Source organism: Zingiber officinale, chromosome 1A, assembly GCF_018446385.1.
Source record: "Zingiber officinale cultivar Zhangliang chromosome 1A, Zo_v1.1, whole genome shotgun sequence".
NCBI classification, from domain to species: Eukaryota; Viridiplantae; Streptophyta; class Magnoliopsida; order Zingiberales; family Zingiberaceae; genus Zingiber; species Zingiber officinale.
In genome coordinates this window covers 82,708,003-82,780,091 of record NC_055987.1, presented here as the reverse complement: position 1 = coordinate 82,780,091, position 72,089 = coordinate 82,708,003, and the positions used below count along the sequence as shown (strand labels likewise).

General features: G+C 40.5%; 1 protein-coding gene and 1 long non-coding RNA gene across 2 annotated transcripts; one reads left to right on the top strand and one right to left on the bottom strand.

Moving 5' to 3' along the window:
* Positions 1 to 20,247: 20,247 nt before the first annotated feature.
* On the top strand, positions 20,248 to 22,063 carry LOC122005909. Its single transcript, XR_006118573.1, has 2 exons — positions 20,248 to 20,600; positions 21,834 to 22,063. It is a non-coding gene; the product is annotated as an uncharacterized LOC122005909 (long non-coding RNA).
* A 16,581-nt stretch (positions 22,064 to 38,644) lies between these two features.
* LOC122005891 lies at positions 38,645 to 39,498 on the bottom strand. The gene has a single exon (XM_042561137.1). The coding sequence runs from the start codon at positions 39,411 to 39,413 to the stop codon at positions 38,862 to 38,864; it is 552 nt and encodes a 183-aa protein (XP_042417071.1). The 5' UTR covers positions 39,414 to 39,498; the 3' UTR covers positions 38,645 to 38,861.
* Positions 39,499 to 72,089: the final 32,591 nt, after the last annotated feature.

Sequence of the window (72,089 nt, the reverse complement as noted above, 5' to 3'; positions counted from 1 at the left end):
GTCCAAAGGACGAGAAGCTGGAGTGAAAGATTGCTCGAAGAGAATGTTGGATTTGGGTTTGGATGACCTCAACTTTGGATAACCAGAGAATCACCCATGTGAAGAAGACCAGTTGGAAGATGATCTGTCGTGTAGAAGGCGCCTTCAACAAGCTTGAAGGTGCCTTCAAAACCTCATGGAAGGCACCTTTAAGCATGTTGAAGATACCTTCAATAGTTGTTCGTTGAAGATAAAGTTTCAGTGATAAAACTTATCATGTTGGAGGCATTTTGGACCTCCTTGAAGGCACCTCCGAGCCACGGATAAGATTTTCCTATATATGGCTATAAAATGACTCCTGAAACTAGGAAATAAACAACTCTTACAATCAATTCCTAATTTATTTCTGAGCTTTCAAAGAGTATAAGAGGCTTCTCTGCCTTCAATGAAGGAGATTTTCATTGAGCTTTTACTCATCTTGGATTAACAACCACCTAGGTTGTACCATGTAACTATTGCACCTCTTTTCTTTTAAGTTATTATTATTTCTTTAATGTTAATTGCCTATGCATAACTAACTTATATCCTTGCTAAGTTCGAAAAGAAAAAGTTTGTTCTATTTTATTACAGGGCTATTCACGCCCCCCCCCCCTCTCTAGCTGTCTACACAAGATAAATAATTGGTGTCTGAGCAAGGATGCTTCAGAAAGACTAACCGCCAACCAAAGTAAAGAAATTGATGGTCGGACCAAGCCTCAATGTCACGCCCCAGAGGAGTTCCTGTCCGAAGAAATTTCGGCAGCATCTCCCCTGTACAGCGGACAATCTGAAACTTTACTACATCACCATATACCTCAGCCACATGCGGCTGGAATAATAACAACAATAAACAAACAATAACACAGTCATCCACGCAGTTTATATCAATTTCAGCCTCTGGCTGACACAACTACGTAGTTTAATAGTAAACAAACTGAACAGTGATAAGCAGACTAAAAACCAACCCTACTCCACTACACTCATAAAACTCAAATCCGATGATAAAATCAACTCAGCTCTTCTGCCATCCAGGCATGCACGTAGTAAAACAAATCTGAATGAAAATCATCGACAGTAACCATATAGTAAACTAATATAAGTCCAGATAGTGCAATATCCATAACACAAAAATCATAATCCAAGTGTATCAAACAGAACTAGTATGATAAAGAAAACCAAAAGATAAACCACACGTCCTCGCGGTCTGTAGGGGACTAGCGACTGGAACTCCTCCAACAGCCTCAACCTGAAAATAGTAAATATCCATGGGGGTGAGTCAACTCCTCAGCGGGTAACAACTGATATGCATAATAAAGAAAATAACATCTAGCACTAATCATGCGTACAGTCTCCTGATACTAAAAGGATAAATGCAACTGAAACAAGCAGGAGAAAACTGTACTAACCAGGACCTGGTACAAAGATAAACAGTCCGAGAGGTATAGAAATCTTGTATGCATGTCAAGCATGGGCATCCAACCAATATGCAGCAAATAAATGTAGCAAACACAATCACAAGAAATAAATGCATCAATGCGTATGATGCCTATGACATGTCCTAGTCACCCCTACTCTCCAGTCAGCCGTCTCACATATGATGGTGAGACCGAGTGGGTAGGGCTGTGACAACCGTGCACTCTATCATCACTACTCCTAATGAGTGACCGAGTGGACGGGATGCTGTCGGAGTACACCTATCATCCTACTCCAAATCATAAATGGGGGAGCTCAATGCTCTCATCTCCCGGTACACGATGACAGGGAGGGATCCCTGTCCTACTACAACGTTGCGTCACACTAACCCATGAGTGAACCAATGGAGCCCTTGATAGAGCACCTGCTGCAACACACCTTGCCTGAATATACCACAAACCCATGAGTGGTCGTGTGTGCAGATACATGTAACTGGCGATGTGGTCAATAATAATGGAGACGACAATCACACAGCATGCAATCATGCGAATGGTGCATAACACTAAGTGTTGGATCGAGACCGCGCTAGAGGGGGGGTGAATAGCGCTCGTGGCTATTTTGTTCGATTATCGGAATCGTAAGAATTATCGGAGTAATTAAGCAGCGGAATAAAACAAAACAAGCACACAGAGACAGGAGGATTTTTACTTCGTTCGGAGCCTTAATCGACTCCTACTCGAAGGCCCGCGATCCTTGATCTCTTCTGGTGGGCAACAACTATAAGCTCGATAAAAGGATTACAAGATGAAGTACAAGTAAATGGAAAAACTAGTTATACCGACGACAAGAGTAGAATTTTGAAGCTTCGGGTCGTCGGAGACTTGTAGCAACACTTCCGGGCGTCTTTCGGAGCAGCACGTTGAAGAGAGCAGACTTGGAATGCGTTAACTTGAAGTGCTGGTCGAAACCCCCTTATAAAGGGTGTTCAAGGTTCCATGAAGGTTGTTCAAGGCGCCTCCATGCTGCCTGGTCTTTCGTATGGATAAAACCTGAACTGGTCGAACTTCATCCTCTCAAGGCGCCTTATAGCCCTCTCAAGGCGCCTTCTGCCTGCTTCAAGGCGCCTCCAGTGGTGCTTCGCAGCAAGCTCAGCTTTTGCACCCGAGGCGCCTCCAAGCTCCATGGAGGCGCCTCGGACACTATTCATCCGAGGCTTTAGGTTGCTCCTTTGCTCCTGCAAGATCCGTTAGTCCCAAACACTATCCTGCAACACAAAGTTAGCACAATAAACATGATAAATGAAGTATAGAAAGTCTCCGGACTGTCCGAGTCTGACTTCGGGTTTCCAGCCGGAAACCCTAGGTCGACCCGACGCCTACTGTTCCCTCTTCGGGGAACGCGTCCTCACATACTCCACTCAGGAGATTTACCTGTTGCCAGTCGATCCTCCAGATCGACTGGACTTTTGCTCAGCACTCGATGCTTCCGGACTTTCTGCTGGACATCCGCTTCCCGGCTAGTCCAGTCTTTCACCTGGTTCGCGACACCAGGACTTTCCACCTAGGGTTACCACCCCCTAGGACTTTTGCCTGAAGACATCGACCTACCAAGACTTTCCGCATAGGGTTACCACCCCCAATGACCTAGGATTGCCACCTCCTAGGGTTTTTCCCTTTGCCTAACTGCAGCTAGGACTTTCCTGAAATCCTCATTCAACATGTTAGATAACAACAAGACTTAAATTTGAATCCTTTGCCATTATCAAAACTCAGGTTCGATCGTCGGATGCTTCCCGCACCAACAATCTCCCCCTTTTTGATTATGTCAACCCAAATTCAAAGTTAAGTAAAACAAATGCATAAATATATTAAAAAGTTTTAAGTGAGCAAGCTTAAGTATATAAATTCAAATGAACGCCTAACTTAAGCTAACACTTAAACTTTTGTCAAGCTCCCCCTTAATACAGGGTTTCCTTTTTGAATTTTTACTTTTTACTTTTGAATTTCCTACTCTCCCCCTTTTGCAAACATTGAATTTTGAAAATATAGCTTAAGTGAAAAGGGACTTAGCTTAATTTTGAATAAAATAATACTTATTTTTGAAAAAGAACTTGTTAATTTTTAGGTTGAAGAGAGAGAGTAGCTAAAATTTAAATTTAGGTTATTTAGTTAGTTGGTCCTTAAGTCCAAGCATGAGTCAAGTTAAATAGCAATCAAATTATCTAATTGGTGTTGATCAGGTATCAGAGCCCTAAAGTACAAGCATGCTTAATCATAATATTTCCAATTTGAGAGATACTTTTAGCTGAGATAAGGTTATTTTTGTCTTTAACAAGTAACTAAGTAAATTTTTGTGTTATCACAACACTTTAAATTCTTAGTTTTTAAAGAGGGAGTTTAGCAAAAAAAATTTGATTAAGACTCAGTTTAGCTAAGATTTTTACTTTTAAAATACTTTTATCAAAGACTTAGCTAAACTTATGAAGATAATAGTTTTGTTAAGTATTTAACCTTAAAAGGACTTAGTTTTTTAAAAAAAAATTGTTTTGATGAAATTTTGAGAATGCTTTGTAAAATATTTAGCATTTTGAAAACAATTGCTTTGAGAGACACTTAGCTAAATTCCCTTTTTATTTTTTTTGTTTTTTTTTTAAAGAACTTTAAAAAGTACTTAGCTAAATTTGAAAACTTAGCTATATATTCAGCTTAAAAATGATTGCCTTGAGAAAACTTCTTACCAAGTAGCTAAGCTTAGAAAATAATTTAACTAAGTTTAGTTAGAGAAAACTTAATTAAGTATTTAGCTTTAAAAACATTTAGCTTTTAGAGGAGTTATAATTTAAGAGTCAGGTCATCAATAATTTTTAATTTTAAAGCTAAGTTAAAAATAACTTGAATTTTCAAAGATATACCAAAAATAGTTTTTAATTTTGAGGTCAAGTCAAAATTTTTAAAGAAAAACTAATTTTAAAACCGACTTAAAATCACTCCCCCTTAATAAATTTTTGAGTTTAGGAGTTCAAGCATGAGAGGTTAAAAAATTATTTTCCTAATTTTCCATCTCACTCAATCTAGATCAACAAGCATGTTTAACATTTGAGTGAACGCGAGATGGAGTTGTCTCTAGAGTTGATATAAAACATAAGTTTTGAATTTCAAATAATTTTGTAATTGATTTTGAAAAGTTTTTTAAATAATTTTGAAATTGATTTTGAAAAGATTTTAAATAATTTTGAAATTGATTATGAAAATATTTTTAAATAATTTTGAAATTGATTTTGAAAAGTTTTTAAAATAATTTTAAAATTGATTTTGAAAAGTTTTTTTTTAAATAATTTTAAAATTGATTTTGAAAAGTTTTTAAATAATTTTCAAATTGATTTTGAAAAGTTTTTAAATAATTTTGAAAAAGATTTTAAAATAATTTTGAAATTAATTTTGAAAAGAATTTTCAAATAATTTTGAAATTGATTTTGAAAAGATTTTTAAATAATTTTGAAATTGATTTTGAAAAGAATTTTCAAATAATTTTGAAATTGATATTGAAAAGATTTTTAAATAATTTTGAAATTGATTTTGAAAAGAATTTTCAAATAATTTTGAAATTGATTTTGAAAAGATGTTTAAATAATTTTGAAATTAAGTTTTGAAAAAGATTTTAAAATGATTTTTGAAAAGATTTTAAAATGATTTTGAAATTAAGTTTTGAAAAAGATTTTAAAATGATTTTGAAATTAAGTTTTGAAAAAAATTTTAAAATGATTTTTGAAAAGATTTTAAAATGATTTTGAAATTAAGTTTTGAAAATATTTTAAAATGATTTCGAAATTAAGTTTTGAGAGGATTTTGAAATTAATTTTTGAAAAGATTTTAAAATGATTTTTGAAATTCAGTTTTGAAAAAGATTTTAAAATGATTTTTGAAAAGATTTTAAAATGATTTTTGAAATTAAGTTTTGAAAAGGATTTTAAAATGATTTTTGAAAAGATTTTAAAATGATTTCGAAATTAAGTTTTGAAAAGATTTTAAAATGATTTTTGAAATTTAGTTTTGAAAAAGATTTTAAAATGATTTTTGAAATTCAGTTTTGAAAAAGATTTTAAAATGATTTTTGAAAAGATTTTAAAATGATTTTTGAAAAGATTTTAAAATGATTTTGAAATTAAGTTTTGAAAATATTTTAAAATGATTTTTGAAAAGATTTTAAAATGATTTTGAAATTAAGTTTTGAAAATATTTTAAAATGATTTTTGAAAAGATTAAAAATGATTTTGAAATTAAGTTTAAAATGATTTTGAAATGATTTTTCAAATATTTTGAAATTATTTAAAATTATTTTGAAAGATTTTGAAATTAAGTTTTGAAAAGATTTTAAAATGATTTTTGAGAAGAATTTTTTAAAAGATTTTTCAAATTGATTAATTGATTATAGAATTATAGTTATGAGTTTAATTTGAATTTTAAATTCCTTAGTCATCTCACTCGATCTAAGTTTTCAATCAGGTAATCCTATAATTTTTGTGAGATGAATTGAGGTTCAATTTAAGGGTTTGGTTTAACTTTGTGTTAAATTTAGATTTAGTTTTGGGTTCAACAAGTAAGCATTCTTTGGATAAAATTCTGGGCTATGGTGAGTCACAAGGAACTCATTAAAGTAACCATGCCTTCGAGGTTTTTCAAATAGTCCTACCCACTGAACTTAATACTAAACCTTGGTCTAACTAGTTAGGATCGATTTAAGGATAGCTTCGGTCAGTTCCACTTGGGCAAATGCACCAGGTCGAAACCATATCTTCCTAGACATGTGATGCCCAAGCTTCCTAACGTACTATCATCCAAAAACTTCACCAGTACCGTGGGTCAAGTTAAGCCTCGCCCATTTATCTAACCTTAATTACCCTGCCGGGTAGTCTACTCTTGTTTACCCATTCCGGGTAGATTAAGTTCGGTTACCCAGTCGAGTAATTTAGTTGGGGGTGCCAGCTATTCTGGATCCTCCTTCTATTGACTTTTGAATTTTTGAATTTTAATTTAATTTTAAATTTTGAATTTGTAATTTGAATTTTGAATTTTTGAATTTTAATTTAATTTCGAATTTAGAATTTGTAATTTCATTTTTGAATTTTATTTTAATTTCGAATTTTGAATTTATAATTTGAATTTTAAATTTTTGAATTTTAATTTAATTTCAAATTTAGAATTTGTAATTTGATTTTTGAATTTTATTTTAATTTCGAATTTAGAATTTGTAATTTCATTTTTGAATTTTTGAATTTTTAATTTCGAATTTTGAATTTATAATTTGAATTTTAAATTTTTGAATTTTAATTTAATTTCAAATTTAGAATTTGTATTTTGAATTTTGAATTTTTGAATTTTAATTTAATTTCGAATTTAGAATTTGTAATTTGATTTTTGAATTTTATTTTAATTTCGAATTTAGAATTTGTAATTTGAATTTTGAATTTAATTTCGAATTTTTAAATTTGAATTTTTTAATTTTGAATTTTGAATTAAGTTGGTTTGATTAATATCATTTTTCTTTTTGCTCCCCCTGGATCATGACCTCGATATGGTCTATCGAGGTAGTGTATTTGATCCTTCGGAACCCAATATTGGCCAAGTTCAACTTGATTGATCAATTTGGACTTGGGGACCCATACTTGGACTACCTTTATATTATTTCTATTAACTAATGATAAATACGATTTGTATTTCGTTTTGGTCTTAAATCCAAGTCCGGCTTTGTTGTAAACGGCTCGCTGTTTTCCAAGAATCAAATCCAGATTCTTGGAACCCAAGGTGAACCGTTCCAACGTGTTCTTGAGTTTTTTAATTTGAGCTTTCAGATTGGAATTTTCTTCCTCAAGTTGTTGGACTTGAGTTGAACTTCCAATTTGAACTGACTCAGTTAAAGAACTCGAGTCAATCGCTTCCTTAAGGGTTGTTACCTCCTTTTGGAGCGACTTAACCCGGACGTTGGATTTAGCCAACTTCTTAAGCAAGTATGGAATTAAATTTTGTGAGTCATCTAAGTTAATACTAGACATTAAAGCACTTACAGTGGTTTTGGGTCCTTCTGAAACGGATACGGATCCGTGGCTTCGCTCGGACTCGGTGTCTGATTCGCTCTCGATTTCTGAATCGGACTCGAACTCGGACTCTGTTTCAACAACATGTGCTAGTACTGGTAGAGCGAGGAGGCTTGCTTGTTCTTCTTCATCGGATTCAGATTCGTCTGATGACTCGGACCATGTTGCCTTTAACACTTTCTTCGTCTTTTTCTTTCTAGCTTCCTCTGTCTTGCTTGTACCTGCAACCAATGTAATACCTTCCTCGACCAAAGTAGTATCATACTGTTCATCTAATTCAAATAAATCGTCTATTAAATTATGCTTACTTACTTGGGTACCTTCGTGTAACTGAATCAGATTCTCCCACAGCTCCCTAGCGCTTGAGAATGGGTCAGCACGATTCAGCTCCTTATTCGTTAAGCCGCACTGAAGTGTATACGTTGCTTTTGTGTTTGCTTCTACCTTTTTGATAAGGTTCGCGTCCCAGTTCTCGAACGGTAGTGGTATGCCGGTGTCGTCAGTTGGTATTTCGAGCCCGGTCTTGGTGATCATCCAGACATCGAACTCGGTTTGTAGGTACGACTCCATTCGGCCTTTCTAGTAGCCGAAGTCTTCGCCGGAGAAGAGCGGTGGTCGAGTGGTGCTATAGCCTTCTTGGAGAGCCATTGAATCGACAACTAAAAAATGAGCAAAAAACTTGTCCCAGGACTTAATCCTGGATTAGTAGTGTGGTAGAAGGATAGAAAAAGAAATTTACGAGTTTCAAGAAAAAAAATAAAATAATAATAAAATATTATTAAAAAAATATTTAAAAATATTATTTTAAATTTTGTCAAATTCAATATTTTATCAATACTAATAAATCGTGAAAGGATGAAAATATATTTTTCGAAAATAATTTTGGAGGGAAAAAATGAAAGGTGGTTGAATGTTTTATTTTTACCCTATAAACACGACAAAGCCACGAAAAAAATGCTTGAATGGTGGTTGCACCAGTTCAAAGCGACCCCGCTCTGATACCAATTGATGGATCGAGACCGCGCTAGAGGGGGGGTGAATAGCGCTCGTGGCTATTTTGTTCGATTATCGGAATCGTAAGAATTATCGGAGTAATTAAGCAGCGGAATAAAACAAAACAAGCACACAGAGACAGGAGGATTTTTACTTCGTTCGGAGCCATGATCGACTCCTACTCGAAGGCCCGCGATCCTTAATCGCTTCCGGTGGGCAACAACTATAAGCTCGATAAAAGGATTACAAGATGAAGTACAAGTAAATGGAAAAACTAGTTATACCGACGACAAGAGTAGAATTTTGGAGCTTCGGGTCGTCGGAGACTTGTAGCAGCACTTCCGGGCGTCTTTCGGAGCAGCACGTTGAAGAGAGCAGACTTGGAATGCGTTGTTTTTGAAGTGCTGGTCGAAACCCCCTTATAAAGGGTGTTCAAGGCGCCTTGAAGGCTGTTCAAGGCGCCTCCATGCTGCCTGGTCTTCCGTATGGATAAAACCTGAACTGGTCGAACTTCATCCTCTCAAGGCGCCTTATAGCCCTCTCAAGGCGCCTTCCAAGGCGCCTTCTGCCTGCTTCAAGGCGCCTCCAGTGGTGCTTCGCAGCCAGCTCAGCTTTTGCACCCGAGGCGCCTCCAAGCTCCATGGAGGCGCCTCGGACACTGTTCATCCGAGGCTTTAGGTTGCTCCTTTGCTCCTGCAAGATCCGTTAGTCCCAAACACTATCTTGCAACACAAAGTTAGCACAATAAACATGATAAATGAAGTATAGACAGTCTCCGGACTGTCCGAGTCTGACTTCGGGTTTCCAGCCGGAAACCCTAGGTCGACCCGACGCCTACTGTTCCCTCTTCGGGGAACGCGTCCTCACCTACTCCACTCAGGAGATTTACCTGTTGCCAGTCGATCCTCCAGATCGACTGGACTTTTGCTCAGCACTCGATGCTTCCGGACTTTCTGCTGGACATCCGCTTCCCGGCTAGTCCAGTCTTTCACCTGGTTCGCGACACCAGGACTTTCCACCTAGGGTTACCACCCCCTAGGACTTTTGCCTGAAGACATCGACCTACCAAGACTTTCCGCATAGGGTTACCACCCCCAATGACCTAGGATTGCCACCTCCTAGGGTTTTTTCCTTTGCCTAACTGCCGCTAGGACTTTCCTGAAATCCTCATTCAATATGTTAGATAACAATAAGACTTAACTTTGAATCCTTTGCCATTATCAAAACTCAGGTTCGATCGTCGGATGCTTCCCGCACCAACACTAAGCATGGCAAAATACTGAGCAGCATAGCAATAATCCAGATACATGTAAAATGTGTACCATCGGAAAGTGAATCAAAACAAAGTACACAGACCATATAAAGTATCAAAAACCCTAGGTCCTGAACATGATAAATAGCATGATTGTGTCACTACCTCTATAAATAGGCATAATCAGGTAAACACTAGCATGATGTGCAAAATAAATAAACAAGCAAGCATATAACAGGTCAGGTAGTGATCAACCGAAACAGATAACAAAACACAATCATTGCCATGTGTTATAAACATTATTATGCATATCAAATGACATAAAGTCAAAGTACCCGCCTCCAATCGAAAAGTCCAATCTGTCCAAATACGACGTCGAGATATTCGTCTCGCGTCAAAGTCCTGTGTCACCAATATATAGATTTTTATTTAGCTAAAATTCAAATGAATTGCTAAATAAAATCTTTAAAACTATTTAGAGCAAAACCCTAAATCATAAACATCAATCTACCTAATTCAACACGTACAATTTAGTTACTAACATATATCATATAACTAAATCAAACTCCTCATTCAATTAGGAAACCCCTAATTATTGATCAACCTTAGTTGATCATCGATTAACTTATCCACTTCAAGGCCTAAATCCACAAACGTTAAACAAGAACCTTACCTTTCACTGTTCTCTAGGTTCTATCTGTATCGCCAACACCTGCAAGTATTCCAGCCAGCATAAGGATTCTAGTGAAGTTAAAATGATCAGACAAGAGATCGAATCCACGCTTACCCCTAAGTGTCTACTGATGACTCTCAGCAAAACACAAAATTATGGTAGCCTGTACCAATGAACAGCAACACTGAAGTCTCAAACCACACAGAAGCCCAAGGTCAGCGCTGGCGAAAAGAGGAAAAAGGGAGAACCTCGGCTCGATAGAATCCTGCGACCTCAGCTAGAGCTCACGGCAACCAGTGCTAGGGCTGAGGCTTCGTCGACAAGGGCAGCAAGCTTTCTAATGACCGGCTAGGTCAAGAAATGGCGGTGCTGGGTCGGCAAATTTAGGGCAAAGGAGCTTGGTCGGCTGTCGGCGCTCGGAAGAGGAGAAGAAGGGTCGGCGCTAGGACTCCTGTAGTCGGCTGTGTCTCGGAAGGGTGAGAGAGAGTCACGGGTCGGTCGGTTAGGGCTCGGATGTCGGCGCTCAAGTGCCGGCGACGAGGAAACAGCGGCGGTGAGTGGCGCACAGAGGAGTCTGGATCGCGGTGTGCAGCGGGGAGGAGCGGCTATCACAAGAAGAAGGGAAAATGAAGAAGAGAGAGGCAGCGCGACAGAGAAGAAGAACAAAAAGGATAGGAGAAGAAACCGCCGCAGCGGTTAGGGCACGGAGGAGACGCCGTCGGGTGAAGTTGGGCACGCGGGTCCGGCGAGAGAAAAGAAAAAGAAGAAATTAAAAAGAAAATGAAAAATCAACTTTTCCTCACTTAAACGGGGTAACCCAAAGAGCCTTTCCCGGGCCCCATTTTCATCCCCATTAACTGATCCGTACAAGCTTCGAAAAATTTTCGAAAAATTTCCAAAAATTCTGGAAAATTTCCTTATTAATATTCACCTCTTTCAAGTATTTTACACTCAATCCACCAAAGTTTGAGTGGGAGTTTGTACACTGGAAACGCCGAATAGAGGTATTTCTAGGAATAGATTTTGAAATTATCTTAATAATAAAGTATGGTTTTGTAGTTCCTAATGATTAACAAAAAGAAGAAAAAGAAGAAAATAAATGGATGAAGAAGGAACAAAGTGACTTTGTAGCCAACAGTAGAGCGGAATACCACTTGCTAAGTGCATTACCACCTCAAAAAGTCAACCGCATCAAAAACTACACCTCGGCGAACTACACCTCGGCCAAAGAACTCTGGGAGAAATTCCTAGAGCTCCATCAAGGCACATCCGATGCAAAGCTAGCATTATGGGATATTCTTTGGAGTAAGCTAACAAACCTCCATTTAGAAAAAGGTGAGACGGTGACTCAACTACACACAAAGATCAAAGAGTTGATCACTGGACTAATTAATCTTGGTGAAATAGTAACTAATCAGGACTCGGTCTGCTACACACTCAATACCTTTCCCAAAACTCCTAGTGGACCTCGATCATAGACGTCTATTACATCTCTAAGGACTTAGAGGTAAGTACCTTAGAAGAATTTTTTTTAACATTAAAATTACATGAATCTAGATGTGTAGGTACAAGAGCAAAATCAAGTCAGTGCCTAGCACTGAGAGCCAACAAGAAGGATGAACCCAAGTCAGACTCAAATATTAATTCAGACCAAGAAGCATATATAGTAAAGAAATTTAAAAAGTTTTTTAAATCTAAGAAGTTTAAAGAGATGCAAACTAGGAAAAATCCAAGGAGCAAACAAAAAATTCGATACTACAATTGTCAAAAGAAAGGGCACATAAAGGACAAATGCCAAGAGCTCAAGAAGGAGAAAGACAAAGAGCCAAGGTGAACTAAGCACAAACATCTCAAGACCACTTGGGATAAAAGTTTGTCATCCAAATTTGAGATAGAAGCCTATGTTGGACTAGCACTGATGGCTAGTCACAAAGGATCAAGCAACTTGGAAGCTTGCATCGACGAAGGGAAAGCCACATCTGGAGAAAGTAGTAGTGAAGAAGAAGAAATCAGCTTCAAATCAGATCTGGTAAATGAGATATGTCTTCTACCTCCTCAACAGTTATATTCTGGAATAAAATCAATGTCCAAATTTATGTGTAAACTTAAAACTAAGAATATAAATTTCAAAAAAGGAAAATATAAATTTGAAAACAATTTTAGCTAAAGCATGCCCACTAGATGAGTTTGATAAAGTTAAAATTGAAAATGCAAAATTAAAAGAACAAATAGAAAATTTTAAAAATTATGCTTATTCAAATTTTCCTACTTCGAATTTAAGAAATTATCAAGAGTTAAATTGTTATTATAGATTACATAAGGGTCAAATAAAAAAAATTGACAACAAAGTACATTCCAGGATATTTTTTAATTAATCTAGTAGGTAAAACTTATATTAGGTATCAAAATCATGCTTAGCTTAAATCTTTATACATTTTTCTTTTAATTTGTATTAATATTTTTTTTGCATGCCTAAAATTGTCTAACTTTTTCAAATAAATTATTTGGTATCCTCTCTATTTAAAATTAATTAGATCTTAATTTTTCCATGAAAAAAGGATTTTATTAATTATCTATAGGAAAATTTTTGAAATTTTTTGACCACTATATTATTTTTAATTAATTTTTTAATGAAAATTATTTCTTTAAAATTACAATTATTTTACAAAGTTAATTTTGAAAATTTTATTTTTGTGATAAAACAATATTTTCTCTCTGAAAGGAAATTTTTTTAAACTTTTTTAACTATTATTTAATATTCTATGAATTGTTTGTCAAAATGTTAATTTTTAATATTAAAAAATCTCAAAATTTTAATTTTTCTATAGTAGTACATTCTGTTTTTCATAGTCAAAAAATTAAGAGAATTTTTAGAGATGAAAATCTATGTTTAAAATTTATTTCTCTAAAAATTAGATTCTATCATGAAATGATTCATTTATATTAAAATAAAAAATATTTTTCATTGAAAAATTTTGTATTAATCTAACTACTTCCTATTGACCTTGACAGAATTTTTCTAGGTTTTTTGAAATTAAAAAATTATTTTTAAATTATTTTTTATCAAAATATAGAATTAATTCATAAACTTATCAAGTTTTTAAAAATTATTTTTGAAAAATATTAGTTTACTATTAATTCTATTCACAAACCCTTAGAAATTTTTTTCCAAATTTTTATAACAATGTTTCATATTTTTCCCCTATTTTTTTTATATGATTGAAGGGGGAGAAATAGGGTGTAAGTTAAGGGAGAGTTTTTTTTTACTTAATTGCATATTCTTGGTATAATTGCAAATTCATTTCCTAAGTATTTATAGTATTTTTTTTGTTTTGTTACCCTAACTTAAGTTGGGGTTGATGCACATTAAAAATGGGGAGATTGTAAATACCCCGGATAAGTTTTGATGTGATTAACCGAGTTAAGTTACATCCTATTGTATTTGATGTCTTGTGTCTAAGTGTGCAGGAGCTTAGGAACACAATAAGACGTAGCTAGCGAGAAGAATGTCACGGGAAGAGAGTTAATAAGTTTGGTGCATCCGAGGGACTAGGTGCTGCGAAAGAGTAGACCAGCGGATGAGATGGACTTGCATAATGTTCGAGGGGTGAGAAATCAGAGAGGAAGACTGCTCAAGGAAAAGGTTGGAGTTGGGTTCAAGTAAGCTCAACTTCATATAACCAGAGAATCAACCACGTAGAAGGCCAGCTAGAGGCTGATCTGCCCTATGGAAGGTGCCTTCAAAGATCTTGAAGACGCGTTCAAAGCCTTATAGAAGGCACCTTCAAGCATGTTGAAGGTACCTTCAACAGTCATTCATTGAAGATAAAGTTTTATCTTTAGTAGATAAAACTTATCATGTTGGAGGCGCATTGGACCTCCTTGAAGGCACCTCCGAGCCATGGATAGAATTTTCCAGGGGCTATAAAAAGACCCCTGAAGGTAGGAAATAAACAACAACTCTTGTAATCAATTCTTAATTTATTTCTAAGCTTTCAAAGAGTGTAATAGGCTTCTCTGCCTTCAACAAAGGAGATTTTCATTGAGATTTCAATCACCTTGGATTAACAATCACCTAGCTTATAACCAAGTAACTATTGCGCCTCTTTTCTTTTAACTTGTTATTATTTCTTTATTGTTAATTGCCTATGTGTAACTAACTTATATCCTTGCTGAGTTCAAAAAATAAAAGATTGCTCTATTTTATTACAGGACTAATCACCTCTCTCTAGCCGACCACACGAGATCAACATATGGGACTTAGCTGTGAAAGAAAGCTTACTTATAACTCGGCCACTTGCCATAAGAGTATGAGACTTAGGCATGAGAACAAGCTCACTTATAACTCAGTCACTCGACATGAGAGTCTAGGACTTAGGCTTGAGAGTAAGCTCACTTATAACTCGACTGCTCGACATGAGTCTGGGATATAAGCGTGAGAGCAAGCTCACTTATAATTCGACCTCTCAGCACAAGAGTCTAGTACTTGGTCATGAGAGCAAGCTCACTTATAACTCGATCACTCGGCGTGAGAGTCTAGGACTTAGGCATGAGAGTAATCTCACTTATAACTCGGTCACTCGACACAAGACTTTGGGACTTAGCCTTTTGAATTTGAACTTGCCTACATTCATGGCGCATAAATTCTTACAAATTACATCACTTTGCTACATACCCTTAGGCTCGATAGGCCTGTAAATGGTTAGCACTCCACAGACGATTAAGCTTCTTTCCTTCCACATCTTGGAGATAATAAGAGCCTGAACTAAGTTTTTGCACCACCTTATATGGGCCACCCACTGTGGCTCCAATTTATTGACGTCGCCGATTGACTTAATCCGTTTCCAGACTAGGTCGCCAATCTGAAAAAATCTTGGGATGACTCATCGATTATAATTCTACTTTATTCTTTGTTGATATGTCATTAATCGAGACTTTGTCTCTGATTTCTTCTACAAGATCTAGTTCTGTGAGACGTCGATTGACGTTATCTTCATCATACAGCTACCTAGCCTTCGATCAAACTCAACACCAACTTCTATTGGTACCATTGCTTCACCCCCATATACCAAATGAAAAGGGGTTATACCCGTAGCCTCTTGGGGCATAATTCAATAAGCCACAAAACACTAGGTAACTCATCAACCCAACTACCCCCACTATGATCGAGCCTGATTTTGAGTCCCCGAATGATTTCCCTATTGGTGACATATGCTTGACCATTGCTCTGAGGATAGGCCACTGAAGTAAAGGCTTGTCGAATGCTATAACTCAAACACCATTCTTGGATCTTCTACCTTGGAACTACCTCTCATTATCCGACACCAGATTATAAGGGACACCAAACTGACATACAATATTTTATCATAAAAACTTGATGACCATCCGCTCGATTATCTTAGCCAGTGGTTTAGCTTCCACCTATTTGGAGAAGTAATCCATAGCAACTAAAAGGAACTTTCTCTTACCGACGTCATTGGAAAAGGCCTCACAATATCTATACTCTGTTTGTTGAATGGGCAGAAGACAATTAAGGTCTTAAATAACTTCATGGGTCGATGAAGAATATTTTGGTGTTGCTGACAGGATAAATAAGTTACCATGAGTCGAGCTGAGTCTGCTTACAGAGTGGACTAAAAATATCTGACTAATTAAATCTTCTGAGCGAGTAATTGACCGCTCGGATGGCTTCCACACTATCCTTGATGCACTTCTTATAGGTGTATATCATCCAGTATGACACACTTGAGCAGTGGTCAAGAAAAATATTTTTTGTATAAATTATCTCCAACTAATGTGAACCGAGCGGCTCTCTTCTTTATCATGCCTGCTTGCTCCCGATTAGTTAGTAGGATGCCTTGTTGTAGAAAGGAAACCAAAGGTGATCGTTAATCATTTTGTATTTCTTCCTTCGCTTGTCACTCAATATGGGCTATCAATAGTGCATGTTCGACTGGCTTGTCCAATGTACAAGGGCTTAAAAAACTAGCTAGCTAATTAGCGACTTCATCTGCATATTAATTCTCCGATTGGAGATTAATTTTGTAGAATCACCTCTTTGAACCTAGATTTCAGCTTCTCGAACACCTCTGCATATAACCTCAATCGATTATTATTTATTTTAAAGTTACCTAATAGTTACTACACTGCTAGTTGAGAATTCGAGTAAATTAGGGCTCAGGAAGCTCCCGCCGCTTACAGGCCGGTTATCAATGCCTCATACTCGACCTCATTGTTGGTGGCTCTATAGTCTAACCGGACAGACAGCTGCATTTGATCCTCTCGTGGTGATATCATAAGGATCCTGACCCTGCTAACCTGCTAAGTAAACGATCCATCCACATAAATTTTCCAAGTTTCTTCTGGCTCAAGATTTTGTATTTTCGTCACAAAATCGGCGAAGGCCTAAGCTTTGATGGTCGATCGGGGTTGGTACTTTATGTCGTACACGCTTAATTCCGTTGTCCACCTAATCAACCTTCCTTTCGCTTCTGAGTTGATGAGTATTCGGCCAACTATACTGTTAGTTAAAATAATTATGGAATAAGAAAGAAAGTAAGGGCGTAACCTCCGAGCGGCTAATACTAGCATGTACACTAAGGTGGCATTTGGTTTAGAGGTTTGGGAATGAGGGAATGGATTCATTCCCAAACCTTGTGTTTGGTTGATGGGAATGAAATCAAGATTTTGGAATGAAATCCAAAAACTTGGGTATGGATGAAACACACCCCCTCCCTTGGGTTTTGATGGAATGGGAATAAGAATTAAGTTTTGGATGAAAATACCCTTAGAGTGCATTTGGTTCAAGTTATCATGTATAACCTTCGTTATGTGATTACCAGGTAATCACATAACCAAGGTTATGGAGAATAAAACATAACCAAATTTTGTTTGGTTCAATCTAGGTAATGCAACAAAAACATGTTTGTTTGAAGGTTTTAATGAATAACCTATTTTAGTATTTTACTAGATTACCCTTAGTTATAAGACCAACTATACATGATAATAATAATAATAATATTATTATTATTATTATTATTATTATTTAAACTCTATTATATTTTAATATATTTTCACCTTTTTATTTTTATATATATATTTTTTATTTTTTCCCTTTTGTTTTTTTAATGTTTTTAAATTTTTTTTAGTTTTTTATTTTTATTACTTTTTTAATTTTTTATTGTTTAGGTCTTTTTAATTTTTTAGGGTTTTTACATTTTTCTATTTTTTAAATTTTTTTTAATGTTTTTTAACATTTTTTACTTTTTAAAATTTTTTATGTTTTTTCTATTTTTAAAATTTTTTATGTTTTTTGTATTTTTTAAATTTTTTAATGTTTTTTCTATTTTTTTTATTTTTTGTACTTTTTAATGTTTTTTCTATTTTTTATTTTTTTAAAATTTTTTAAATTTTTTGTACCATTTTTTATTATTTTTATTATTTTTAATGATTTTTTATTTTCTAAATTTTTTTTTACATTTTTTTATTTTTTATTTTATTTTTTATATTTTTCATTTTTTCCTTTACATTTTACTTTTTTGTTCACATTTTCCTTTTATCCGAGAGTATTTTGGGTAAAAAAAAATCGATAACCCAGGAATCAAGAAAAACCTCAGTTTTTCGAAATTTTCCGATTCTTGGTTGCATGCCCCTTTTGTTAACGTGTCGGGCATGGAACATTACTCGGGAATCATCGATTACCTAAATCAAACAGGGTTTTTATTGATAACCTTGGATGGATAACCAAGGTTATCAAGAATAACCCCCAACCAAACGCACCCTTAGTATATTTGTTTAATTTTTTCTTTCATTTCACTCTCTCTCCTTGTTCTCTCTCATCATACTTTCTCTCTCTTTATTTTATCATTATATTTTTCTCTTAACATACTTTCTCTCTCCTTATTCTCTCTCATCACACATTCTCTACGATTTTCTCTCTGTATTTTCACTCATCACACCCTCTCTCTCATTATTTTCTCTCTCTTCATTCTCTCCTTATTTTTTCATCATACTTTCTCTCTCATCATACTTTCTCTCTCCTCAATCTCTCTTACCATACACTCTCTCCATATTTTATCTCATCACACTTTCTCTCTCTTCATTTTTTCCCATCACACTCTCTCTCCTCATCCTCTGTCATCACACATTCTCTACCATTTTCTCTCTGTATTCTCTCATCACACACTCTCTCTCATTATTTTCTCTCTCTTCATTCTCTCCTCATTTTTTTTCATCATACTTTCTCTCTCATCATACTTTCTCTCTCCTCAATCTCTCTTATCATACTCTCTCTCCATATTTTCTATCATCACACTTTCTCTCTCTTTATTCTCTTACATCACACTCTGTCTCCTCATTTTATCTCATCATACTTTCCCTCTCTTCATTTTTTTCCATCATACTTTCTCTCTCATTACATTTTCTCATCATACTTTCTCTCCTTAATCTCTCATTTTCTCTCATCACACTTTCTCTCTCTTTATTTTTTCCCATCACTCTTTCTCTCTCAACACACTTTCTCTCTCATCATACTTTTTCCTTCTCAATCTCTCCTATCACGCTCTCTCTTCTCATTTTCTCTCATCACACTTTCCCTCTCTTCATATTTTTCCATCACACTTTCTCTCTCATCATATATTTCTCTCACATTCAACTTTCTCTTCCATCTAATTTTTGATCTTATTTTCCTCTAAGGGTAAAAAAGGAAATTTAGATTCATTCTGATTGAAAATATTCAATTAACCAAATATTATTTTTAAGAATGATACCCAAGCTTATACCCATTCTCATTCCACAATACTATGATACTCATTCCCATTCCGATTCCTAGGAGAGAACCAAACACCACCTAACTTCTCAAGAGCAATGTAGTGACATTCAACATCTTTTAATAAATGACTTAAAAAAAACACTGGTTGCTGCTCATTACTGTCCTTGCACACCAATGCCGACCCAACAACCCTCTTAGTAGAAGACAAGTATATCCACAATGGCTCGGCGGTGATGGGCTTCACAAATACAAATAAAGAAGATAAATAATTCTTAAACTCTTCCAGTGCCTTGTCACACTCAACATCCCACTAGAACTTGGTAGCTCGACGAAGTATCTTAAAAAATGGTAGACTCCAATAAAACAACCTTAAGATGAACCTCGAGAGAACTGTGATTCATCTGGTCAAGCATTGAGCTTGCTTCAGATTATGTGGTAGGGTCATATCTTGGAGTGTCTTCACCTTTCTTAAGTTGGCTTCAATTCCCCACTTAGTCATGATGTAGCCGAGGAAGCGTTCGCTTTTAGCCCTGAATAAACATTTATTGGGGTTGAGCTTAAGTTTGAACTTCCTCAGGGGTTAGCACATTTCTTCTATATCAACGCATAAATCAGCGACTCAAAGTGATTTGACCAGGATGTTATCAACGTACACTTCCATATTTCTATCGATCCACTTTCAGAACACTTATTCATAAGCCATTAGTAGGTTGCTCCTACATTCTTTAGTTTGAACATGTAACACCCCAAATTTCATTATTTGGAGTTTTAAACGTGCTTATAAATATTTGGAAATGCTATAGAAATCTTCTAGAGATTTTTATAAATTTTTAGAGTATTTTTATGTAATTTTTGGAGTTCGTTTGGTATTTTTACCAAAAGAAATAAGTTGCAAAAAAAAATAAAGAGGTTTGGCCGAGATTCGAACCCGCGACCTCCAACCCGATCCAAGAACCGCGATAGCCAAGCGTTCACCAAGTGTTTCGTGAACAAATCAATAATGAATTGGTCTTAAGCCATAACAGAATCGGAAAATACCTAAGTTAAGTAAAGGAGAAGAGGGCATTACCTTTTCTCGCTCGAAAACCCTATCACCTTCTCCCGATCCCGACTGTGTGCGGCATCTGTGCTTGGGCGAAACCAAAGGGGGAGCTAGGGCTTTGTCTCTATCTCCTCCTCCCGTGCGCCTTCTCCTCTCGAGCGACAGCGAAGAAGAAGCTAGGGTTTTTCTTCTCCGGCGACCGGCCAAGGCTTGTTTCCGAGGAACTTCTGCAGATTCGTGAGCACCTCGTTGGGGAGGGCAGGTAGATACGAAGAAGACGCCGAGGCTTGCGGTTTCTTTGAAAACCTAGAAGTTTTCTTTTTCCGGCTGTGAGTCGAAGGGAGATCGGTAAGTTGCTACTCACCTGCAGTAGGAGTAGTTCCGCGACTTTGTTTTCTTCTTTACTTCCTTGCCAAGCATGAACAATCCTCCTTGTGGCATTAGGGTTTTGAATTCATGCAGTGAGTATAACCAGCCTTGTATTTGAAAGCATTGTAGATTGAGTTCTGGGCTTCCTTAATAAGTAGGAGCAGCTAAAAGAGCTAGTCTTTTGAATTGGTTACCTTTGATCTCCGTTGTGTAGTTTGGTATTTCCGTTTTCAGTTTTTTTGCTATTCCATGAGCAGGAACAGGCTCTTCATGTTAGCATTTGTTTAGCTTAGACTCTCCTTGCTATTTTCGGACAGCCTTACCTAAATTCTAGCATGCGGTTTTGGTGTTCTTTTAGCATTTCAGTTTGTTCGAATGTCTAGCTAATTTACCAAACATGCACAGCCTTGTTTCATCCAGAACAACCCTTTCATTTCTAAGCATGCGGTTTGATTTCTTTGGTTACTGTACCAAGCTTGAACTCTTTTATGATTAGCATTGCAGTTTTCGATTTCAGTCTAGTTTTCTTAGAACCAATTGTTATAAGAATAGTTTCTTATCATGGTTCCATATTTTTATATGAATTCATAAATGGTTTTGTGAGAAGTATAAGCAAGAAAAGACCAAGGTCTTGATTTGATCCCAAATTCCAGAAGTTGAGGATCAAAGGCACGCTTAGTGCTTGGAGAAATGCGGAGGCATTCTATACTAGGAGAATTAGAAGATAATAAGTATTTTACTTTAAGAGGCTAGTACCCGACTTCCGAGGTTATCGTTAAACAAATCCAGGTGACCGTTTATAAGGTCTCGGCCCTGGTAAGACCGAGGTCTTTACCCTTATAGGACTGGTGGCTCACTACCCCAGTCTTTATTAGGGAGCGTGCTTTGGTACTACGCCTGGGCCCAAGAAAGAATTGATTATTATTTTGAAGTATAAAAGTATAAGATTTTAAACAAGTGAAATAAGCTTCACATAAGTTTAAAATTCAACAAGTTTAGTTTTCTTATATGCTGACATGTTGTTTGGATTTGCTTGCATGTTTAGTATTTCAGTATGCTATGTTTCTTTTGCTGTTAGATGAGCATGAGTAGTATTTCCTTTAAAGTATTCAGTTTTAGATTAATTCTTATTCACATGCATATTCGAGTTTTGTGAGTTAGATAGTGCTTACTAAGAAATTTTGCTTATAGTTGCATTTCCTCTTACTGCAGATAAAGGAAAGGAAAAGCTATAGCGAAGGAAGGCGACAAAGAGGTGCGGATGGATGTGTGATGTTTGGACTATGGAAGCCTTGGGAATTAGCTTAAAATTCATTAAGATTTTGTATTGAATATTTTATGTTTTGGAGCTTTTCCTTTTAATCGCTATGAACATTATTTCCATTGTTTGAGTTGTATTATTGTTGCATGCATGATCAGATTAATATATATTTTGTTTTTTAGTATGTTCAGATTGATGTATAGATTTAGTTGTGAACATATGCCTGAGTAGTATATATAGATGAGTTATTTATGTTTTCCGCTGTTACATATTGCATGTTTTGAGTTTTGAGAGTTTTAAGCATAGATAATTTCATGTGAGCAACATTAGTTAAGATAAGTTAGTAGTCTAGTAGTGCTCCACCCTCGCAGACTAATAGGGAGGAGGGTGAGGTGTTACAAAACGGCATAACATTATAATAATATGTTCATTCAGAAGTGATAAAGCTAACTTTTTCTTGATCTTCCTTGGCGAGTGGGACTTGATGGTAACCTTGATATGCATCCAGCATGTATATTAACTCACAACCAGTCATCGAGTCCACCACTTGATCAATATGTGATAGGAGATAGTAATCTTTTGGGCATGCCTTATTTAAATATCTGAAGTCCACGTAGACCCGCCACTTGTTCCTGGGCTTAGACACCAACACAATATTTACGAGCTAGCTCGAGGATTTCACTTCATGGATGCGCCCAGCTTCAAGTAGTTTATCCACCTCTGTCGTATTATTTGATTATGCTCAACTCCAAAATCTCTTCTTTTTTTTATTTAATTGGTCGAGCGTCTGGATGGACGTACAGCTCATGTTGCATTATTGTCGACAAGATGCCCGTAAGCTCATGAGTAGTCTAGACAAAGAAGTCCTTGTTGCTTTTTAAGTAGGAAATCAATTATGCTTTCTTCTCGGAGCTCAGGTCGGCCGCAATATAAGTAGTGGCCTTCAATCAGCTAGGATGAATTTGTATTTTCTCCTTTTCTTCATAAATTAAGATTAGAGGAGCTTCTTGAATAGCATTGGCTTCAAGATGTGAAATTTTTTGAGTGGCTCGAGCCTTGGTCTTCACAACTTACAACAAAGCATTTGTGTGCCATCAACTGATCTCCTTTGACCACGCCGACCGAATCATCCATCGAAAACTTTATCTTCTAGCAGAATATGGAAGCGAAAGGTCAGAACTCATTTAGAGTTGGTCAGCCCAAAATTACATTATATGCAGACAATTCATCTACCACTATGAAGTTCGGTTGGCGTGTTCTCATGAGTGGCTCTTCCCTAAGAGAAATAATCAATCGGACTTGTCTGATCGGCTGCACTTCATTGCCCATAAACTCATACAAGGACGTTGTCATTGGCTGGAACTCACTCTTGTCTATCTGAAGCTGCTCGAACGCCTTCTTAAAAATAATATTGACTGAGCTTCCTGTGTCAACAAAAGTACGATGAATATTGTAATTAGTGATCACCACTCTTATAATCAAGACACCATCATGAGGTATATCCACCCTCTCCAAATCTCTAGGACTTAAACTAATCTCTAGTCCTTACACCTTCTTCTGACTACATCCAATGTGTGTATCTCCAGTCAGAATGCATATGATTTTCTGACCTGGTTGAAATCACCATCAGTTGGGAAACCCTCTATCATACCAATGTCACCTCGAGTTGTATTGTTGCGATTTTCTTCCTCCTGAGTTGGTTGGCGAGGAGGCTGATCGGTAGACACTAGAGCTGATGCTTGGTTATTTCTTCCTTGGGGCTGCTGTTGGTCCCTATCGACCACTACAGGGTTCCGACCCGGGGATCCATTCGATCAGCGCTGGCGGTTAGGAAAAGGGGATCGATGGTGAAACCCTTGATTGGCCGGTCGACGCATCCCTTGATTGTAGTGGTAGCAATGTTTTGTGTTGTGCATTCCCAAGTGGTGGTAAGTGCATAACATAGGAGTGCATTGTTGGGGTTGGATGAAGCGCGTCCACTCAGCTTCTACATGTTGGACTGCATTTAGTTTTGGCTCACAATGCTGTGATGGGGGTCTCAATCAAGGCCCTTTAGGTGGAAAAGTGGGAGCATGTGCTCAGTGCTCGAGAGCGAAAGTAGCAGAAGGAGCAACTTCTTTCTTTCGAGCAGATTTAGGTTCTTCCACGTTGATGTACTTGGTGGCTCGTTCTAGTAAATGATCAAAGTCTCTCAATGGTTTTAATGAGGGATTGAAAGAATTCGCCATCCCTGAGCCCCTAGGAGAAGGCGCTCACTAGAATTTTTGATGTGGCTGAGGAGACGCCCATGACCACTTGATTGAATTTCTTAATTAATGTAGGCCCTTAACGTCTCCTTGAACACTTGCTTGAGAGAGAATAGACTCAATGTCATCTTGAGATAACAACGACTGCTAGCAAAGTGATGTAGAAAAGCTTTGTGAAAATCCTTGAAATTGTATATGGACTCGGTCAAGAGTCAATTAAATCATCTCTACGCTTAGCCGGATAGGGTGGTGAAGAACATTCAACACTTGACTCCATCCATGTATTGATGGAGAATAGTTGTGTTTTCAAATTTAAGTAAGTGGTCCTCTAGGTCATTTGCCCCTCCATATTCTCTTATCGAGAGGGGTCGAAAATGGGCTGACAATTTATTTTCCAAGATCTCTTGGGAGAACGGCATACTCGCCCACTCGAGGGGAGTTGCTGGTCATTGGAGCCTTTCCTTTACACAACTTCCGAGCGGGCACATTTTCAGAAGATCCCTGAGGCATCTCCATTCGGCTCACATCGTCAAAGGGCGTTCGAAACAATGCCTTGTGATAGGCTTCGACCATAGACGGAAGGTTGGTTGGTGACACGGGTACTTGAGGAAAGGCAACCAAGGGAGGCTGGATACACTAGAACCTGATTGGGCCTTCCATTCAAATCCCACGTTCGACCTGTTGGCTAATCATTGAGATAGCGAGGTCGTTCGACAAGTGGCCCTCGATTGCTGCTTATTGCTATTACACCATCCTAGCCACTCGAGTGACTATCAACTGCTCTAACTCTTCTTGCATCAAGGTTACCATGGTGAGTCATTCAGTCTCGTCCATCTTCACATTTCAAATGCAAGAGAAGTTCCTACAAATGATGTCAAATATGATCCTATCCGAAAGTGTAGAAGATGGTTGACTAGTAACGTGGCTTTGAAGTTGACCAAACGAAGACTCCTCACCATCCTGCGTGTTAAAAGCATCGTTAGTGACTGGGCCAAAGAAAGGGTCTCCAGTGTTGGCCCTCTAACATTCAAGTCAGTGATAGATTTAGGGGTGATGAACAATGGAATGAACAGTAGCAAATGAGTGTATAAAATTATCTAGCGTCGCGTACCTCTGCTTATAGATGGAGCCCCCTTTTTATAGTGATGATATTGTGTTTGTGCACGCATCTCAAAGAATTTCCAAAAAATAACAGGCTATAAAGAGGTCTGACACCTTTCCTGAAATGGACCGCAATCTGCAGTGACAGGATGGAAGCTTCAAATGTATAGATTACATACAGAATATTCTATATCCTCCGTTGCACAAAATGTCAAAAAAGAATATGAGGTCCTTGGACCACAGGGCCCACAAGAGGCTCCCCTGGCCAACCGACTAAGTCCCTAATGTAGTCCGACTGGCCACCACTCGCAAGAGCTGCCAAGTCAGCTTTGTTGAATGCAATAGGTGACTCGGCCCTCGACCGATCTCTTCACTTGGAACAAGTGTCCAGTATATTCGATCGGGGCATATGTCTGGTTAGCTGGAACATTCAGTTGAGCTAGTTAATATTTAGCTTCAAGTTTCATCCACGTACACGGACATCTGTACTCAAGGCCTGACCTGCAAAAGGGCCCGACTGGCTAAAGGAATCGACCAGTCTGATGAGCTCTCTGTCAGAATGATGATAAACCTTAGCTCAGAATGTTGACCGTTTCTTGACTTTAACCGCCACATCAGCCAATCTCCTAAATCATGACTTGCCTTGGGAGGCCACCTTAACCACCATATCATGCATAGACCGGCAACCATACTATACAACGGCCAGGATACCTACAAAAATAAAATAAGAGAAATGGTGATAAGAGGGCTGGAGTTTTTTCCCTCCCATTCTTTTTTTTTCCATTGTAATTTTTACCTCAAGTTTTATTATCAGAGTCTAATCTAAGTATTGGAGAGGCTGCCAAAAATCTTCAATACTGTTTGATATGTGTTAATCCATTTAGATTTATCCACGCTATTGAAAGTGATCCGGCAGTAAGAATGGGGGACCCCATTTAGCAGAGTCAACGCCCCGTGGAGGTCACCGGAGCAGCCGCCCATCCGGGGAGAGTGTGGTCCGACCAGACGAGCGGACGTAGACGGCCGGTCTGACCGGACTGCCGGCCGGCCGATGGAATCGAATACTCGGAAAGGTCCGGCCGGCTCGCGCTTATGGTTGGAAGGCACCCTGTCAAATCGGGGTTCCGACACTCAGTTGAAAAGGTCATGGACCGAGCTGACCTTTCGACCGACCAAAGTCATAAAGCACCCCTGTTTATTAGTCTCCACAAAGCACAAGTAAACTACTGCGGACGTCCGGTCGGATGTTGAGGGAGTTGTCCGCCCGGACAACAAGTTTGGAGCAAGGGAAAAGGACAAGGGACTTCTTTTTCTGACAGCCGGTAGGTTTCATGTGTGTGCCATGCTCCAAATCTTGTGACAGGGGATTCTGCTATCCCATCAAGGGCATGCTTTGACTGTAGCGATATGGGTCAGGTAAGCTCTCTGACAAGTACATGCCGAGGTATGGGTTGCTGACACATCTGCACTTCGGTAAACGTGCATTAGATCTCTCCTCGCTCTATATATAGAGCCTCATACTTTGCCGCAGGTACGCGAGAAATCACTTTTGGAGCCACCTTGTTTATCGTAGTTTACCTGACTTGAGCGTCGGAGGGTCGCCGCCGGGAACCCCCTTCCCGGCCCGACTTCTGTGCAGGTTAGCCGGAGCATCGCGCCATCAGTTGAAGATCTACATCAGCGAGTCGGAAAGCGCCACGTGCCCAGCGTTTGTTGGCTTCTGGTTCGGACAGGATCAATTTGGCGTCGTCTGTGGGAACGCACCTGCATTCGAACGGGAACAATGGACGAGGCTGGACGACAACACACGGTGACGCTTTCGACGGAAGAACTCGACGCTCTGGTCGAGATGAGGGCCGCCAAACTTGTGGAGTTAAAACAAAAAGCATCAGCCGAGCGGTCGGAGCAACAAGCAACATCTGCATCGGGTGGCCGAGCGGACGCACCTCAAGCCACCGTTGCATTCCATCGGGCCTTATTCCGCACCCCTGAAGCCGGGCCAGCTCGGAGAGATAGAGGATCTTCTTCCAACGAAATGCCTAGGCGAGACGCCAGAAAGGGGAAAACTCCACGAGCGGACTCATCTCCCGAGCGGATCAATCGCCAATTTTCGGAGGCTATTCTACGAGACCCTCTGCCTAAACATTACGCGCCCCCGGAGATCGGCGAGTACAATGGAACAACAGACCCGGATGATCATCTGGGTAAGTTCGATAACACAGCTACGCTCCATCAATATACAGATGGAGTAAAATGCCGAGTCTTTCTTACCACTCTCTCGGGATCGGCTCAACGGTGGTTTCGGAGGCTGCCGGACGGATCCATCACTAGCTTCAAGGACTTCCGAACAGCCTTCCTCCACCACTTCGCCAGCAGTCGGCGTTATCAGAAGACAAGTGTCAGCTTGTTCGCCATCAAGCAAGAGCCGAGAGAATCGCTTCGAGCTTACATCCAGCGATTCAACCAAGTGGCGATGGATATTCCAACGGCCACATCGGAGACGATGATGAATGCCTTCACGCAAGGCCTTGTGGACGGGGACTTCTTCCGGTCGCTCATCCGAAAGCCGCCCCAAGATTATGATCATATGCTGCACCGGGCCAATGAATATATCAACGTGGAGGAAGCGCAGGCAGCCAGGAAGAAAGAAACACCAACCGAACGGGCTCCTCCTGCCGAGCGGAGACCCTTGGCTGCTCATCAACCGCCAAGAGGACCGAGGGCTGAAGCAATCCGATCCCCCCATGCTAGATCACACGTACAAGAGGTAGCTGCCGCTCGGCCCAAGCCAAAGAAGAGATGGACCCCTATGTTCTGCTCCTTCCACCGGACGGATACGCACAACACGAGGGATTGTCGAAGTCTTCCCTTCGTGGCTAATCCCGTTCCCAGGAATGCCGAACGGCGGTCTCCTCCCATCGACAGGAGACAAAGGACCCATGAAGCCGACCGGACACGCACTGAGAGGCGACATCAACAGACGCCCGATCGGCACCGATCTCCAAAACAGGAGAATCGACGGGCGTCCAGAGAACGGTCCCGACCGTCCACTCGGGAAGAGGAGAATAGAAGCAATATTGCCCGAGGCGAGATCAACGTTATTGCTGGTGGTCGACTGGAGGAGACTCCAACCGAGCCAGAAAGGCGGGCGTCCGGCAGCTACAGATCCACGCAGTTGGTTGTAGCTAAGAGCGGGCAAGTGGACCGGAAATCACTTTCGGGCCTGGAGACTTAGAAGGAATAGAAGTGCCCCACGACGACGCTCTGCTCATTAAAGCGGTAATAGCAAATTACACTATTCACCGCATATTTTTTGACACAGGGAGCTCGGTCAACATTATATTCAAGAAGGCGTTCGATCAACTGCAAATTGATCGAGCCGAGCTGCTACCCATGACTACGCCGCTCTATGGGTTCACGGGTAACGAAGTACAGCCAGTCGGACAAATACGGCTGGCTATCTCACTGGGAGAAGAGCCGCTCAGGAGGACGCGAACAGCAAACTTCATGGTGGTGGACTCTCCCTCATCATACAACGTCATTTTGGGACGACCGGCGCTCAGCGAGTTCCGGGCGGTCGTCTCCACCTTCCACCAGAAGATCAAGTTCCCCGTGGAAGACAAAGTAGGAGAAGTACGTGGAGATCAGCTAGCAGCTCGGCGGTGCTATATAGAAATGATCCGAGCAGAAGCCTGTTCCGCTCGGAAGGCGCCCCGGATCGAGGTACACGTCATAACCGAGAAACCTCCTACTTTAATTTATGATGAAAAGGAGGAAATTCAGATCCATCCGACCCGATCGGAGAACACGACTTTTATCGCCTCTGATCTGGAGGAGGAGCTGATCCAATGCCTCCAACGAAATCATGATGTCTTCGTCTGGTCGACACATGAGTTGCCCGGAATTTCCCCGAGCATAGCGCAGTATGAGTTGCATGTCCGACCGGACGCTCGACCAGTGAAGATGAGGAAAAGGGATTTCAGTGCCGAGCAGAATGCCATCATCCGGGCGGAAGTAGAGAAACTTCTGGAGGCCGGCCATATACGCGAAGTGCAGTTCCCGAGCTGGCTGGCTAATGTAGTATTAGTCTCCAAGCCGGGCGGCAAGTGGAGAGTCTGTATCGACTTTCGGGACTTAAACAAAGCATGCCCCAAAGATTTTTATCCCCTGCCCCGGATAGATCAGCTGGTGGACTGCGAATTAATTTGTATGCTCGACGCCTACCAAGGCTATCATCAAGTGCCGCTCGCCCGGGAAGATCAAGAAAAAGTAAGCTTCGTAACGGCCGACGGCACATATTGCTACAATGTGATGCCGTTCGGATTGAAGAATGCCGGGGCCACCTATCAACGCTTGATGAATAAAGTGTTCAGGGAGCAGATCGGGCGGAATCTGGAAGTTTATGTGGACGACATTCTTATCAAGTCCGCCCGAGCGGCCGATCTCTTCAAGGACATGGAAGAAACCTTCCGAACGCTTCGCAAATATGGAGTCAAGCTAAATCCCCAAAAGTGCCTGTTCGGAGCAAAAGGAGGGCGTTTCTTGGGGTACATAGTGACCGAGCGGGGAATCGAAGCCAATCCCAGCAAGGTGAAAGCTCTGCAAGACATGCCGCCTCCAAGAAATACAAGGGAAGTGCAGCGGTTGACCGGTCGGATAACTGCTTTGTCCAGATTCATCTCCAAAACCGCCGACCGGAGCCTACCATTCTTCAAGATCCTGCGCAAGGCTACTAAGTTCCAGTGGGATGAAGAATGTGACCGAGCATTCGAAGAATTGAAGACATATCTTAATTTTCTGCCTATACTTGCCAAGCCGATCGGGGGTGAGTCACTTTATATTTACCTGTCGTCAACTGAGCATGCTGTAGGCTCAGCACTTGTGAGGGCGAGCGGCGAAGAGCAGCCGGTGTATTTTCTGAGCCATATTTTAAAAGATGCTGAATCTCGTTACACCGGGATCGAGAAGTTGGCCTTTGCTTTGGTTCTAGCCGCTCGGCGTCTTCGACCATATTTCTTGGCTCACACCATCATTGTCCAGACGAACAGCCCGCTGGGAAGGGTGCTGTTGAATCCAGAAGCGTCCGGACGGCTCATCAAATGGACGACAGAACTAAGTGAATTTGACATCCAATACCAGCCCCGCTCGGCGATCAAAGCGCAATCCTTGGCTGATTTTGTGACCGAAGTACAAAAGCCAGAGCCGGAAGCTCTGTGGAGAATATATGTGGATGGGTCTTCCACTCGGCTCGGAAGTGGGATTGGAATATTGCTGCTCTCGCCTCAAGAAGAAAAGATGCACTTATCCGTCCGGCTGGATTATAAAGCTACCAACAATGAAGCAGAGTATGAGGCCCTCATAGCCGGATTACAGGCAGCACGGCATGTGGGAGCCGGTCAGGTGACACTTTATTCAGATTCACAGTTGGTCGTTCAGCAACTATCTGCTACCTTTGAAATCAACAGCGCTCGGCTTAAACTCTATGCTGAGGCCTTTGAAAAGCTCAAAGCTAATTTCCCCGAGGTTCTTATCCAGAAGATTCCCCGAACGGAGAACCAGGCAGCCGATGAGTTGGCCAAACTAGCAAGTTCTATGACGCCGGTCATTATCCCGAAGCCAATTGAACAAGTATCTTTGGTGGCACATGTTGACCGGATGGAAGGCCTTAGATTTCCGGACGACTGGAGGACACCCATCATAGAGTTTTTGCGCTCGGGCACCACTTCTGCCGATCGGGAAGAAGCCCAGCTGCTCAGGAGGAGGGCCGGTCGGTTCACACTCATCGGCGATCAGCTCTACAAGAAGGCTTTCTCTCGCCCGCTGTTGAAGTGTGTGAGCTCGGAAGACTCGGCTTACATCCTCCAAGAGGTACATCAAGGATCGTGCGGAGGACATCCGGGTGGACGATCACTAGCCAAGAAGATTTTGCTAGCTGGATACTTTTGGCCGACCTTACAAATGGACGCCGTTCGGACAGTATCTACGTGCCTTTCATGCCAAAAGTATCACAACTTCTCGCACCGACCGGCAGAGGAGATGAAGACATCAACCGTTTCATGTCCGTTCGATCAATGGGGAATGGATATTGTGGGTCCATTTCCGATGGCAACCGGGCAGCGGAAATTTTTGCTGGTAGTGGTCGATTATTTTTCCAAGTGGGTGGAGGCCGAGCCACTAGCCAGGATCACCGAGCAGATGGTCAAAAAATTCATCTGGCAACACATCGTCTGTAGGTTCGGTATCCCTCGCCGATTGGTTTCCGACAATGGGCGGCAATTCACAGGGAAGGTGCTAGAAGATTGGTGCAAAAGCTACGGCATCGAGCAACACTTCACGTCCATGGCTTACCCCCAAAGTAACGGTCAAGCCGAAGTAGCCAACCGGGAAATTCTCCATATTCTGCGCACTCGGCTCGACCACGTGGGAGGAAGTTGGCCGGATGAAGTGCCGGGCGTTTTATGGGCCATCCGGACGACTCCTAAGGAAGCAACGGGCGTCACACCTTTCCATCTGGTGTACGGCGGCGAAGCAGTCATTCCGGTTGAAGTCGGCATCGAGTCCGTCTGGGTCCAATTGTACGATGAAGGCAACGCCGATCGGAGGAACATGGAGCTGGATTTGATTGACGAGGAGCGAGCCAAGGCATCCGTTCGGCTGATGGCATACCGTCAACGAATGAGGCAAAACTACAACCGCCGCGTCATTCCCCGATCATTCCAGGTCGGCGACCTTGTCTGGAAGAAAGTCAAATCGGTCGGCGACGTCGGCAAGCTTGAAGCTCCGTGGGCAGGTCCCTTCAAAATCATCGAAAAGCTCCGCTCGGGTGCGTATTATTTGGAGGATGAGGACGGTCGGCAGTTGGATAGGCCGTGGAGCACGAACCACCTCCAGCCTTACCGGGCGGGATGAAAGGTGTACCACTGTAAATTATCCTGTGTACTTTTTTCGACTGAATACTGGAAATGCAGAAATGAAGAATCAAGAGAACAAATATAAGGCATTGCGAACCAGAAACGAAGGCCCCGCGTCGTTCGGTCGGAGGTAAGTTATCCGAGCCAAGATGCTCGACGAAGCAGACCCTGAGCCGTTCGGCCAGGAGTACGTTCTCCAAGCTGGGTGAAAGGAAGCAAAAAGATGAAAACACAGAGTATTCTCCGCTGAGCGGTTTATCGTTCGGCAAGGGCGTATGGATTATCCGGGCCGAGCGCCTGAATGGCGAAGGCCTCCTAGCCGATTAGATTCGCAAGCAAATGACCCGTATTGTTCGGTCAGGCATAAATATTGTTAGAGCGCGGGATATGAAGGGCAAGGTCGCTCGACCTGGTAAGGAGTTAGCCTTGAAGGTCGTCTAGCCCAGACGTTAAACCGTAGAGCCGCGCCGACCGGCTATAAATAACCGCGGCGTCGAGCACCGACGTTAAATATCGAGAGACGAGCCGGCGTCTATAAATCCCCGAGCGGAAGATCGACGAGCACCGTCGTTAAACATCGAGAGCCGCGCCGACCGGCTATAATATGTCGAGCACCGACGTTAAATATCGAGAGACGAGGCCGTCTATAAATCCTCGGGAAGATCGACGAGCACCTATTAAACATCGAGCCGCCGACCGGCTTATAACAACCGCTACCGCCGAGCACCGGCGTTAAATATCGAGACGAGCCGCCTATAAATCCTCGAAGGAAGATCGACGAGCATCGCCGTTAAACATCGAGAGCCGCACCGACCGGCTATAAATAACCGCGCCGTCGAGCACCGACGTTAAATATCGAGACAAGCCGGCGTCTAATCCGAGCGGAAGATCGACGAGCACCGTCGTTAAACATCGAGAGCCGCACCGACCGCTATCATAAGGCCGTCGAGCACCGACGTTAAATATCGAGAGACGAGCGGCGTCTATAAATCCCGAGCGGAAGATCGACGAGCACCGTCGTTAAACATCGAGAGCCGCCACCGACCGCTATAAATAACCGCTCGAGCACCGATGTTAAATATCGAGACGAGCCGGCGTCTATAAATCTCCGCGGAAGATCGACGAGCACCGTCGTTAAACATCGAGAGCCGCACCGACCTAAATAACCGCGCCGTCGAGCACCGACGTTAAATATCGAGAGACGAGCCGGCGTATATCCCGGGCGGAAGATCGACGAGCACCGTCGTTAAACATCGAGAGTCGCGCCGATCGGCTATAAATAACCGCGCCGCCGAGCACCGACGTTAAATATCGAGAGACGAGCCGGCCTCTATAAATCCCGAGCGGAAGATGGACGAGCACCGTCGTTAAACATCGAGAGTCGCGCGCCGACCGGTTATAAATAACCGCGCCGAGCACCGACGTTAAATATCGAGAGACGAGCCGGCCTCTATAAATCCTCGCGGAAGATCGACGAGCACCGTCGTTAAACATCGAGAGCCGCCGACCGCTATAAATAACCGCGTCGAGCACGCGTTAAAATATCGAGAGACGAGTGGCCTATAAATCCCGAGCGGAAGATCGACGAGCACCGTCATTAAACATCGAGAGCCGCGCCGACCAGCTATAAATAACCGCGCCGTCGAGCACCGACGTTAAACATCGAGAGATGAGCCGGCGTCTATAAATAATCCGAGCGGAATATCGACGAGCACCGTCGTTAAACATCGAGAGCCGCGCCGACCGGCTATAAATAACCGCGCCGTCGAGCACCGACGTTAACTATCGAGAGACGAGCCGGCGTCTATAAATCCCCGAGCGGAAGGTCGACGAGCACCGTCGTTAAACATCGAGAGCCGCACCGACCGGCTATAAATAACCGCTCCGTCGAGCACCGACGTTAAATATCGAGAGACGAGCCTGCGCCTATAAATCCCCGAGCGAAAGATCGACGAGCACCGTCGTTAAACATCGAGAGCCGCGCCGACCGGCTATAAATAACCGCTCCGTCGAGCACCGACGTTAAATATCGAGAGACGAGCCGGCGTCTATAAATCCCCGAGCGGAAGATCGACGAGCACCGTCGTTAAACATCGAGAGCCGCGCCGACCGGCTATAAATAACCGCGCCGTCGAGCACCGACGTTAAACATCGAGAGACGCGTCGGCGTCTATAAATAATCCGAGCGGAATATCGTCGACACTACAATTATCCGTATTCTCCGCCGATAGTTAGACCGGCGCTAAGTTCCGCTCAGACTCGAGGTACAAAAGTTCTGATCGGCTTATAACGAGCGATTCTTGGCAACACCGGATGATATTCTGCTGAACGGAGGTGCTGGGGAAAACACTTGCGAGAATGCACCTCGAAGGCCAAAGGTGTGATAGTAGACGAGCAGGTAGCACAAGTATTAGCAAGGGGACAGTGCAAAAAGAGGGGGTGCACGAAAGGAAAGCATTTCATTGAAATTAAAACCTTAGGCCGAGTGGCCTAAGTACAAAAAGATTCATGTTCAGCCGAGCGGCGAAATTACAAGAACTACTCGATGTAGTCGTAGAGGTCCCTTGGAATGTTGTTCAGGAGCTCCACCTGATCGCCGGCTGGAATATTGGTGGACTCCGGAAGAAGGCCCTTCGACTTCAGATAAGTCATAGTGGCTGTAATGGCCAAGTCGAAAGCTGAGTACATCCGCTCACAAATTTTCTCCGAGAACTCGGGCGATCGGACATGGCTTTGTCGTAGAGCGGCAACTCGGCTCGGCTCGGCATCCTGGTATTCTTTGAAGGTTGCCTGGGAGCTTGTGAAGGCCTCATTCAGATGTTCGATCTTCTCCGCATCGGCCGAGCGGCCTGCCTTCTCCGTCAGCTCCTTTATCTTCAACTCCAGGCCCCGGGCCTCCACGTTTTTCTTCTCCAGATCGGAGATGGCTGTGTTCTTCCGAGTGGTGGCCAGAGTTATCTTTGTGTCAAGCGACTTGACTTGTCGCTCGGACTCGGCTAGGGCGTGGGCCTGGTCAGCTGTCTTCTTCTGCTCAGCAGCCAGCAGAGTTTGAGCTTTCTTTAGCTCCTTTTGCAGCTCGGAGTAGGAAGGGCCTTGGGAGCCGCTCGGACCGCCTGCCACCTTTAGTTGCCTTATCTCCTCGTCCGCCATGGCCAGGCGGTTGGAAACTGCTATTTCTTCCACCCATCTCTGAAGCAAGAAGGCGCAGTTGTTAAAAGCCGAGCGGAAATATTCTGACAAAACTTCAACAAGCTTACCCCCGTAGCCGCTTGCATGTGGCTGTTGGCTAAGTTCCGGAGGGGGATCATTGCTATGCGCGCCCGAGCGTCGGCCCACATCTCGGCGAGGGGCCCTTTCAAAGTAATGGTGTGCTCGGGCACGGTTGGCTGGTAGGCTTCTGGTAGCAACTCTTCAGTCGGAAGATGAAGAGTAACCCGTATTGTGCGGCCGTGACCAGGGATCGCCCGGCCGGGATCAAAAGCTGGCGCAGAAAACCGCGAATGGATGGTCGAGCGTTGGGCTGAACGGTGAGTAGGGGGGAGAGTGTCGACCGGAGTGGCCTCCACCGGAGCAGTCAGCTCGTCCCAGTCAGACGGCGTCCGGTCGGACGAAATGGTCTCGGGCACAGGCGCCTTGCCTTTAGCAGTCACGGCGGCCCCGTCGGAGGGTCGGACCGCGGAGGTAGCCGAGCGCAGCGGAGTCTCTACCCGGCGCCTCTTTTGCAGTGGCTGTTCTTCCTCCCGAACGGACCCTTCCTCGGGGCCTGTTGGTTCCCTAGAGGGGGAAGCTCCGCTGGCCACCTGCTGTTGAGAGGCCCGAGCGTCCGATTCGGCCTGGGTGCCGCTCTCTCCTTCGTGAGAACCGACCGGCTGAATACCCAACGTCTCCATTTCCTTGGTCGCCGCGGCCTCCAGTGCCGCTGCTTTTCTCTTCAGGACGCCGGCCATCACCGAGTGCATAACGATGTCAGCTGCATGAAAAGAAGAAGAAATCAGTTAGCAATTAAAGCAAATGCCCAAGCAAAATTCTTACCGAAGCCGGTCGGAAGAGGAGTCCGTATAGGACTCAGCCCAAAAATGTACATCATCCCTCGTGAAGAAGTTTGTTGATGTCGAGCCGTAGACCGGCTAGTACATTTGCGGCGTGAAGATAATCCGGTCGGGTCTTGAATTTCTTCAACTCAGGAGTAGGAGGTAGACTGACCTGCCACTGGGTCGGAAAGTTTGGCTGACTGGGCATGCGGATGTAGAAGTAATAGTCCTTCCAATGTTTATTGGAAGTGGGTAGTTTATTAAAGAAGACCAGACCGGGCCGAGCTTGGAACATAAAGGTGCCCGACTCGGCTTGCTTAGGGTAATAGAAATAAAAGAAGACCTCCGGTCGGAGGGGAATGTTGTGAATCTTAAACAAAACGACAACACCGCAGAGGAGACGGAAGGTATTTGGTACTAAACTTCCGAGCGGCACGCCAAAATAATTACAGACGTCTACTATAAAAGGATGCACGGGGAACCGCAGACCGGCGGTAAATTGGTCACGGAAGACACAGAAACCGCCGCGCGGCGGTCGGTGTGGCCGAGCGGCGGGACCAGCTAGGCGAACTTCGAAATCCTCGGGAATTTCGAAATTGTCAGCCAAAATATCAAAATCCCGTTGTTCGAAACGGGACCGCATGGTAGTATACCATGGGCCTAGGGATTGTTCTTCGGGATGAGAAGAACTGGCCATGATCTGGACAGAAGAAATCGAAAAAGAAGTTTCAAAGACGAAGAAAAGGAGTTTCAAAGACTGGAGCTAGGGGAAGAAATGCGAATTAGATACCGGAAAGGAAGAAGGAAAGATCTAAAATCTTACTGAGAGGAGAGGGATCGAAGAAAGGCGCCGAAGAGCGTCAAAGGGCAGAAACAAGATCGCCGGAACTCCAAAGCGCAGAGGGCAACAGTAGAGGTAACGGAGGCAAGTGAAGGTGAGAAGGAAACGAAGAATTTATAGGGTGAGGGTCGGGCGGCCTCCACCGTCGGATCCAGGTTACAGGAATCGAAGCATGCATCTAGCCGTTTATTTCGAATTGCTTCGATCACATCAAAATATCATGCCACCGCCTCCGTACTCCGATGGCATTGCTCCATGTGGCAGTCAATCATTCGGAGCATTTAATGAAGGTATGATCAACCTTGATATCGAAGATTGGCGCAGAACGCGAGGAGATCCGGTGAAGGCCATCATCGATTCATTCAAGGATATCTCTACGGCTGACCGGGCGGAAAGTATTAGCATGGATGAGCCGTTCGGCTAGACTCACAGTCCAGTTCATCGGACTATTCGCCTCCTTCGACTAGACTTGAAGGGGAGGCAAGTGATCCGGCAGTAAGAATGGGGGACCCCATTTAGCAGAGTCAACGCCCCGTGGAGGTCACCGGAGCAGCCGCCCATCCGGGGAGAGTGTGGTCCGACCAGACGGGCGGCCGTAGACGGCCGGTCTGACCGGACTGCCGGCCGGCCGATGGAATCGAATACTCGGAAGGGTCCGGCCGGCTCGCGCTTATGTTCCGACGCTCAGTTGAAAAGGTCATGGACCGAGCTGACCTTTCGACCGACCAAAGTCATAAAGCACCCCTGTTTATTAGTCTCCACAAAGCACAAGTAAACTACTGCGGACGTCCGGCCGGATGTTGAGGGAGCTGTCCGCCCGGACAACAAGTTTGGAGCAAGGGAAAAGGACAAGGGACTTCTTTCTCTGACAGCCGGTAGGTTTCATGTGTGTGTCATGCTCCAAATCTTGTGACAGGGGATTCTGCTGTCCCATCAAGGGCATGCTTTGACTGTAGCGATATGGGTCAGGTAAGCTCTCTGACAAGTACATGCCGAGGTATGGGTTGCTGACACGTCTGCACTTCGGTAAACGTGCATTAGATCTCTCCTCGCTCTATATATACAGCCTCTTACTTCACCGCAGGTACGCGAGAAATCACTTTTGGAGCCACCTTGTTTATCGTAGTTTACCTGACTTGAGCGTCGGAGGGTCGCCGCCGGGAACCCCCTTCCCGGCCCGACTTCTGTGCAGGTTAGCCGGAGCATCGCGCCATCAGTTGGAGATCTACATCAGCGAGTCGGAAAGCGCCACGTGCCCAGCGTCTGTTGGCTTCTGGTTCGGACAGGAACAGAAAAAAATTAACTTTTCAATGGCGTTAAAGAGGTGGATTATGGACGTATCATCGACCTATAAAATTTCATTTAGAAAATAGGTAGATTGATATAAAGGTTTGCCAAATGGGAATTTGCCTATTTGACTATGTAGCATATTTTTCCCCAGTAATGGCTACACATACACAAAGAGGAATGAATGCCTTTTAAAGATTTCTATAGACGGTAAAGAGTAAAGACTATGCATGTGCTTAATTGTAGCAAAATTGAGCACACGCATAGTCTATATCACACGAATGCCAAAAAAAAAAAAAAAAAAAAAAAAAAACTGATAACACTCGTGCCAACATCCATAATCGCCGATCTCACGGCCCATGGTCAAATGAAAAGAAGTAAATTAGATATTGAACATCTTTTAAGTGGGAGGATTATTTATCACAACCGCTAGCTATTTGAATCTTTACCCATTAATATGAGTCTATCGTTTAGATATCAACTTAGCTAAGCCTGTGGACACAATATGTATATCGCACGAAGCTTATAATGCGCGCTTATAGAAAGGAAACCCTACCCTGCCTTAAAATAACCAGTGAGGCACCTTCTGTTTCTCCAAGCTCTTTTCCACAATAGTGTCTAGACTTGGCTTCCACCTTCTGCTCGAATACTGCCTCATCAAAACCTCCGTCTCCTGATCCGAGCACCATTCTGTTACCTCTCCGACTGCGTACGCTTCCTCTTCCACCACCTTCTCCTTTTCTTTAGTAGGCCCTACCACCTTCGGTTGCCCTCCAAGCACTCTCAAGAAACTCCTTGCCGGTTTCGCTAGTTGCTTAGCTACCGCCAGGACCTGCCGCGCCTCCGTCGCTGACAAGCCGACCGCAGCCTTCCTGGGGGCCATGGGGAGCATCACGTACACCTTGTCAGGGTCCAGCAGGTGGTCGGCCGGCAGCGGAGTTACGTAATTAGTACCTTTGGCCGCAGTCAACGCATGCAGGTCGACCACGAACTCGCGAGGGTGCTCCAGCATCAGCTCTGCCACCGGCGTCGGTCCATTGAGCTCACGGACCGTGCCATCGGAGAGCACAACCATGCCAACGTCGGCGACTCGGCAAGAGAGAAGATTCCCCATAACACGAACGCAAGTTCTCCCAAGTCTGATCGCGTGAAGACATTTGGAGGTCTTTTAAGGCTTGAAATTCAAATGGTGCAGTTAGTTGGCAAAACATTAATGCATTATGAGATTGGGAGGGTTTTTTAATTATCTGCGGTGCCTGCTAATTGATGGACCAAATCCATGTTCCCTGTAATGAACATAGTCAATTCGCGGCCAATTAAACTACTCATTCCACTAGTTTATAAATTAATTAGGCGTTATACGACAAGCTAGAACTTGAAAAACAAGTGCAGACTAACGACTGTATTGATTATTTTAGAGGGAATTAATTGTATATTTTAGATTGGTGTGTTCGGTATGTGTTTGTGGAATTGGCCAACCTGCGCGCCAATGCTTGCCGGGGTGGTTGGTTGATCTTTTTTATTTTTCTGAAAAGGAAGTTTTACGTGAGTCTCAGGTCGCATTTTCAGTGGGTCAAATGGAATCAATTTTAATTTTTTCTAAAACAGATGAAAGAGATTTGGTTTCCATCAAAATTATTCAAGTATTTCGACGTTAATTGACCACCCAGTGACTTAGTGTGTTAGATCAAGTTGGGCCAATCCGATTGTGGAAGAAGAGTTGGTGTTGTTGGTAAACTATGTGACTTAGTGGTAATCAAGGCTAATGCACGATGCGACATTTCACTTTGTGTTCGGTAGAGAGTCACCGTTCGTGGATGAGAGATTTATTAAACAACGCGAAGGGTCAGATTCCGGTTTTTTTTTTTTTTTTTTTTGTTGTGTTGTTTATTATTTTTTATAAAAAAATAAGTTAAACGTTTGATCCCTTTCTAATACAATTATGAAAGAGACTTTATATTTTTCCCGTGACTTGGAATGAAGACTGGGGCGAGTAAATCATGAAAGATATTTTTTTTTCCTTCACAGGTTGATGTATACAATTGATTCATGGTGTTGTTATCATAAGTGAAATATTTTATTGGTTGTCTCAACCCTTCTTTGCATGCGTTGCGTGAAGTTCCTCATGATTTATCTCTTTTTCAGATAGTGGAGAGTCACCCAAGAGGAACTGGTAAGGTGACACCTTCACAATTTACTACAAATTAATGAAAGAGGTATTTTTTGGTTCTCACGATGTAACCGAGTTGATATTTGGTATTATATTTGAGAGGTGTCTTAAAGGTAATCTTACCTTTAAACATTGTATAATTTATTTGGTAAATAAAATTTACTATTTGAATGTACATTCTTTAATTTATGTATATTATTTGATCTTAAACTCAATTAATAAAGTCCATAATACAAAGCATAATATGAGAGAAATTATAATTAGATTACAATTAGTGAGTAATCATGTGTAATTATGTATGTATTAAAACCTTCCTTAGTTGATGAATTGATGAGATTGGCATCGCTCATTCTGTGAGACTAGCATATGTTATACTTCTTAGTTTATCCGAGCAGTTGATCCTTGCTAGTTGGAAACATTGGAATGGTTGAAAGTTAACATGTGGATGCATACTGGATGAGTAACTAGTGTAAGTACCCCCGATTGAATTTTGATGTATTCACCCAAGTTAAGTTAAACTTTACATTTTTGATGTATTCTGTCTAAGTGTGTAGGGATTTAGGAACACAAGAAGTCAGCAAAAAAATATAGCAAATGAGAAGCTACGGAAGAGTATACTAGTGGAGCGAGAAAGACGCACATGGTGCTTCCGAGGGACGAGAAGCCAGAGTAGAAGACTGCTCGAGGAGAGAAGGCCGAAGTTGGGTTCAGGTGAGCTCAACTCTAGATGACCGGAGAATCACCCAACCGACCGGATTAGAAGTTGGGCAAGTCAACACAAAGTTGACTTGTCCATGCGCCTGGAACAAGTCTAGGCGCCCAGACTCTGGGCACTCAAGACAAGTCCAGGTGCTCGGACCAGCCTGATACTGAACGGGCGCCTCTTCGATCCATTACAGCATGGATAAGCCTTGGGTCCACATCATACAGGCGCCCGGGCAAAGATAAAATTTTGTCTCCAAGCCATTGTAAAGCTGATCAACTTGCACCACTAGAGGTGCTCAGATTGGGTCCAAGCGCCGGAAAGTGCTATGTCATCAAAATAATTATTTCGACTAGAGGGCTATAAGTAGAACTCTAGTCTTGGTAGTTTGGTACAACACTCATTTCTATTTTTTACTACTTTTCTAGTCTTTTCTATATTTAATTGTTGTAAGAGTCTACTCCGCTAGAATGAGCTTTTGAGTGGAGCTTTTAAAATATTGGACTAATAACCTTCTCGGTTATAACCAAGTAAATTATTCTTGTCTCTTACATCAAATAATAAAAATATCAATCCTCAGAGACGGTTGCTTAAACACTAATTGAGTTCGCAAAGATAGTTATCTAAATAATTAAAAGTTAGTTAGGAGAGTGAATGAGAGAGAGAGAGAGAGATCACTAAGAGAGCAAGAGGGAAAGGTTTGAGAGAGGGGCTAAGAGTAAAGAAGACCAAGGGAAGGCAAGCGATCAAGGGAGAAGTTAGAATTGGAGGGAACGATTCTAGGACTTTGGTTTTACTATAACGTCTGTAAACACCTAATCTATGTTTAGTTTCCTATCCTCAATGGATGTTTATATAGGTAGACTATCCTAGGGTATCCAATGTGGACTTTTGGAACTACATTGACGTATTCATTCCAATTCGTCGTCTACTTTCAGAGTAACAAAGCTGAGGGATTGCTTTCTCAAGGGGATCCCTATCACATGATCCAACAACTCCCGAGTTTATACCTTCTCCTATTATGTGGTGACGAATTAGAACTAATCCATTAAGATCTATGACAATGTAACCTATTACACCTCGTGGCATACCAATATACTTTCGTAGTTGACTCTCCAAAGTCTCAAATTTCTAAGGGTCGAAGGATTAGGTTTTCCTTTCGATTCTGTAGGTCGATAGAGGGGGGTGAATATCGACCGTCTTTTTCGTACACTTTCTTTTCATGTTTCATCATGTTCTTTTCTACAGAGTTAGTTAGTAGCAACATAAATAATAAATCAAACAATAAAAAAGAATACATGGGATTTACTTGGTTCCCAACCCTCCAAGGTCAGTACATCCAAGGCCTAATCATGGGAGGTGCCCGTCCTCTAGTGGTCTCCTTTCTAGAGGTGGAGAAACCCGTCTTACAATTTGAAATTGAAGCACAAATAATAATAAATTAAATACAACTTGAAATAATCAAACCAAACAAAAGATGACGGTCGATCCGGAAGTCCTGAGTGTAGAGCACCCTTCCTGGAGCTTCCCCAATCGTAGAGCTTCGTAGCACGATCGTCTGAGCGTAAAGATGAAGAGTAGGATGAAAGAATTTCTATATTGAACGTAGAACCTTCGTCTCCTTTTATAGAGTTGGATCAGATCCTTATATAGATCAACTCTTATCTAGATGAAGTTATATTTAGATGAAGTCTTATCTTTATCCACATCATCTAGCTTATCCTTATCCTAATTCAAATCATAAAGATGATCTTTTGCCACATCATCTTCCATGTCAATATTTCTGACAACTCAACAATCTAAGCCAAACCCAGTCAGTCTATCGAACCGCCGATTCAGTCTCTTGAACTTGTTTGGGTACAGATCAACCCAAGTCCAGTTCGGTTTACCCATTTGCATTTGTCGACTCTCTGTTTTCCTTCTAACTCTAGGTTCCAGGAAAATAACTATACAAACACAACAAACAACCTAGCCTATATCTATAAGTCTACCTGACCCATTAGTCTTACCTTTTGCTTAGAGGCCCCTCCTCCAAGCCTACCACCTAAGGGTCAATCTCTTAGGATCAAGACGCACTCCTATAAGTCTACCCGATCTACTAGGATTCATGCTTAGACAACATCCAAGACTTTACTATTACCTAGAGTTACCTCCCTCTAGGATTTTCACTGCCCAACTTCACTCATTAGGACTTCCACCACCTAAGATTATCTCCCCATAGGATTTTCACCACCTATCTTTACTCACTAAGACTTTCATCGCCTAAGGTTACTGATAACTATGATTTTACTATACTATTTTGATTCATATATGCGTGTGATCTTGTCTGAGAAGCTAGACACGACGGAGATCCGGAAGAAGGAAACCCACCGTGCTAATGAAGAATGATATCTGCAGAATACCGATCCGAGAAATCCAAAGCATATCGGGAAAGAATAGAGTCACCGGAGGTTTTCCTCGTATGAAGACCCAATGATGAAGAAGAACGCCAACTCTGAAGAGAAGAAACTCAGATCCGAAGCTTCCAAGACTTCCTGCGCACAAGAGACCAACCAACACTATCGTCAGTGACCTAAGACCGGGGTGGGAATCCCTGGCTAGGCCCTCCGACGCTCAAGTTAGTGATCTCTCTAAGTGTTGAAGGAGGAAGAAGGAGATGAACAGTAGTTGAAAATTAGGGTTACAAATGTGTGTGATGATGATGTGAACTCCTCTTGCCAACGGAGAGGATTCCCCTTTTTATACCACTTCATATAATCTCAGTAGTCATGAAGTGGACCCCGGTTTGTTAAAGTTTGTTATGAGATGACGTCAGTTGTGTACTTGCGGTAAGTGATTTTTAAGGAATCTTTTTTGTACCCCAGATGTACCTTCTTTGTCGTTTAGCACCTGCAAAATAATTAAAAACACATTTCCTGCCAAAAATATATATCGCCTGTTATAGAGTCATGTATTGTGGATCTCTATTATTTATTTTACTTGAAATATTTACCCCTATCCTAATTTACGAGTTTCTTTAAAGTATTTCTGTTATTTCTCCTTTGGGGTATATGTCAATTAAGGCGAATCTTCCTCTTGGGAAGTATGTTTCGGCCAATATAAACCTAACTTCCCTTGGGAGGTATATCCCGGCCGATATAAACCTATCTCCCCCTGGGAGGTATGTCCCGGTCGATATTGGCCTACCTCCTTTGGGGCATATGCCAATTAAGGCGAATCTTCCTCTTGGGAAGCATATTTCGGTTGATATAGACTTACCTCTTAAGTATCAGCCGATATTAACCTACCTCCTTTGAGGTGTATAGATCTTCCTCCTGGAAGGCATATTTCGGTCGATACAGACTTACCTCTTTTCGAGATATATCCCGGCCGATATTAGCTTACTTCCTATTGAAGGCATATCCCGGCCGATATTAGCCTAGCTCCCCCTGAGAGGTATGCCCCGGCCGATATTAGCCTACCTCCTTTGGGGCATATGCCAATTAAGGCGAATCTTCCTCTTGGGAAGTATGTTTCGGCCAATATAAACCTAACTTCCCTTGGGAGGTATATCCCGGCCGATATAAACCTAGCTCCCCCTGGGAGGTATGTCTCGGCCGATATTGGCCTACCTCCTTTGGGGCATATGCCAATTAAGGCGAGTCTTCCTCTTGGGAAGTATGTCCCGGCCGATGTAAACCTAACTCCTCCTGAGAGGTATGTCCCGGCCTATGTAAACCTAATTTCTCCTGGGCGGTATATCCCGGCCGATATTGGCCTAACTCCTTTGGGGTATATGCCAATTAAGGCGAATCTTCCTTTTGGGAAGCATATTTCGGTTGGTATAGACTTACCTCTTAAGTATCGACCGATATTAACCTACCTCCTTTGAGGTGTATAGATCTTCCTCCTGGGAGGCATATTTCGGTCGATACAGACTTACCTCTTTTTGAGATATATCCCGGCCGATATTAGCTTACTTCCTATTGAAGGCATATCCCGGCCGATATTAGCCTAGCTCCCCCTGGGAGGCATATTTTCGGTCGATATATATTTATCTCCTATTGAGGTATGTCCCGATCGATATTATTCTATCTCCTTAGGTTTATTACTTCCATTCTTTTCCTTATTGGGGACCCACCAAACCTAACTCATATCACTAGCCTTCCCTTCAAGTTTAATCGAAGGAGGTGTAGACGACTGACTAGACATAAGTCTGGTTTTGTCTTTTTCTACCCGTGACTCTGCTCCAGATATTGAAATGACCTCACAGATTTTGTGTACAACAGTCTCATTAAGTCAAGTATAGTGATCTTGTAAGCCTTTTGAGCCTTTAAATAGGGCTACAACTTTCTCTTCGTTCACCATCCATCTCAGTTCTTTTCCTTCCTTATCTCCTTCCACTACCAAGGTTATGATCTCGGATCCTCCTCTTTGGGGGCGATTTTTGTTGGACAAGGTGAAATCTATATATGAGTTTATTGGGATTTTTGCTCCGGCTACCTCTAAGGTTCAAGGGATTGTCTTAAGAGATGAAGCTTCACAATTCAGATTTTTCATCCAAAGATGCCGATGCTCTGAAGGACTCAAGAAACTTCAGAGAGATTTTCGCTACTCATAGAGGGGCAGCCAAATGACCCATGGGTGCTGTGTGAAGGGCACAACACATGTTACCCTTGGGCCGTGCTGGGTTGCTCCACTTGCCGAGCTCTAGGGCTTGAGAGGGGAAGTGGTTTTTACATTTACTTTTCTATCATGGTCTGTATGGACCTTTCTCCTTCCCCCTGCCCTTGAGTTTTTCTACTTTGTTCCTTTCTTCGTCCCAGGCAGAATATTGTCACTTATGAGCCTTGACAAGCCTGGGCGAGGTAAAATGTTTTTATCTCTGCTCCATGGTAAGTTTGAATCCAGTGGGATTAAAATTTTCTAAGCGTTTCAAGAGCTGATGTTTGTAAACTTTGTTATCTATCGGTAAACTTTGTTATCTATCAGAAACTTACTGTTCTGAGGGAAAATGTAATGTTGTATACTTGATCAAATCCTAAGTGTAAAAACAAATTTTTGTGTATCGAATTAAATGGTTCTATTGAATCCTTTTGTAATTTACCAGATTAAATGTGATGTGGCATTCATAGTTCCTTGGTGTATCTTGTGTGTCATTTCTTATAGCTAAGGCTATCTTAACTGTTGAAACATCTTCACATTATAACTAATGTTATACCGGCCAATATTGTCTCGTTGATCAAAGTCAACACTATACTTATCTAGCATAATCACAGTTATATTAATATAAAATTACTCTGATAAATACTAGCTTGTATTTTATGAGGATATTAATTTAAAATTGGTTATTCCCCTAAATCTCCATCCTTAAATGTTTTTGTCTTTAGCCTGGGTTTAATCAAAAGTTCAGTCCTTTTTATTTTATTATACCCAGTTATTCACGTCTGCTTTTGAAGCTTCCTAGCTAGTGATTGGCTCTTCTTCAGGTGAGAGAATGTTAGAAGCGTACCCCGAGACGCTACCAACTCCAGCGTGATCCGACCTATCACATCCGATATGAATGTTTTTATGATGGTATGACACATACTTTTTCTGACCGCCACGTCACGTAGGTCTTTTGCCTTTCTATTGCGATCCTCAGCATCTGCCGAGATACAAGTGTTTTGATCTGACGACAGTTGTGTGCTTTTCAAACCCTAAACCCTTCGTCTCCTTTTAAACTTTGTCCTTTCTTTTTTCTTCTCTAGAGTTCTTTTCTTGTTGCTGCCTTCAACCATATCCCGGGCTCACCGTTTCTCGACGATCTCTTTTCTTGTCTTCAGTAAGTAATCTGTTGCTTCACTAGCCTATACTTTTGTCCATGGCTGCGGAAGTAATTGCTCCTTGGTATGTCCATATGTCTTCTTCCTTTGATAAGAATGCTAGGTTATCCATCCGTCGTCAATATGAAATTCCTTGGGAATATAGCATCACAATCCCAAAACTGGATGATCGACCTCATCGTCCCCCTGATAATTGCGTGACTTTTTTCAGGGACCAGTTGATAGGGGGCTTAAGGTTCCCCATTCCTCCTTTCTTGATTGAAATAAGTCAGTACTTTGATATTCCTTTGCAACAGTTCGCCCCTAATGCATTTCGTTATCTATGCGGTACTTACATGTTGTTTTGTCTACGGGATATTCCTCCTACTCCTCAAAATTTCTTCATGTTTTCTTATCCCAAGTACTCGGAACCTGGTGTCTTCTTATTCCAGTTGCGAACTAAAATGGTCCTTTTTGGAGATATGTCGTCGTCTCTCAAAGCTTGGAAATCTCGTTTTTTCTTCTTAAAGTTTCCAGGACCTATTCCTTGGTCTCATGCTTGGAAATCTTTCTTGCCCCCCTTGCCCGACGTCAAGGAGTTTCATCTTCATCCTTCTTTCCCTATTTATTGTGAGAAATTGTTAAATCATCGACTTTCTATTCTTAAGTGGCTACGAATTGATCTCCTATACTTATTTGGCTTAAGCCCTGTCAGATCTGATACTCGAGTTCCTTTAGGTAACACCTTATTTCTTTCTTCTTGTTTTCAACTAACTAAACTATTTCTCTTCTCTATGTAGTGGATAGCTTCTATGATGCTTTGATTGACGAAGAACTACGTGTGGAAGAGGACATACTTCGCGCCAAGGAAGCCGAACTTCTAGCTGCTATTGCTCTTCCTCCTCCAATTGAAGAACCAGGCCCTTTAGTTGAAGCACCCAGTTCTTTGGGCATTCTTGAAGCTCCTGAAGGTCCCTCCGCAGAGATCCCTGCCAGTTCTTTACCCGCTGTTACTTCTCCAGCGGCTGTTGTTGTCTCCTCATCTGCCCCTCTTCCCCTCATTGGGCTTATGTCTCCCTGTAGCTCTGGTAAATCACTAATTGAACTTTTTAAGGGTAAACGCCCAAGGCGCAAACTTACCAGAGCTCCTCCGTCAAAAAGGAGGCTTATTCTCCCTGCTGACGAGCTAGTTTCGGAAGGTTTTACCTCGGCTGACCTTCCTTCTGATGAGCCGACATTGGCGGAACTCTATCCTTCCCTGAGTTTTCCTGCCTCACCTTTTGCTAATGCCAGTGCTTCTGGCGATGTATCTTTCACTTTTCCCCTATCTATCCCAACTTCTGGATCTTTACCTTCCTCGCCTTCTTCTTACTTAGTCTTTGCTCCCCCCTCTATTCCTACTTCTTCCTTCTCGACTGGTTCCTCTGCCATTCCTGTTCTCCCCATATTATTAGGGGGGTTCTTTTGCCAGTTATTGGGATGAAGTTCGTCCCCTTTTGAAGAGCTTTCTATTCCTGAGGCAATTGATCGCTTCTCTCATAAGGATAATCAGGTATGCTTGTTAACGCCTATTTTCTATTTCTCAACTATTATCTTACGACTTTTTGTTGTACTTCCAGCGATGGATAGAAAATATGGGTTTTTCTCGACTACTGCACAACTTATACACTGAGAATAAGAGGTTAAGATCTGAAAATGATAAGCTGAAACAAGAGGTTGCCGAGTTATCTTCTGCTGTGTTTTCTGCTGCTGCCAAGAAACAACTCGAGGCATAAATTGAAAGTCTTCAGACAAAATTTAAATCGGTTACTGACCTTAACCAAGAATTGACTTCCAAACTTGGCGAACTAAAGGATAATTATGAAGCAGAATTAACTGAAAAACTCAAAGCCCTGCAGTTGAAGGAAGATGAAATAACTTCCTTGAACACCTCCCTTAACTCAGTCAAGACCGAGGTTTCTGCAAAAGAAGCTGAATTGAAGACTTCTAAAATAGCTTTGGTGGTTTACAAGGGTGACGAAGATGTTCGTTACAGGGAGCGGGCCACTGCCATGATCGAGTCTCCTGAATTCAACAGGCCGATTGTGAAGTCCATCTTGTTAGCCTTTACTGCAGGAGCTCAAGGGGCAATTCAACAATTAAGAGAAGAGAATTACTTATCTCGTGACCCTCCTCCTAATTTCTTAAATCGACGCAAACTGATTGAGAACAAACCCCCTGATCTGTATCCTAAACTAACTTTGACCTAAATTCAAACTCTTGTAAAGAGGCTGGCTGAAACTCTGTAATGACGATCTCACATGACGCTGCTTATTCTCCTTTTGTTATTAATTTCACTCTTTCTCATGATAGCTATTTGTTTTATATAGATGTGTTTAATGTTGCTCGGTTTGTCACCATACAATCTCTCCCAACAGGTTGTCACGTCTTAGATCGTTTCCTTATGACCGGACGATATATATCAAGATTGATAAATATCGCCCGATATTTCATAGCGTAGTTATGTCTCTCGCCTGATTTGACACAGCTCTATCATGATGTCCTTAATATTGATCGATTTATTCTACTCGACAGGTTTACCCATACGTCTTTATATGTTCTTTTCACGTATTAATCGAGTCTCATGGGGTTTTATTATTATTATAGTGTATATTATTTGACTCATTATGATAAGCTTTTGGTCAACATACTAGTTTGCTTTTTGTCTCGGCCGATCCATCAGGACCGTCCGTTTCATATTTGCAGATCGTATCCAGTATCCTTTAACCAAGTCTCGTCTGTTAACTAATATCTGGTGCTCAACTGTTATTTTATTACACCCATACCCTAAACTTACAATTACTGTACTAATTTTTCTCTGTACTTGTCAGGTTTTCTTAAGAATTACTTCTAGGGAAACTTCACATATTTTCCGAGGTAGATTACTTAACTTTACTTCTTTCCCTTGATTTTATTCTTTAATATTATTACTCATTTTGATGATTGGCATTCTAAGTATCTTTTTACTCTCCTTTTTCCTTCTGCTATTTCTGTTTGGGGGTTTTAGCACAGGGCCAGAAGAGAGACAAGGGTTTACGAAGTTTTCTCCTGCTTTCCTCCATCTCTCGTCTTCTTCCTTGATTCCTCTTTCTTTGATCGTTTCTCCATATGACGGCTTCTCCTCCTGCGTGGTTTCTCTCATGCTCTTCCGGCCTCATAGATACAGAAGAAGTGGACTTACAGGCAACCTATGGTTTTCCTTCTTATATAATCCGTCCCGCTCCTCATGAAGGTCCGCATCTCCCTCTTTTAGGGTGTATATCTATCTTTCGTTTTCCTCTTCACCCTTTTTTCTGTAATGTCAGCCGCTATTTTAATATCCCACTCAACCAGTTTGTCCCTCAATCATTTTCCATTCTTATGGGTTTTATTGGGGTATCTAAACTGTTAGATTTCCCCTTGTCTCCACGTCTTTTTCATCACTTCTTCATTCCTCGTCGCGTGGATGTTGGTATTTTTAAATTCCAATCCCGTCCCAAGGCTATTTTGTTCAACCGCATTCCTCCTCAGGGGGAATGATATCATAAATTTTTCTATATGCGTCTCCCTTCTCCCCCTCCGTTTCCTATTCAATGGATTCATGACTTACCTCCACTTCCTAGCACCCATGATCTTATTGACAATCCCTCTGTTGCTTCTGCTCTACCTAAACTGAGGGGAGCAAAATTCAGCTTGCCGCATCTAATTGTGGAGGGTTTAATGTTTCATTTTGGAATAGGCAAGATTGACACCCCTTTGGATGGATCCTTTGGTGTGTAAAAACATCTCAATCCATATTTACTTATTAATACATCTCTTTTATAACAGTGTTCAATTCCTATGTTTCAGCTGATGTTCTTCTTCCAGCCTTTATGTGCAAGAATCCTGCCATGACTAAGTCTTTTGTAAATAATCTTGGAGAAGGGTGGTTACGCAACCGCCGATCGGATCCTAATTTTTCCACCTTGGGTTTACTATCTGAACAAGAACAACAGGCAGAGGTGGTTGCAACCATGGAAGAGGAAGAAGAAGAACCCTTTGTTACCTTAGTTAAAAAGCCAAATCTTACTGATGCTTCTCCCTTTAGTGATTTCTTTGGTACTTTTATGCAACCTCCTCTTGTCCCGGCGCCCATTTCTCTCGAGAGAGGTAAGGCACCGATAACTCCAATCCATATTATCTCTAATCCCGCTCTTAGGATGATGAGACCCGGTCTACTTATCCCTTCTTCTTCTATTATTTCAGCTCCCTCTGCTTCTACTTTTGAGACGGTCGTTATCCCTTCTGGGTCCTCTGCATCTTTGGCATTGACCTTGCCTCCCTTGGCTTCTAGGACTCGAGCAAAACGGACGCCTTGCTAGAGATCTTCTCCTGGTGCCATTCCCTTAACTGTTAGTGTTCCCACAACTACATCAGCTCCCCCTACACTATCACCTTCTATTCCATCTAGCTCTTCCTCTGCTTCTCTTGTTTCTACTATTCCTTTCCCTGTTATTGCCTCCTCTTCTTCTTCACCTCCTGCTTTCTCCCTTCCCCGTCCTTTATTTAAACAGACTGCTGGTTTACCTTCTCAATTGGGACAACCCTCTAGTCCGCCTAGCTATGGTTCCTTGCAACTACAAGGTCTATTAGCCGAATCTTGGATGCAGGGTTACGAACAACTAAGAGGCCTTAGTCTTCCACATCGAGCTGATCGCCATAGTCGTCAGGCAGTGGCTGTAAGTATTTCTAGTTATATGTTATCAACTTTGTATCTTCATCTTTAACTTACATCACCCTTTCATTTAGTTTCTTGCTTCAAGTCTTCATATCGACCAGCTACTTACAGCTAAGGACCACGAGAACAATAAATTAAAAGCTCAACTGGAGGCGTTGAAGACTACTTCACCTTCTTCCAACAGTGATATGGTTCAGTTGCAAGAGAAAGTGGCCTCACAAAATCAACAGTTGGGGACCTTGAAACAAGAATTGGAGGAGTGTCAGCAATTATTGAAAGATAAAGAGCTTACCAAAAGAACTTTAGAATTACAGGTGAATCGGCTACATTCTGGTCTTCGATTAGAGATCATTTTAAAAGAAAAAGCTCTCTCAGATGCTTATCAAAAAATTCTTATTTTAGAGAAAGTAGAGAAGCTTCATAATGCCTGTCTTTCTGACCAAGCCCAGGACTTAGCCTCTCATGATTTCATTCTCCTACAGGAACAAGAGCAGAGGAAAGCTCAAGAGGTTGAATTATCACTGCTCCAGAAGGAATTGGAACAGCTTAAATCAGAAAAGGATGTTTTGAAAGAACAAAACACAAAACTGCAAGCTGATTTCTAAAGTTATAAGGAGCAAGAAAAGAGTCGGTGGGAAGAGTGGCGGCAGGCTTATTTAAAGTCTTCAGCATTTGCTCAAGAATTTGTCCGCAGGATAGTGGGTGCTTTGAATTATTCCATATTGGGAGTTCTTCAACAACTAAGAGAGGGTGGTTATCTACCCAAGGAACCCCCCCTTTCTTTCATAAATCGTCGCAGGCTTAACGAAGAACTGCCCGCAGATTTGAAAGGTCCTTTTCCGAATGTTTAAGGAGATTATTCATAAAAGGCTTGTAATATAAGAACTGATAATGAAAAGAAGTGCAATTAAAGCTTGGTAATTAAATACTTGTAGTATATAAGAAATTTTTGATACTTACTTGCTTCTTTATTCTGCTGGTTTGAGAATACCCCTTCTGGAATGCTTTTGAGTATTAAGTATAAGCTTTATTTGAGAATTCCTTGCTCATCTCGTGAAGTTAAGCCTTGTTCTGATGAATCCCTCTGCAGACAACATCTGGTGTACTTCATAATTCCAAAAGAATGTATAATTCCAATAGATTTCTAGATAAAGAACTGTATAAAATTCCTGAGTTCTGAGCTGAATATATTACTTCAAGCGAATTTTAAATAAAGACTTCTAGATGGATAGGCTTCCAAATGAATAATGTATCATATGCATAGCATCTCTTTTTGAATCCTGGCTTCATGTCTGTATAATCCCGGTCGATTAGGCATCGAAATTATAAGATTTCTTACTCGATTGCGTTCTGCGGTGGTTTAGAGTCTCCGGTTCCTCCCATAAAGACCCGTCTGAGTTATTTCATGGGATTTCCCGATCGACTTATGCTTCTATGATAGTTTAGAGTCTTCGGTTCCTCCCATGAAGACCCGTCCGAGTTATTTCATGGGATTTCCCGATCGACTTATATTTTGTGATGGTTTAGAGTCTCCGGTTCCTCCCATGAAGATCCGTCCGAGTTATTTCATGGGATTTCCCGATCGACTTATATTCTGTGGTGGTTTAGAGTCTCCGGTTCCTCCCATAAAGACCCGTCTGAGTTATTTCATGGGATTTCCCGATCGACTTATATTCTGTGGTGTTTAGAGTCTCCGGTTCCTCCCATGAAGACCCGTCCGAGTTATTTCATGGGATTTCCCGATCGACTTATATTCTGTGATGGTTTAGAGTCTCCGATTCCTCCCATGAAGACCCGTCCGAGTTATTTTATGGGATTTCCCGATCGACTTATATTCTGTGGTGGTTTAGAGTCTCCGGTTCTTCCCATGAAGACCCGTCCGAGTTATTTCATGGGATTTCCCTATCGACTTATATTCTGTGGTGGTTTAGAGTCTCCGGTTCCTCCCATGAAGATCCGCCAGAGTTATTTCATGGGATTTCCCGATCGACTTATGTTCTGTGATGGTTTAGAGTCTCCGGTTCCTCCCATGAAGACCCGTCCGAGTTATTTCATGGGATTTCCCGATCGACTTATATTCTGTGGTGGTTTAGAGTCTCCGATTCCTCCCATGAAGACCCGTCCGAGTTATTTCATGGGATTTCCCGATCGACTTATATTCTGTGGTGGTTTAGAGTCTCCGGTTCCTCCCATGAAGACCCGTCCGATTTATTTCATGGGATTTCCCGATCGACTTATGTTCTGTGTTGGTTTAGAGTCTCCGGTTCCTCCCATGAAGACCCGTCCGAGTTATTTCATGGGATTTCCCGATCGACTTATATTCTGTGATGGTTTAGAGTCTCCGGTTCCTCTTATGAAGACCCGTCCGAGTTACTTCATAAGATTTCCCGATCGACTTCATTCTATGCAAAAATATGATATTTGTACTAACCTTGTGATGATTTTTAAATTTTCTTGGCTTTTCTTGAGGGGAGCTGAATAGGCCTTTAGGCTTTTCCCTTGTTGATTGTTTGAAATAGGAAATGAAGGTTGTCTCGATATTTATCAATCTGTATGAACCATTTTTATTTCGCGAGGAATATTTGTCTTGCCTGGCTTTTATTAAAAAGGAGTAAAGTGCATAAACTGCAGGTATACTTGTCCTCAGTTCACCAGGGACTTAAAATACTTGTGATTTGTTTCTTCACACACATCCTTAATTAGTATGATCTAGTTAAGTTCGATAAGGCTGTAAATGGTTAGCACTCCAGGGGCGCTTCAGAATTCTCCCTTCAGAATCCTAGAGATAATATGAGCCTGATGCGAGCTTTTCTACCACTTTGTAAGGTCCTCCCCATTGTGGTGCCAACTTACTGACATCTCCAACAGGTTTAATTCGCTTCCATACCAAATCCCCTACTTGAAAAAATCTAGGGATGACTCTTTTGTTATAGTTCTGTCTCATCCGCTGTCGATATGATATAAGACGAGTAGCAGCTTTATCTCTAACCTCTTCTATCAAGTCTAGCTCCATGAGTCGTCGACCTTCGTTGTCCCCATCATATAGTTGTCTTCTGTCGGATTCTACTCCCACCTCGATGGGAATTATTGCTTCTCCTCCATAAACCAATTGAAAGGGAGTGATTCCTGTAGCCTCTCGAGGCGTAGTACAATATGCCCAAAGGACGCTGGGTAATTCATCTACCCAGCTACCTCCGACATGATCCAGTTTGGTCTTTAAACCTCTTATGATTTCCCTATTGGTTACTTCTGCTTGACCATTACTTTGCGAATAAGCCACAGAGGTGAAGGCCTGAGTAATGTCGTAGCTGTTGCACCAGTCTAAAATCCTATCCCCTTGGAATTGTCTTCTATTATCAGAGACTAATTTATGAGGAATGCCAAATCTACAGATTATATTTTTCCATAAAAATTTAATAACTGCATCTTCAGTAATTCGAGCAAGTGGTTCTGTCTCCACCCATTTAGAAAAATAATCCACCGCTACCAATAAGAACTTCTTTGTGCAGCTGCCATAGGAAACAGACCTACTATGTCCATGCCCCACTGATCAAAGAGACATGCAACTATAGAGGTTCTCAATAACTGTGTAGGATGATGTGAGATATTCTGATGTTTTTGACAAGAAATACAAGTTCTTACCAACTTGTTAGCATCTTCATGTAGAGTAGGCCAGAAATATCCTACTAGTAGAATTTTGTGAGCCAAAGATCTTCCTCCTATATGACTACCACATGAACCTTGATGGACTTCTTGTAAAATAAACTGTATATCTTCTGTGGCAATACACTTGAGCAAAGGTCTAGAAAAAGCTCTTTTATATAACTGCTCTCCTACCATAGTGTATTGAGCAGCTCTTTTCTTGAATACCCTTGCTTGTTCTATGTCACTGGGGAGAATACCTTGCTGCAAATACAATATGATTTGAGCTCTCCAATCACCTCGAATTTCAGCTTCGGCCTGTCTTTCAATACAAGATATTAACAGGGTTTGTTCTATGGGTCGATCTAGACTCCATGGCACTATAGCAGAGGCTAACTTAGCCAGTTCATCTGCCACTTGATTTTCAGATCTAGGAACTTTTTGTATATTTACTTCTTGAAACTGGGACTTCAACTTATCAAATGCTTCAGCATATAACTTAAGCATGTTATTATTAATTTCAAAATTACCTGACAGTTGTTGAGCTGCCAATTGAGAATCGGAATAAATAAGGACTCGAGTGGCTCCTATATGCCGAGCGGCCTGCAATCCTGCTATCAAGGCTTCATATTCTGCTTCATTGTTAGTAGATCTATAATTCAATCTGATAGAGAGTTGAAGTCTGTCCTCCCTTGGAGATATAAGCAGAACACTAATTCCGCTGCCTTGTCAAGTTGAAGAGCCATCTACATAAACTTTCCAAATGTTTTCTTCCTCAGGGCCTTGAACTTCTATGATGAAGTCTGCTAAAGCTTGTGCCTTGATGGCCGAGCGAGGTTGATATTGAATATCATATTCCTCCAGTTTGGTTGTCCATTTGATCAGTCGACCTGATGCCTCTGGGTTGAGTAACACCCGTCCAAGAGTGCTATTGGTTAATACAATAATCTCATGTGCTAAGAAATATGGGCGCAACCTCCGAGCAGTCAATACTAGGGCATAAGCTAATTTTTCTAGTGTAGTATATCTACACTCAACCCCTTTTAATAAATGGCTAGAAAAATATACAGGTTGTTGTTCCTTTCCTTCTTGTCTGACTAATACAGAACCTACAGCATTTTCATTAGCTGACAAATATACCCAAAGAGTCTCTCCTACTATAGGTTTGGCCAATACAGGGAGAGTAGACAAATAATCCTTCAATTCTTGGAAAGCCTTATCACATTCTTCATTCCACTGAAATTTATTGGCCTTTCTGAGTATTTTAAAAAAATGAAAACTACGATCGGCCGATCTAGAAATGAATCTAGACAAGGTTGTAATTCGACCTGTCAGCCTTTGAGCTTCTCTCATATTGCGCGGGGGCTCCGTATTCTGAGCGCCTTGACCTTGCTCGGGTTGGCCTCTATCCCTCGTTCGAACACCATATATCCCAGGAACTTCCCTCCTTTCGCTCCAAATAAGCATTTATGGACTTAATTACAAATTAAGTTTTCATAGATGAAACTTATGTTTATGGACTTGTTTTCATAGATGAAACTTATGTTTATATTACATTTCATGAGTTGTATTTATTTATGGACTTAATTACAAATTATCTTATATTTACGGTATTTGATGCTAATATTTGAATATGATCTTTGTAGGCATCAAAGGGCAAGGACTCTAGTTTGATCAACTTAGATTGAGTTCAAATTCGAGCTTAAATAAGGAGATCAAGCTTTAGAATGATCTTGGTGATCATTCATTAAAGATCAAAGCAGATGTAAGTCATCCTTTGAAGATCCATTCTATCTAACCTAATGAGGAGTATATTAGGACCTTTGATGAAGATTAGCATATTTGGATCATATTTAAAGTGTCATTCCACCATTGATTAAGACCTGAAGTATTCTGGACCACTGGATCATATATGAGATGTGATTTAAATCGCGTGAGAAGCTACAGTGTTCGCTGGGCTCGGGTAATCGTGATTCTGGCACTGTTCATCTTCTTCCCCGAAGCTCCTGTCCGCAATCTAGATCTGCAAGCAATCTTCTTCACGTATGGTGATCTCTGAGCCGCTGGCGTTCATCGTCCGAGGTCAGAGAGCAGCAGAGGGAGATTCCCCAATCAGTGACTTAGAATTTCTACCTCTATCCACAATCCAGATCGAGGGAGGTTTCCTGATCTGCGAGCTTCACCATCCACCGAAGCTTGAAAGGAGGTACCCAAGAGTTTTTGACTCCATTTCCATCATCAAACTCACCAATGACTTCTGAATCGATTTGATTAGTCAATCAGAGCACGCGATTCCAGAATTCGAACTATGTTCTTATTGCGTTGAGAGTTACAACCGGGTGTGAGCTCGAAGGGTGTTCTCCAGAAGCTGTGACCATCGGTTGCACTAGCTGGAAGCTCGTGATTCATCGTCGATCGCTTGAAGGGAGTTTCCAGAAGCGATTTTGCTTCACGGCAGAGAAGAGGAGTTTGGTCTTAGGTTTGGTTGTGGAACGTGTTTTGTTTATCTTTGTCTTTGAATTGTCCATGAACTTGCTTAGATTTGATGATCTGCTTTCCTTATTCTGCATTTTTTCCTTTAGATTTGATTCATGCATTTGATTGTTGCATTTTATTCAATTATGCTTAAAAACAGGAATCCCTGATTTCATTACCTTTGGTTAGTTAAAGATGAATAGTGTAAGTTCGTGCAATTAGGTTTATTAAGGGTAATAAGAAAAATGTGTGGAACTCATGCAAGAACAATAAAATGTCAAGTTCATTCTGTTCATTTGGCTACTTTAATTAAACTGTGAATTATTTCTGTTTTAATTTCAATTGAACCAGCATGATTAGCTTGATAGTGTTCATTTACCATTCAGGTATTCTCTTTAGATGAACGCAAACCAAACATCCATTTCCATTTGAAAACCTAAAAAGAATTTCAATTCTAGAACTCACACACATTTACTAGTTCTCCTTGGAAAAATATGACTTGGGACTCCTTACTACATATCTATTCTTGAGTTTAATTGAGTTTCCAATCTTTATTAATTTGAAGTGCCTAGTGACATGTAAAAATGACAACATCAAATTTTGGTGTCGTCGCCGGGGATACATAACTAGTAGTGTGTGTTTATTTTAGATTGTGCATTGGTTGGTTTTCTTTGTTAGCATCTTTATTGATTTGATTGCTTATCTTTTTGTATTTTCATATTGTCTTATTCTTGAATTGTCAAGTTCTTTAATGTTCATGTATCCATGTGTTTGAAACTTTATGCTCCTGAGTCTTCTAACATTGATTGTTAGTATTGTAGTGTAAAAATAGAAGATTTCTTTTAGCATGGATCCATATTTTCTGTATTTTAGAAATGGATTGGAGAGTCAATATTTTTATCCTGAGCATCAATTTTATCCAACCATGGATCAACAAAATAGATATGAATCATTTTCTAATACTTATAATTCTAATTGGGTGGATCATTCACATTTCAGGTATAAAAATGTACAAGGACCAATTACTAAGTCATATCCAGCCTACCAAAATTCATATGGGGTTCAGGAGATTTCAACATTTACTTGGCCACATTCTTTCCAACAGAATGAGCCTAAATTTGACGTGTCAAAATGGAAAACCAATGAGGTTATGCAGCAAATGAGAGAGTATCAACAGCAATAATTTGCAAGGATACAGAATATATAGATTTAATTAGATCAAATTACATTACCCATCAATTAGCTACAACCACAAAACTCTAGTGAGGAGAGAGAAAGTAGAGATTGTGTCAGGTCTGATCCTATTTCCATTACTACACAAGATTTTTCTAGTATTTTTGTGATGATGATATAGTTGTACAGATTTCTGATTCTACTGATATTGTTGCTGTAGATGTTGTAAATGATGCAGGCTCTGAATATTTACTTGAAGATGAGGGAAGTGTAGGGGATTGCTTACTGGAAGCACTACCCCTGGGATAATCAAGAATAGAGGATGTAAGTGTAGGGGATTGCTTACTAGAAGTAATACCCCAAGAATCACTTGAACCAGAGCATAAGCCATTACTTGATGATGAGGAGGTTACAGACACCAATTTAGAACCCCACAAGTATCTTCCATCATGAAAAGGTTAGTATTTCTTATGATTTTTCAGAAAATTTTTTTAAGGTACCAGTTTTTAAATTTATTGGATATGATACTCATTTTGATATATTCATTGTAGTTACTAATTGTATGTCACTATCTTCTTATCATGTGAGTGTTCGGGAGGTGTTGCCTATCTTTGCTTTTGCAAGACACAACAGATGTTTGAAATGGGTACCTAATCTGAACCACCTCTGACATCCAGAAAGAATTTTCAAGGGAAAAATGATGAATAAAAAAGGATTTAACTGCAACCACAATTACTCCACTACCGGGGTGGCTTCTTCTTCTAAATCTTCTTCAACCACCGGGAATAAAGGGGAGTTTGATCCAACTTAGTTTTCTCTTGCATTTAAATCATGCTTTGAGTTTAGTCTTTCCTTCAATAAATTCCTTTTGTGCAAATGTTGATTTTGGTTTTGAGAAATGAATTCTTTACTGTAGGAAGTCCTCTTATTGCATTTAGTTTTGATTTTAAATAAGAAAATGACACCCTCTTAACATTTTACAATAATATGTTAGAAATAGAGAATGTAAGCTAGATTTGAGTATCTAATTTTAGGCCTAATGTCATAAATGGACTTTTAATTTTCTCAAGGTTTCCACTTAATGATGGACACTTGATTGGTAAATTGAATTGATATATTTCTTTTCATACCTAGTGAGGATATTTTTAAGCTTATAATTTCTATTGATGGCCTATATCAATCGATTGGGTGAATCGATAGTGAGATGATATAGGGAACACTACTCTTAATCATTCCTAGTTAATTATTAACATTCAAAGACAATGTTAATGCGACGAGGAAAGCATGTAGGTCAACTCGATGACTTGATCTCACAAGTCATGGATATAGAGATATCAAGTTGACACATAGGTATACATTGGAGAATGTATACTGAATGACCCGCCATGAGAAAGTATCATGGATCGTTATATGAATGTCATATACTTTCTCATGTGGCTATTAGTATGACTATTAGTCCTTGGACCTGAAGTCACCATGGTTCCCTACATAAGAGTTACATACTTTGGCTTCGTCAAACGTCACCCGTATCTGGGTGGACTCTAAAGGCGATTACTGGGTATGTAACAAATTATGCGGAGGAATGTGAGTGATGTTGGTTGCTACTCGGAAAACCTAGAGGTTCCACTGTACAAAATTTTTGTACAAAGGTCTGAACCTTTTCCTAGCTACCATGTGTTCTTTTAAATTAAATTTTGGATCGCCTGCGGAACTTAACACGTTTGATCCAAAACTTAATCTATTTGTTCTTTTAGGTTTTGACTTGGATCTCCTGCGGAACTTAACACGTTCGACCCAAGTCTCCTTAAGTTATTAATTCCATTAAATATTAATTTCCATAAAAGGTTCCCAGTACTGACGTGGCGAGGCACATGGCCTTCTTGGATATGGGAGCAACCACCACCGACTAGACAAAACCTTTTATAGAAAGCTAATATTTAATTTCCTAAAATAACTTTAGGTTAACCAAAGAGAACAATCAAATCACAAGGAAAAGAAAATACAAAAGAACACAACATCGAAAACATATTCAAAATTCTAGAACGTAAGCCTCTTGTATTTGGTATTATTTTCATAAATAACTAGCATGATGCGGAAAGGAAAAATTACTAGTTATACCTTCTAAAAGACCTCTTGATCTTCTACCGTATTCCTCTTCTAACCTCGGACGTTGTGTGGGCAACGATCTTCCGAGATGAGAACCACCAAGCACCTTCTTCTTCCTTGCAAGTTTCGGCCACCACAATTCTCCAAGAGAAGTAGAGGTCCGGCCACCACCACCAAGCTCCAAGGGATGCAAGAAACAAAACCACCTTTCTCTCCTTCTTCTCCTAGCTAGAACCGGCCACCATCAAGAGCTCCAAGAGAGGTTGCCGCCGGCCATAAGAAGAAGAGAAGAGGAAGAGGCTAGGGCCGGCCACCAAGGAGGAAAAGAGAGGAGAAGAATAATAGAGTTGATCACCCGTGAAGGCACCTCTACCCCCTCTTTTATAATCCTTGGTCTTGACAAATAAGGAAATTTTAATAAAAACTTCCTTAATTCTTTTGCCATTAAAAAGGAAAATTTATTTAATTAAAAATAATTTTTCTTTTCTATTTGTAATGGCCGGCCACCTTAATCCCTTTAATCAAGGAAATTTTAATTCACACAAGAATTAAAACTTCCTAATTTGCTTTTGGAAATTTATAAAAATTTCTCAAATAATTTTTCCCTTCATGGTGGTTAATAAAAGGAAATTTAATAAATTAAAATCTTTCTTTTAAACATGTGGATAAAAGAAAGTTATCTCTAAAATTAAAATCTCTCTTAATCTACAAATAAGGAAAGATATCAAATCTTTTCTTAATCTTTTGTAGAAACTAATAAAAGAGAATATTTAATTTTTAAACTTCTCTTTTAAATTATTATCATGGTCAAAAAGGAAAGTTTTTCTTAAAAATAAAATCTCCTTTCAATCTACAAATAAGGAAAGATTTCAAATCTTTTCTTAATCTTTTGTAGAAAGCTTTAAAAGGAAAGATTTAATTTTTAAACTCTCTTTTAAAACTATGATATCCACATAAGAAATAATTTTACTAAATAACCAAAATCCTTTTTAATATGATGTGGCCGGCCACCTATACTTGGGCTCCAAGCTATTGGCCGGCCACCTTAAGGCCACCCTTTAGGCTTGGCCGGCCCTAAGCTTGAGCTTCAAGCTTAGCTTGGCCGGCCCCTATTGGTTGGGTAAGAAGGTGGGTATGTGGTGGGTATAAATCTCTATATACAAGAGGCTACGATAGGGACCGAGAGGAGGAATTGGTTTTAGTCTCCGATAAAATTAAGCATCCCGTGCTCGCCTTGAACACACAACTTAATTTTATCAATAATAATTCATTCCACTAGAGAACTATTATTGAACTACGCACCAATCCCAAATTACATTTGGGCTCCTTCTTATCATGAGTGTGTTAGTCTCCGTGTTTAAGATATCGAATGTCCACTAATTAAGTGAGTTACCGACAACTCATTTAATTAATATCTTAGTCCAAGAGTAGTACCACTCAACCTTATCATCATGTCGGACTAGGTCCACTGCGCAGGGTTTAACATGACAATCCTTATGAGCTCCTCTTGAGAACATTATCAACCTAGTATCTCTAGGACACAGTTTGCTTCTATAATCAACAACACACACTATAAGTGATACCATTTCCCAACTTATCGGGTTTATTGATTCATCGAACTAAATCTCACCCATTGATAAATTAAAGAAATAAATATCAAATATATGTGCTTGTTATTATATTAGGATTAAGAGCACACACTTCCATAATAACCGAGGTCTTTGTTTCTTTATAAAATCAGTACAAAAGAAACGACCTCAAATAGTCCTACTCAATACACTCTAAGTGTACTAGTGTAATTATACAGTCAAGATAAACTGATACCTAATTACACTACGACCTTCTAATGGTTTGTTCCTTTCCATTTTGGTCGTGAGCTACTGTTTATAATTTATAAGGTACTGATAACATGATCCTCTGTGTGTGACACCACACACCATGTTATCTACAATATAAATTAATTGAACAACTACATTTATCATAAATGTAGACATTTGACCAATGTGATTCTTATTACTAGATAAATGTTTATACCAAAAGCTAGGCTTTTAGTATACACCCTAACAATCTCCCACTTATACTAAAAGACTAAGCTGCCATATCTGCTGCCATACATATGATTCCTAACCCTTCAACATGTCCATCAAAAGCTCTTGCCTTAAAGACCTCGGTGGAAGGATCTATAGGTCATCACCTGATGCAATCTAGGCAGCAACAACTTCTCCTCGTTTATACGATTTCTCGTATTGGGTGGTACTTGCGCTCTATTGTGTTTACTTGCCTTTATAGACTTATGGTTTCTTCGAGTTTGCTACTGCACCAATATTATTACAATAAATTGTAATAATCTTTGGACAAACCAGAAATCATATCTAAGTCTATCTTGAGATTATTGAGTCATTCAGCTTTTATAGCTACCTCAGAGGCTTGCCATATACTAAGCTTCTATGGTGGAGTCCAGAAAAACACCTATGCTTATCACTCTTCCATAGTTATGACTTTACCTCCTAAAGTAAACACAAAACCCCGAGGTTGACTTATTATTGTCCCTATCTGATTGGAAGTTAAAATCCATGCAACCCACAAGGACCAAATTAACTGTCTTGTAAGCTAGCATATAATCTCTAGTGCCTCTAAGGTACTACAATATATGCTTTACTGCAGTCCACTGTCCTTGTCCAGGGTTACTTTGATATCTGCTAACTATGCCTTTGGCAAAACAGATTTCTGATCTTGTACATAGCATACATTAGGCTTCCAATAGCCGTAGCATAAAGAACTGCCTTTATTTCCTTTATCTCCTTTGATATCTACAGAGACATATCTTTAGATAAAGTTACTTCATCCTTAAAAAGTAAGAAACCTTTCGAGGAGTTTTGCATGCTTAAAACGAGCAAGGATTTTTCGATGTATCAAGCTTGGGATAAGTAAAATATATTTTTCTTTCGATCCCTTATTATTTTGATCTAAAAAATATATACATTCTCCCAAGTCCTTTATATCGAATTATTTGGACAACCATACCCTTACTTCTGACAACATTTTGATATTGTTTCCAACTACCAAAAATGTTATCTACGTATAGTACAAGAAATACCACCACGCTTCCATCACACCTTTTGTATACACAAGACTTATCCAGTTACTAAATAAATCCATAGATCTGGATTACTTTGATAAACCGGATGTTCCAAGACCTTGAAGCTTTGCCTCAGTCCATAGACTGATTGAGCTTACACAAGACGCTCTTAGCCCTTTGCAATGAACCCTTCTGGTTGCTTTATATGGATGCTTTTTTCAAAACTTCCATTAAGGAATGCTGTCTTGACATCCTCTTGCCAAATAGATAAAAGAATCCGGATAGACTTAAGCATGACTACCAGTGAAAAAGTTTCCTTTTTCATCAAGCCTTGCTTTGAAAGTTACTACCTTCCTGTCTATCCCTCTTTTCCTATTATAGACCTTTTTATACCCAACGGCTTTTACACCATTTGGTGATTCTACAAGCTTCCAGATTTTATTAGAATACATATATTCTAATTCTTTTATTCATTACTCTTTGCCAAGATGCTGCATCTTTATCTTGGAGTGCTTCATCATATGACCGGAGATCAGGTTCATGCCCTCCAGGGATCGAGTCCAAAAACTCTCCCAAAACATGAACCTATTTAGGTTGCATAACAACCCTTCCACTACAATAAGACACTTTCTGTAATTGTGTATCAATTTGTGATACATGTTGCAGTTTTCTTATGGTATCTCATCTTGTACAGTTGGTACTAGGTTAGACATGTCCTTTATTATTTCCTTAAGAACAAATTTACTTATGAGCACGTGGTTTATATAGTCCTTTTCTAAAAAAAACAACCAGTCATTGATGCTAACAATGACCTTCTGATTTTTAAGACTATAAACCTACTTTTGTTTATCTAGGATAACTTACAAACAAGTGAACTCCTATCCAACTTATCATTGTCTCTCTTTAACATATATGCTGGATTACCCGAATCCGAATATGCTTCAAAATAGGTTTTCACCTATTCAGCAATTCTATATGAGTAGAGAGTTCTAACTTGGAAGGTACTATGTTCACTTTCATTATCAGAGTTTATCCTTAAAACAAATTTGGTAATTTTCTAAATAACTCATCATCTATCTAATTATTTCCATAAGAGTCCTATACCTTCCTTTTCCTACACCATTCTGTTGGGGTGTACCAGGTGCAGTTAGTTTGGATTGAATCCCTACTTCTGATAAATGACTCCTAAATTCTCCCAAGAGGTACTTGCCACTACGATCTTCCATAGTGACTTTTTACTTTAACATTTCTTCGCATCAACCTTGTACTCTTTGAACTAATCAAAGTACATAGTCATGCGGTACATTAAGTAAATTTATTTGTATCTTGAATAGTTGTCTATAGACAAAATATTCAATACTACCTCTTGTCTGGATAGTCATAGGATCACACAAATCAGAATGAACCGATTTCAACATATCTTTGACTCCATACCCCTTGGACTTAAAAGCTTCTTGGTTATTTTCCTTCCAAGTAAGACTCGTAGGTTGGAAAGATTTCCACTACCAATGAACCCAAAAGTTCATCAGCTACCAATGAATCCTACTCAAGTATAACCTAGCTTTAGATGCCAAAGATATAATTGGTTCATTTCCGAAGGTTGCTTTCTCTTAAAATTAGAAGATGTGTTACTAATTTCCATTTGTTGCATCGTGGGAGTTATTGGATTATAAATTGTCAACCATCATACCAGAATAGATAATTTCCCTATTTTTCTTGATAACAACTTTGTTATCAAAATAGACACAATATCTATAATAGTTTAGAAACTGAAATCAGGTTCTTTCTAAACTTGGTATGTAAAGACAATTACTTAAAAATCCAAATTTTATTCCTATTAGAGAATAAACCTCTCCCACTGCAACAGCTGCTACTTTTGCAGTAGTGCCCATGTGGACGGTGTTTTTTATTTTCATTTAGTTGTCGGGTTTCCTGGAACCCTACAATGAATTGCAGACATGATCAGTGGCTCCCATATCTACACACCAGGTACCGGTAGATAACTCCACTATACATGTATCAACTAATGAATAAAATACACCTATATTGTTCTTAGTTCTAAGAGGACAGTCTACCATAATGTCCAAATTCTATTTCCAATCAATTATAATTGGAACCACTAAGTCTATCCTAAAGTATATCAGCTAGGGATTGACCATCTTCCTAAGAATCACAAAAATATTTGGTTAAGACCAACTCCTTAAAAATCCCCATGAATTTTGTATGCCACGTTAGTGTGGACGTATACAAAAATTCAAAGAGGAAATTTTATCATTTAATTTTATTATCTCGTCAACCTTACTTTATGATGAATAAAATTAATAGTTGGTCTATCTTTAATCAAATATTTGGTCAAGACTCTAAATTTAAAATAATATTGATTCCTCTAACAATACTATTTAAATTTACCAACACCTCAAAACACCGTGAATTTTGCATGCCACGTTAGTGTGGACGTATACAAAATCAACATTTGTAAGAGGAGGGTTTTACCCATTAACTATCTTGTCAACGTAACTTTATGACAAATAAAATTATCTCAAACACCGTTAATTTTGTATGCCACATTAGTGTGGACGTATACAAAATCAATCATTTGTAAGAGGGGTTTTAACCCTTTAATTTTATTATCTTGTCAACCTAGTTTTATGACAAATTAATAGTTGGTTTCATTTGGTCACACAAATAATAGCAGTGACTTCGATGGGGAGGATACTATTAGATGTGTCAAGTGTATACCATTACTTGACACTAAGTCCATTAATAAGATTATGCCCTTCCGTTGGGGAAGATCACACGCCTAATTAACTTCCTATAGTCATCCAAAATGGAAGTCTGTTCTAGTGATCCGCAAACAAGCTCATCCGTTATGGAGGAAGGCACTGAGACAACGCAAGCTTGTTTGCATCACTTACAAACCAGTAATGGAGACCATGGGATTTACTTAAAAATCCCTCTCCCACTTAGTTATTTATAAATGAGGAATTTTAACTATGCTAGCCTACTTAACTTGTAAACTAACATGCACACATAGCACAATATAAAAGCAATAAATAGAAAATCTAATTTTCAACTATTATGGCTTTTATCTCTAGTTGTCCTCCGTGTGTTGTCATCCCAAGCTGCTGCCAAATTTGGCCACCACTACCGGGTCTAGCTGTCGCATCCATCTTGCTCCTAGTTTCGCTGTGCCTCTGGTCCTTAGAAGGTTCCACGCTTTGCAAGATTCGATCCGCGACATTAATAGAATTTTACATTTTTGATCCTATATTCCATAAAAGGAATGTACATGTATCTAGATCAAAAATAAAATCCTAATAAAACTAAATACAGCTCCTGCTGTATTTTAATACAATCATGCACACACATATAAATGCCCTTGACATGTCCAAGGGTCCAATCACACACATAATAACTAAAAGCCATAATAGTTGGATCCTGCATCCACAAAGTTAGCACATCCTACTATTAACCTGCCTAAATTATGTATGACATGTGCATAATTAAACTAATACCAAATACACAGAGGCAAAACCCTAGCTCTGATACCAATTGTTGGTTGCTACTCGGAAAACCTAGAGGTTCCACTGTACAAAAATTTTGTACAAAGGTCTGAACCTTTTTCCTAGCTACCATGTGTTCTTTTAAATTAAATTTTGGATCGCCTGCGGAACTTAACACGTTTGATCCAAAACTTAATCTATTTGTTCTTTTAGGTTTTGACTTGGATCTCCTGCGGAACTTAACACGTTCGACCCAAGTCTCCTTAAGTTATTAATTCCATTAAATATTAATTTCCATAAAAGGTTCCCAGTACTGACGTGGCGAGGCACATGGCCTTCTTGGATATGGGAGCAACCACCACCGACTAGACAAAACCTTTTATAGAAAGCTAATATTTAATTTCCTAAAATAACTTTAGGTTAACCAAAGAGAACAATCAAATCACAAGGAAAAGAAAATACAAAAGAACACAACATCGAAAACATATTCGAAATTCTAGAACGTAAGCCTCTTGTATTTGGTATTATTTTCATAAATAACTAGCATGATGCGGAAAGAAAAAATTACTAGTTATACCTTCTAAAAGACCTCTTGATCTTCTACCGTATTCCTCTTCTAACCTCGGACGTTGTGTGGGCAACGATCTTCCGAGATGAGAACCACCAAGCACCTTCTTCTTCCTTGCAAGTTTCGGCCACCACAATTCTCCAAGAGAAGTAGAGGTCCGGCCACCACCACCAAGCTCCAAGGGATGCAAGAAACAAAACCACCTTTCTCTCCTTCTTCTCCTAGCTAGAACCACCATCAACTCCAGAGCAAGAGGTTGCCACATAGAGAAGAAGAAGAGAAGAAGAAAGGGCCGGCCACCACCAAGGAAAAGAGAGGAGAAGAATAATAGAGTCTGACCATGAAGGCACCTCTACCCCCTTTTATAATCCTTGGTCTTGGCAAATAAGAAAAATTTAATAAAAACTTCCTTAATTCTTTTGCCATTAAAAGGAAAATTTATTTAATTAAAATAATTTTCTCTTTTCAAATTATAATGGCCGGCCACTCTTCTCCCCAAAACAAGGAGAGTTTTAATTAAAACAAAAATTAAAACTTCCTAATTTGCTTTTGGAAATTTATAAAAATTTCTCAAATAATTTTCCTTCATGGTGGTTAATAAAAAAAATTTAATAAATTAAAATCTTTCTTCTAAACATGTGGATAAAAAGAAAGTTATCTCTAAAATTAAAATCTCTCTTAATCTACAAATAAGGAAAGATATCAAATCTTTTCTTAATCTTTTTAGAAACTAATAAAAGAGAATATTTAATTTTTTTTTAAATTATTATCATGGTTAAAAAGGAAAGTTTTTCTTAAAAATAAAATCTCCTTTCAATCTACAAATAAGGAAAGATTTCAAATCTTTTCTTAATCTTTTGTAGAAAGCTTTTAAAAGGAAAGATTTAATTTTTAAACTCTCTTTTAAAACTATGATATCCACATAAGAAATAATTTAAAAAAATCCTTTTTAATATGATATGGCCGGCCACCTAAGCTTGGGCTCCAAGCTATTGGCCGGCCACCTTAAGGCCAACCTTTAGGCTTGGCCGGCCCTAAGCTTGAGCTTCAAGCTTAGCTTGGCCGGCCCCTATTGGTTGGGTAAGAAGGTGGGTATGTGGTGGGTATAAATCTCTATATACAAGAGGCTACGATAGAGACCGAGAGGAGGAATTGGTTTTGGTCTCCCGATAAAATTAAGCATCCCGTGCTCGCCCCGAACACACAACTTAATTTTATCAATAATAATTCATTCCACTAGAGAACTATTATTGAACTACCGCACCAATCCCAAATTACATTTTGGGCTCCTTCTTATCATGAGTGTGTTAGTCTCCCTGTGTTTAAGATATCGAATGTCCACTAATTAAGTGAGTTACTGACAACTCATTTAATTAATATCTTAGTCCAAGAGTAGTACCACTCAACCTTATCATCATGTCGGACTAGGTCCACCTGCAGGGTTTAACATGACAATCCTTATGAGCTCCTCTTGAGAACATTATCAACCTAGTATCTCTAGGACACAGTTTCCTTCTATAATCAACAACACACACTATAAGTGATACCATTTCCCAACTTATCGGGTTTATTGATTCATCGAACTAAATCTCACCCATTGATAAATTAAAGAAATAAATATCAAATATATGTGCTTGTTATTATATTAGGATTAAGAGCACACACTTCCATAATAACCGAGGTCTTTGTTTCTTTATAAAATCAGTACAAAAGAAACGACCTCAAATAGTCCTACTCAATAAACTCTAAGTGTACTAGTGTAATTATACAGTCAAGATAAACTGATACCTAATTACACTACGACCTTCTAATGGTTTGTTCCTTTCCATTTTGGTCGTGAGCTACTGTTTATAATTTATAAGGTACTGATAACATGATCCTCTGTGTGTGACACCACACACCATGTTATCTACAATATAAATTAATTGAACAACTACATTTATCATAAATGTAGACATTTGACCAATGTGATTCTTATTACTAGATAAATGTTTATACCAAAAGCTAGGCTTTTAGTATACACCCTAACAAGTGATGTAGATGGGATCTATCCCTCCTATATGACGGGAGTGATATAATTATTCTTGATAGAGTGAGACCACTAAGTGCATGGTCATGCCCAAATGAGTCAATATGAGATATTGAGCTCATTTGATTATAGTGAGTCTACTTGGAGTTCAAGATTTAGATTAATTAGAGGATGACACGGTCTATGCCTCAAGTTAATTAATCTAGATGTCAAGAATAGAAGGACAATGTCACATATTGTGAAGAGTCAAAATTAGTAGTCACAAGGTGATGTTGGATCTCAACATTCTTGTAATTTGGGTAGTAATGATGTGTTGCTAGATACCGCTCAATACTTATGCTTCTAAATGAGTTTAGGAGCATTGCCAACGTTACAAGAACTTATAGGGTCACACACAAAGGGCAATTAGATGGAGATTAGGTTCATATGATGAACCAAGAGGATTAGGTTCATGTGATGAACCAAATTGGATTATGAGTAATCCAAATTAAACTAATTGAGTTGGACTCGATTTGATTCATGTGTTCAATGGATCTAATTTCGATTACGTTTCATTGAATCAATTTAATCAATGAATAGAGATTCATTATATTAAATTGATTTGAATCAAATGGTTAGATTTGATCAACCAAGGGAGATAAGAGATTCAAGTTTGACTTGAGTTGAGAGGAAAGATGAAGAGTCAAGTTTGACTTGACTACTTGCCATGTCATTTGTGACTTGGCATGGGTTAGTCAATGATGATGTTCCACATCATCAAGGCCACATAATTAGTATTCCCAATGTGGTCGGCCATATGAATGGAATAAGATTCATTTGACATGGAATGCATTAAATGCATTCAATGTGGCCGGCCATATGAATGGAATAAGATTCATTTGGCATGGAATGCATTAAATGCATTCAATGTGGTCGTCCATATGTAGGAATGAGTGATTGCCATTTATTTTTCATTGAATTGAATTTTTCTTCCTCTCTTGGATTCCTCTTGCTCTCCCTCTCCTCCTCCTTGGCCAAAACCTTCAAGAGTGCTAGCACACTCTAAAGGTTTTTCTCCACTCTTTTGTCCGTGTGGATACTTGTAGAGGAGTGTTCATTTGACACTCTTCGAGATCCGGCAAGAACTTTGGACGAGCGGGATACGCAAAGGGCATCGCTTCAAGGGTAACTTCTTTATCATTTAGATCTAATGTAGATCTCGAGTAGGAAAACATGTACAAGTTTGTTTTATTAATTTTGCACGGATCCGGTGGCAAGTTTTGCGGGGTTTTCGCAACGCGAAAAAGCGGTTTTTGCGGCTCGAATTGCTCACAGTGGTATCAGAGCCACGTGCGAACTTGTACTTGTTTTTTTGTTTTTTTTATGAAAAAATTTCATTTTTGTAAGTTTCTATGATTTTACTAATTTTATTGTTTTTATGAGTATTTTTCTCGTAGAAGCGAAGCAACAAGTGTTTGGTCACTTGTAGGATTCGACGACCGAGAAAAACCTTCCGAAACAGCAAGGTCTCGCCCAAACAAATTTATTTTTGTTTGGGACAGCGACTTAAGGCGCTGTAGGATCTCTTAGGAACACTCGCGATGGTTATATCGCGAGTAGGGGTGCTGCCCCTAACCCCGCAAGGGGCTTTGTTCCGCGATTGCGCCCGAAAATCACTAATCGGGACCATCGGAAAGTTGTAACTCGTAAAATAGATAAAATAATAGTAAAATCACATAAATTTATAAAATACATAATTTAGAATTATGTGTGATGTTGTGATGATCATGGTCCAAAAAGACCCAATACGATTGGTTAATAATGTGTTGTAATTCATAATATGAC

Excerpts from the sequence above, each read along its gene's own strand:
- LOC122005891 (XM_042561137.1), bottom strand. The coding sequence starts at position 39,413 with ATGGGGAATCTTCTCTCTTGCCGAGTCGCCGACGTTGGCATGGTTGTG.